Source organism: Nicotiana tabacum, chromosome 18 (assembly GCF_000715075.1).
Source record: "Nicotiana tabacum cultivar K326 chromosome 18, ASM71507v2, whole genome shotgun sequence".
In the NCBI taxonomy this organism is placed as follows: Eukaryota; Viridiplantae; Streptophyta; class Magnoliopsida; order Solanales; family Solanaceae; genus Nicotiana; species Nicotiana tabacum.
The window spans coordinates 158,085,982-158,148,487 of NC_134097.1; the positions used below are offsets into that span (position 1 = coordinate 158,085,982).

At 38.0% G+C, this 62,506-nt stretch overlaps 3 protein-coding genes and 1 long non-coding RNA gene across 7 annotated transcripts; 3 read left to right on the forward strand and 1 right to left on the reverse strand.

Moving 5' to 3' along the window:
• Positions 1-3,495: 3,495 nt before the first annotated feature.
• LOC107771162 (uncharacterized) lies at positions 3,496-7,129 on the forward strand. 4 transcript variants are annotated; one of them, XM_016590487.2, is made up of 3 exons: positions 3,496-3,726; positions 4,660-5,088; positions 5,188-7,129. In XM_016590487.2, exons 2-3 carry the CDS (start codon positions 4,733-4,735, stop codon positions 7,091-7,093), a joined length of 2,262 nt encoding a protein of 753 aa, XP_016445973.1. In that variant the 5' UTR covers positions 3,496-3,726; positions 4,660-4,732; the 3' UTR covers positions 7,094-7,129. The 4 variants fall into 4 exon arrangements, with proteins under 4 accessions (XP_016445973.1, XP_016445975.1, XP_016445974.1 ...); XM_016590489.2 differs by having other exon boundaries at positions 3,531-3,717; XM_016590488.2 differs by having other exon boundaries at positions 3,535-3,726; positions 4,645-5,088.
• A 37,352-nt stretch (positions 7,130-44,481) lies between these two features.
• Positions 44,482-51,671, reverse strand: LOC107807478 (cytokinin riboside 5'-monophosphate phosphoribohydrolase LOG8-like). Its single transcript, XM_016631887.2, has 7 exons — positions 51,483-51,671; positions 51,248-51,345; positions 50,578-50,608; positions 50,318-50,417; positions 50,140-50,210; positions 48,179-48,322; positions 44,482-47,472 (listed from the first exon to the last, which is right to left on the reverse strand). The coding sequence occupies exons 1-7, from the start codon at positions 51,576-51,578 to the stop codon at positions 47,392-47,394; spliced, it is 621 nt and encodes a 206-aa protein (XP_016487373.1). The 5' UTR covers positions 51,579-51,671; the 3' UTR covers positions 44,482-47,391.
• On the forward strand, positions 45,022-46,900 carry LOC107807476 (uncharacterized). Its single transcript, XM_016631886.2, has one exon. It carries the CDS (start codon positions 45,022-45,024, stop codon positions 46,687-46,689), a length of 1,668 nt encoding a protein of 555 aa, XP_016487372.1. The 3' UTR covers positions 46,690-46,900.
• A 5,742-nt stretch (positions 51,672-57,413) lies between the features above and the next one.
• On the forward strand, positions 57,414-60,079 carry LOC107807479 (uncharacterized). Its single transcript, XR_001652906.2, has 2 exons — positions 57,414-57,551; positions 59,810-60,079. It is a non-coding gene; the product is annotated as an uncharacterized LOC107807479 (long non-coding RNA).
• The last annotated feature ends 2,427 nt before the right edge of the window (positions 60,080-62,506 follow it).

A 62,506-nucleotide genomic window follows, 5' to 3' on the forward strand; every position in this document is an offset into this window, starting at 1 on the left:
GCACTCCTGCAACATGTGAAATTCACAATTTGAGTCAATTTAACATCATTTAACTATATTCTAGCATTGAAACATAATCGAGCTGGGGCATAAACAATCACCAAATTACATAAATCTAGCCCATTATCACGTTCACATGCCCTGGAGTCACCTTCCTGTTATCCTAGCTTTTCTGTTTTCTTTTAATTCAAGAACTATTGTATTTTCTTTCAGTCGATATTTGTAGTAACTCTTAGAAGTTCGTGAATTGTGACACCAGATTTTGGGTAGTCGTGTATTAGTACTTGGATTATTATGAATTTCCGCACTTCTTTACTCTGTTTTGGTTTAATTATTGTTATTTATTGATTTAGATAGTGGTTAGCCTATTAATCCTTTATCTGTTGGCTTGCCTAGTATTCTAAAAAGTTAGGTGCCATCACAATTCTCACGGTGAGAAATCCGGATCGTGACATTAAGAAAATGCCTTCTAGCGACTAGAGCATCACTATTATTGGTAGTATAACGAGTGTTGATCAACTGAAAAATGCTACGTATAATAGCTAAGTCGAACCAAAAGTAACTGCATAGAGACCAAGATGGATATTTGGAGGTTAAATACTAATTTCTTTTCTTGTGCCTTTGCTCTCTCATAATAATTCTTTGTTCCAATTCTTCAACCATTCTAGAAAACCATTGGAGACATACAACACCTCTTTTCGTGGCAATTGTGGAAGTCGTCACGGAAGGTAGCCAATGGAAATTAGGTCGTTACTTCAATTGGATACATACAACACCTCTTCTAGTCGACTATATAAGTCGCCACAAAATATTGTCAGTGAAATGAAGGGCGCTAAAGTTGCTACGGAAGGTCGTCATTGAAATTGGCGACTATCGCGCCTTTAGTGGTGACTTTAAAAAGTGGCCACAGAAGGTCGTGACTGAACTAACTATTGGCGACATATAGCAGAACATTTGGCAGCCGCTCTTGATGTCGCCACAAAAGGTTGTCAGTGCAATGTAGGGCGTTCTTACAATTGGCGACAGAACCTCATTTAGTGGCAACCTTGGTAGTCGCACAACATTTGTGGCGATTACACCAAAAACATTATTTCATCTTGTGCTCGTAGAAAATTACTCTTTAAAGTATTACTTTTCTCATAAGAAAATATTTGGCGATCCAAACTATTTTATTTTATTTTTTTTGCATATAATCTTTGTGAAAGTTTTCCGACAAGGCTTGGACCAGGTGAATGTGCGTCCGCTCATGTTGCATTATTATTAATGTTTTATTATTAGCTTTTCTGGCCATCATGATCATCACAAATATTAAATAAATGTGCCACAAAATGAATTTTGGTATATTAGCACTATTTTTGGTGACGACGCTGCCACAGATGAGATTGAGATAAACCAATGGCCAGAATATGTAGGTATTAACTTTTCTTTTTCTTCTCTATTCTCTTTGTAATCCTTCTTTCCTTTAATAACAATCACTTTTGTTGGATGATACATTCTCATACTCGTACTATAGCATAACATTCCATGCTATTACGATGGAAATTGAAGGCAATTCCAAGTCTCACCTAGTCATATTAGTCATTGATATGCTTAAGAAGATCTTTTGAGCCAAAAATTAGTACTAGTAGTTTTACATATCTTTAGCAGAAGTTGTTGAAATGTCAATCGACTTGTTAATTCAATGAAGACGCCACAACACAAAAAAGAAAATTGAAAAGGACACATAAAGTACATTATTCCACATATCAAAATGCCATGTTCTCTACATTAGTTTATGTATCTTGCATCAAATGTAATGAATTGGTAGTTGAGTAATTCAAAAAATAAAAGAGAAAGGAAAAGGTCAAACCACTCTATGGCACACTCTTAAACTCAATAAATTAGATATATATAAAGCAATGAGAATGAGATTGTTCTCATGCTTGTTTTTGTAGATCACGCTCTAAAAAAATATCGTGTAATTTTCGTGGTCTGATAAGAATTAAGGAAACAAGTAATTGAGTATCTAATAACTGCTACAACACCTGTTAGAAATGCTAAGACTTTCTTAGGTACTCCAGCAATGAAGTAGTTGCCACTTTTAGTGAGCTCTGAAAGAGGTATAATTTCGTCAAACCTACAATTGCACAAGGAGAGTAAGATGGAAGTCGCGAGACCTGTCTTTATTAGGAGATCTATCAATATCGATATTGTGCTAGCTCTTGTTGTAGCTGCCTTAGCTTCTAGTTGGTGGTTGGCTAGGACTGAAAGAATGGTCGAAGCTTCATGAAACATCAGCATTTTTAGCAGTGCTGGTATAATCCTTGCCCGAACAGCCCGACTCCTTGTTTCCTTGATATATGCACGAGTTAAACAATATTGATGCAGAATCTTTCTTCCCTCTGGTATTTCCTGTCATAAGCAAATCTTAAAAGAGGGTTATTGTTATGATATATGTCAAACATTTGTTGAGGGGCGATTAAAGCTAGGAATGAAATGCAAAAGATCCAAGTGAATGCAACTGACCTATTGTGAACACATCTACGGCTCCTACATACCCAAAAACTAATTTTGATGCAAGGTTCTTACAATTAAACTCATTATAGATTCTGATTTGTTGAAATTTTAGTGTATTCTCACAATTATATATCTTATTTTGAAAATTCGGAAAGTTATAAAGATGATAAGGTTTAATTACTTTAATGAGACATAAAGTAGTTTTGTGACTTTATCATAAAAAAGGATAAAACTCAATGACATTTTTGAAATTGAACCTATTCCTTTTAATGTATTGGTCATCCATATTAAAAGAATAAAACAAAAATAACATAATTTTAGGACTTGACCATCAAAAAAGAAATTTTCTATTTTTTAATTATACTTCCGGGATCACACAAGCCTGTTACACAAAATGCATCAAACTAAAGCAAGCCAACCGTGGGAGAAATAATTGAATTTCAAAGATCTTTGACAAATTCAAATAGGATTTTTGTCAAGAATATCACTTGCCCTCTATCGAGTAACACTCTTCAACATAATCTTAGGCCTTGTCCGTCCATTCTGTTAGTTTCAAGGAAAATAAATAGTTCGAAGTAAGAATATTATTTTAAAAAAATTGAAGTAAATTAAGAATGTTATTTTAAAAAACTTGAAGTAAATTCAGATATCAACTTCTTTTGCTCTTCTTGAAATAAAACTTACAAATCTAAAAGCTACACAAAAATGCAATAAATCACAATTTATTATTTAAAATATTTGAAAAAACGATTTTAAATTTTAACAAAAATTGCTTCTAGATATGAAGGGACGGAAAATTTTATTTTGTGTCTCATACAACTGACATTAGTTGTATGAGACATTTTTTTTGTCTCACAGTTTTGTGGATCCGAATTTTTGTGGACCCAGAAGTATAAGATTGGAGTCCACAAATTTGTGAGACAAAAAGGAGCCTAACACAACTAATGTCAGTTGTGTGAGGCACACAATAAAACTACTCTGAAGTCAGAGACAAACTTCACATAAAGAAAAGGTTGAGGGCCAATTCAACATTTAAATTACATCATAATCAGATTACCGGCATCGCCAGGGAGATTTCCCAATTCCCATAACCCGATTGAATAGTGAAGCCCTAATTCATCACTGAAACCAGTGGACCAAATGAGATTTTTTTTTTTAGTTTCAAAAGCATATTAGAGAAACCCCATATGGTTAAAGTTCATTGATTTGCAGCTTATAAAGGTGAAAAGGGTAAATCTTTGTACTCAAAACTAGCTCTTTATTTTTTTTCTCTTGCAAATTTATTTAGATTCTGATCATTGCTTCAAGTTCGAAACTTTTTGCTTTGCTGAGGTTTTTGTTTTGGCCCTTCTTGCATTTGATGAAATTCTATCGCTTAATATGCTTGTCTTCTTTGCTAATTTCCTGTTTCACAGCAAAACTAGCTAATATTATCATGAAAATGCTGTAAAAAGTTTTTTTTTTTTAACCCCATTTTTTAATTTTGTGATTCTTGATGGAAGTTGGAATCTTTATTCATTTGTTCGGGGCTCTGCTATAACACCTTATTGTGAAAATTTGATGAAATCCTATGTCTTACGCAGTTGTTATATGTTTTAATTTTATGTTTCATAATGATATGACGGGGATTGGAGACTATTCTGCTTGAAATTACCAGCATAGCTGGTCTTCTCTTATTTTTGCCGACTCACATTTAGAAATGCATTTTTTCCTATGAACGAATATTTTGTCGTTTGCCTGGTTTCTTGGTACTGGTTGCAGCGGCAGAGCCACATAGCTCCAAGTCGTCGGAAAAATACATTGTTTTGATAGGTAAAAGATATTTTTATGTATATATACTATGTATTTAATCCCCTTGATTTCTTTATGCATTTACTTCTTTAGATTTTGACTCCCCTTAGTTAAAATCCTAGCTCCGATACCGACTGTTTGTTGATTCCTATCCTGTATTTGGAATTTGGTTTTGTTCCAAGATCATGATAGCTTGAGATGTATTTACTAATAGGGAAAAAATGCCTTTAATCTTGTATTTGAAGATGCTTGGTTAATCCTCATGCTTTTGTGTCCTTTCTTATGGATTATGATTTTATGTAGTACATTTGGCCTTACTAAGTAACTCCTATTAGATTGATTTTATTTCCTGATCAGGTTTTTGGTTTTCAGTTTGTTACCCTTCTAAAAAGAAGTTTTTGAAGATCGTTGCCTTTTGTGGCTCTGTGGTTGTGTACACTACTTCATGATGGGAACTGAAGATAAAACGCTGTTTTGTTTCTGTCATTGGGGTGGAAAAAATAAGGTGCTTCCAGATGGATCCACTTCGTATGTGGGAGGTATTACTGATCAGATTATTGTGAAGACAGGCATAAAGTACAATGATTTTGTGAATGCAGTTTTTGACCGATTAGGCATTGATCCTTCTGATAAGGTCTTGCAGTTTACAGTGAAGTTTGATAGGGCCCAATTGATACGGCTGAGAGACCAAGAAGGTGTTGATACTCTGTTAGAATTTAATGATGGTTTTGCCCATGTTTATGCATCAAGTTCAGAGAAGGAGTCTAATTCTGCAGTTGCTCCTAACATGGATACCACTAGGTAATGGCCGTCTTATACCGGTCCACATGATCTTTATTATGGTAAACTTTTTGACTACCTAGAGTTTGATTGTAAATAATGTTGTATAATTTGCCACAGGGTTTCGACCACTGAGGTTGAAGCAGTCTCTCTCGGAAGTGCCGAAGAAGAACAAGTTAGTGCTGATACTCCTACTCCAACTCCTGCACCTTCCCACCAATGGATCACCGATGGAACTCCAGATGCTGCTGCCAACTGGAGTGAAATACTTGTTGGGGAAGGGCAAGCTTTTGAGAATGCGGATGCTTTTAGGCTTGCAGTTTTCAAGTATTCGATTGCGAATAAATTTCACTACAGAATTTTGCACAATAAACCCAGATACATTAGCATCCATTGTGCTGCTGATGGGTGCCCATGGAAAGTGAGTGCTGGCATCGAAAAGAAATCTCAAAATGTTTCCATTAGGAAATTTGTTGACTCTCACTCACATCCTCCTCTAGATTCATCACAGTTGAAGCCTCGGATCAGGATGAAGTGGTTGGGCGGTATCATGCAAGAAGAAATATTGGGTAGTCCTGATTGTTTGCCTCGAAAAGTGTGTGAGGATGCTGAGAAGAATTTGGCAATCAAATTGACCTACCGTCAGGCTTGGAGTGTGAAGCAGAGGATAAGGGAGGCAATTGATGAGAAGTCAGGTGAATCTTATAAATTGATTCCCTGGCTATGCAATCGCTTAATTGAGGCAATGCCCGGAACCATTGCTACATGGTCGTGCACCGAGGAGAACAGATTCAAGCGGCTGTTCGTGTCATATGACTGCTCAATACGTGGCTTCCATGTTGGATGTAGACCTTTGATCTTTATTGACGTTTACAACTTGAATGGGCTACCCAACAGCTCCTTTATAGTTGCTTCTGCTTTGGATGCAGATAATGAGATGTATCCTCTATCTTATGGCATTCTCCTGTCCATGAATGAGGATGATCTTCTATGGTTTCTAGAAAAGCTAAAGCTTGTTGTGCAAAATCGCGAGGTCGTCATAGTTTCTGGCGCAAGTCTCCCTTTTCTCTCCAGCTTGGACAAAATGTTTGGTGATGAAAACCACAGCTTTTGTTTTCATTGTGTAAAAGAGAATTTCACTAAATTCGTTGATGGTAATACTGCCTTTAAAGTGCAAGGGAAAGGTAAGGAGATTGCACTGAAGTACTTGACTGACATTGCCTATGCACGAACACTAGATATTTATAATGAAACTCTAGGCAAGATCTGTTCTTTCCGCAGGGAGTTGTATGATTGGGTAATAGCTAGCCAGCCAGAGCGTTGGTCTAATGCCTTGTTCAGGAAACCTCGGTGGGATCAGCTGAATTGTAATTCTATGGATGCTCTAAACTCTTTTATAGAGGAGGAGAAGTTTGTACATGTCCTAGAGTTGATGGAGGCTTATCATGAGAAGCTTTATATGTTATTACAGAAAAACAAGCTCAAAATCGAACAATGGAACCTTCCGATTGGTCCTCGGGTCGCTGAAAAGATTTTTGAAAATCAAAAGGTCGGGGATAACCTAGCGGTGACGGTTTTATCTGATATCGAGTTCAAACTACGAGAGCTACAGGGCAGAGAAGAAGTTGTAAATCTCAAACTCTGGACATGTACATGTTTAGAGTGGCAAATGACAGGCATACCATGCAGCCATGCATGTAGTGCAATTACATTGGCGGAGATGAACATTTTCCAGTATGTAGCTGATTGGTACAAGAGGGAGACACAGGAACATATATATGCTGAAGTTATGGATGAACTAGCAAAATTTGATATACCACATCCAGATGATATCGTTTCTTCGGCTTCTTCAGGTAATGATGTAGTGTTGTGTCCACTTTCACCACATATTAAAAGACCTCCTGGTCGTCCCCGGAAAGAACCCAAAGGACCCCAAGTTGAAACTGTAAAAAGACCCATACGCTGTTCTAAGTGTGGTGGTGTTGGACATAATAAACGTACTAAATGCAGTTCTGTAGCACAGTAAATTATTGTTCAAGGTATGAACAATTTTATCAGTGAACCCTTTCTCCAGTTTATGCTTTCAGTGCACAGGGTTTATAACTGAACTATATGCCCTTCAATGGGGTCGTACAGATTAAGTTACGATGACTCTGGATTCTCGTGAGACATACTAATGAGCGTAGCAGTACCTCGCAATAACTGCTGTAAAATTTTGAGTCCACGTGTGTGAGCACGCTCGCACAGCTGGTCTCAAGTTCGGGTAACGGAAAGTCATGCTGGACTGAAGGCAGCCTAAAACCAGACAATTTATGATAAATCCTCGCAATACATCGTACATAGATGGGATGTGCTAACCTAGGCACATTTTTGTGCCAGTAGAAGATATTGAGACCTTTTAGTTCTTTTTATTTTTATTTTGTATAATATTGGCCTAAGGTGAGTTTCAATGGAGTGGCATGAGAAGTGAGAATTCATAAAGTTGACCCTTTAACCTCTTCGCAATTGAAGTATTTGTGGTATTTGAGGTAGGGTTCTCTATAATGCAGTTTGCTCATATATCATTTTCAGTGACAGACCCAGAATTTTATGCAAGCTGGTTCAATCTTAGAAGTACATAACTTTAGTCTTAAAATAGTAGTTGTCAAGTGGGTTCAAATAAAATATTTATACAAAATTTACGCAGCTTTAATCGTAATTTATACATATACACAATATTATTTTTTCATGAAGCGGGTTCAGTTGAACCCGCTTGCCACTACGCGCGTCCGCCACTATCAGCTACATGTATTCTTTCTAAGCACGTATATCTTGGTTAGAAGGAAGTTATCAAGATTTGCTAACCAGTTATTTGATATGAAACAAGGCTTGGTAAATTCTGGATAATTGCCACCAGAATCAAGAGACTGCAGATACTGTTATTTGGTGAATTTAATAGATTAAGTTCTAAATTTTGACAAAATATAATAGGTCAGGTTGAACTTACCAAATTTCTTAGTTATTTTAGTATATGTTGAGCGTGAAATGGGGATTTATATTCAGATCCAATATGTACCAAATAGCTGGTAAAAAAGACCATTAGGATGTATTTGCAGGAAGAAAAGTGAGAATGACATTTTCTTACCCTCTCAACCAAAGTAGTTGTAGTCTCTTCCATACACAATTTCCTATTAGTAACAACATCAACAACAGAATAATAACGATAACAACAATAATAATAACAACAGAAGTTAACCAAGGCACCGTCACCTATAGGCAAAAACATTGGGATTTTGGGGCTAGTAGGAGTTATCCTCAATAAAAATATGAGGAGATATTTGACTAATTTGCAATTTAGATATAACAAGAAAGGAATTAAAGATAAATGTGTACAAATTATTTGTTGAGTCCTATCATTTTCTCAACTTTCGACATGTTCAAGTCATGAATCGGGTAGTATTGGTGTTACTGGAGACTCTTTCTCTCTAAGTGCTCTCAGCTCACGTTAGTTAACATGCGCTGAATCTGGTCATCCATGGTGAGAGGGAGGGGAAGAGGACGAGGAAGGCCCAAAAAAATCGTAATTACTAGCACAGAAAGATCTACTAGCTCACACAGTAAAACAACAGAAAGGGAGAATGATCTGCAAACACCAGATCTGGAACTAAACTCGGACACTAGATCTCAATGGAAGAACACTGGGGGATGCATCTAGCTCAGGAATTTCGAAGAAGCTAGATCTCACAACACCTCCAGCAACTGCATCAAAAGTGCAATTGGAGGAAAAAAAAAAGGACCGTGGTCTGCATGCTACAGTAGCTAATGCAACAGTAACAATTGAGGAGGAAGAACAAGGAGTGATGAATCCTGCCTTGGCGGCAAAAGCTGTAGACCCTAAACCGTGGTCTAACCTATTTCAGAAGAACAGATCTACAGCAAATGGTATGTCTCTATCATATATTCCCCCGGAAATTGTCAATGGCCAAGTAGTTGTTCAGTTGGACAAGGAAGAGGTTGAATCTAAGACTGAGAAGTGGAAATGTGCTTTAATTGCTTACATCTTAGGGGATACCCCAGGATATAATACTATGAAGAGATATATAAATGTCAATTGGGCAAGTGTGAGGGAACCAAATGTATTTCTCCATGAGGAAGGTTACTACATCATCAGATTCCATTCGGAGTCTGATATGAAAGAGATTTACTATTCTGGACCTTATACAATCAATAATAGGCCTATAATTGTGAAGCCTTGGACCTCAGACTTTGATTTTAAAGAGGAATTTCCCACTGAAATTCCCCGGTGGGTTAATTTTCCAAAATTACCTTTGAACTATTGGGGAGTTAATTCATTGAGTAGAATAGCAAGTGCAATTGGAACTCCTATTTTTGTTGATGAATGCACAACTAAAAAACCAGAATCTCATATGCCAGAATGTTGATAGAGGTTAATGTGACTAGACCTTTGTGTGATGAAGTCTGGGTTAGACATCCAAAGGGTAAACAATTCGTGCAAGATGTCTACTATGAGTGGAAGCCCAAATTCTGTGAGCATTGTCAAAAGGTTGGCCATTCATGTGCTCCTCATGGTACTGGTAATAAACAGGAGGTTAAGCAACAGATTAATCAAAAAGGGAAAGCAAGGGAAACTAAGAAAGTGACTATGGAATGGAGAACAAAAGGCAAGGTACAACAAAGTGATGCTCTACCTGCACATCCTATACCAGCTAACCAACAGAGACAGCAACAGACAACAGAGGTTCAACAAATGTCAAACATTTCAACAAGCTCCAGGCCTGAAAGTAGTCAAGGACAACATGAGTCTGTACCCCCAAGTAGTCCAAATAAGATTATGTTGAGTAATAACAATTGAGGGAAGCAAATGGAGAGCAGCCCTGAGTTTAATTTGACAAATTTTCCTTTGTTGTCTGCTGTAAAACTGAGAAATCCTTTTGGGGTACTACCATGTGGGACTGGGGATGTGCAACAACTACCCCTTGACAGGGGAGGAGGACACTTAACATGCTAATTCATTGGCTATTCTGGAATGTGCGGGGAGTCAATTAGAGGTATAAACAGAAGGAATTGGCTAACTACATCAAAAACAAAAATGTCAAGATAGCTGGCCTAATGGAAACCAGAGTGAAAGAGCACAATTTCAAGAGAATTACCAAAGCTATTACTCCAGATTGGGAAGGGATAAACAACTACCAATATGCTCAGAATGGTAGGGTATGGGTATTAGGGGATCCCAGATGGTATAGTGTGAAGTTAATCAAAGTCGGGGCTCAATATGTTCATTGTCAACTTACAGACAATTTAGGGAAGATAGACTGCTTAATAATAGTAGTCTATGGACACAATACAATTGAGCAAAGGAAAGCATTATGGGCAGATATACATAACTTGGCTGCAAACATAACCACTCTTTGGCTAATTGGAGGAGATTTCAATACAGTTCTATATTCTCAAGATAGACTAATGGGCAATCCTATAACATATTCTGAAACTCAAGACTTTGCCAGCTGCATTCAAACTCTGCAGTTGAATGAATTGCTATGGAAGGGTGATTACTACACTTGGTCGAACAAGCAAGATGAAACTGATAGAATCAGAAGCAGAATAGATAGGATGTTTGGAAATTTTGAATGGATGATACAATGGGGACAGGTACAAAATGAATATGATTTGCCTCAAATATCTGATCATTCACCTATGCTTCTTTCAATTTCCATGAATTCAAGGCCTGGCAAAATCCCATTCAGATTTCTAAATGTTTGGGCAGACCATGGCAGTTTTGTACAAATAGTGCAGGAAGTATGGGAGCAGAATGTGACAAATTGGAGAATGAAGAATATAAGGTTGAAGTTGAAAGCCTTGAAACCTAGACTTAAGACTTTAAATAATGAGGTGTTTAGATCTATTACTGACAAGATTGACAAGGCTCGTGGAGAACTTCAAGATATACAAGAGAAGATTACCACAAACTATACTGATGGCCTACTGGAGCAAGAGAAAACTGTCCTTCACCAGCTGGAAAAATGGTCACTTATAAAGGAAAGTGTCCTAAAACAAAAATCAAGAGCAAGGTGGATTAAGCTTGGGGATTCCAATTCCAAGTACTTTTCTGCTATGCTAAAGAAGAGGAATCAAAGGAAGCAGATTAAGGAACTCACATCCCTTGATGGGAAGAAGCTCAATGATGCTGATAAGATCAAGCATGAAATTATAGAGTTCTACAAATCACTGATGGGGACTGCAGCACCAAATCTACCTGCAATAAATAGAAAGATCATGAAGCAAGGACTTATGTTATCCCAACAGTAAAGAAGGCAGCTAGTTGCAGAAATCTCTGATCAAGAGATCTTTGAAGGACTGTAGAATATTAGGGATGACAAATCACTAGGAGTATATGGTTTCAATGCATGCTTTTTCAAGAAAATATGGCCTATTATGAAAGAGGAGATCTGTGCAGCTGTTAAAGAATTCTTCACTACTGGTAAATTGTATAAGGCTCTTAATTGCACTACCCTTACACTAATACCAAAAGTGGACAAACCAGTCACAGTGAAAGACTTTAGACCCATTGCTTGTTGTACTCTGCTTTATAAGATGATCTCTAAGGTATTAGCAGCAAGACTACAGAAGGTTATTGCTAGCATCATTAGTGAGAATCAAGCAGGATTTATACATCGGAGGAGAATTGCAGACAATATCATATTGGCATATGAATTGGTTAAAGCTTACACAAGGAAGCACATCTCAGATAGATGTATGATTAAGATAGATTTACAGAAAGCTTATGATTCAGTGGAGTGGATCTACTTGGAGCAGGTAATGGAGAATTTGGATTTTCCTACTCAATTCACTAGCTGGATTATGGAGTGTGTCAAAACAGTCAATTATACCATCTTGATAAATGGAGAGACTACTACCCCTTTTGATGCAAAAAAGGGCTTAGGCAAGGGGATCTTATGCCACCCTTCCTATTTGCTATTGCAATGGAATATCTAAGTAGGAGTCTACATGGCCTAAAAGAGGACAAAGATTTCAGATACCATCCAAAATGTGCTAAACTTGGTATTACACACTTAAGTTTTGCTGATGACTTATTGTTATTTGTAAGAGGAGACTTATCATCAGTGAAGTCCATGCACAGATGCTTCAAACAGTTTACTCAAGCTTCAGGGTTACAAGCAAATATGGGGAAGAGTTCAGTGTATTTTGGAGGGGTACCAAGAGATGAACGAGATAAAATCCTGCAGCTTCTGGGATATGGACAAGGGGATATGCCTTTCAAATATTTAGGTATTCCCCTATCAACAAAAAAGATATCAATGATCCAATGGCAGCCACTCATTCAGAAAATAGTAGCAAGGATATCTTCATGGACAGCTAAGAAACTATCTTATGCAGGAAGAGTACAACTAGTACAAAGTGTAATTTTTGGAGTACAAGCATACTGGGCTCAGCTCCTACCTCTACCTGTTAAGGTGCTTAAAACCATTGATGCATATTGTCGAAGCTATATCTGATCTGCAACCAATACCATAACTAAGAAGGCATTGATATCCTGGGAAAACGTGTGCTCTCCTAAATCTTGTGGAGGCCTAAACTTGGTGAACATCCATCTATGGAATAGGGCTGCTATTTCAAAAATATGTTGGGATGTGGAAGCAAAGCAAGATAGATTGTGGATTAAATGGATTCACTCTTATTATATCAAAGGGCAGCAATTCATGCAAATGCCAGCTCCCAAGCAAGCCTGTTGGATGATCAGACAAATCTTCAATGCTAGAACTGATTGTAGTCTGGTACATAGGAACAAACAGGATACTAGTGTAACTAGACACATATACCTTCAGCTACTGGGACAACAAACTTGAGTGTCGTGGAAGTGTCTAATGTTTCAGAATTGCGCGAGGCCAAAAGCACAATATACTATGTGGATGCTATTACATGGAAGACTCCCAACCACAGATAGACTGGCAAAATGGGGCTTGGCAGTAGATACACAATGCACTCTATGTCACAACCATGAGGAAAATAAAGACCATCTGTTTGTCACGTGTGAATATACTAGGAACCTATGGATAAAGCTTATGCAATGGATGCAGCATGATTATACAAGACGCAGAACTGGGAGCAGCATATGGGCAGGAGCTTGCATCATGCTAAAGGCAAGACCACAAGAGCAAGAATATTCAGACTGGTATATGCAGAAATAGTACACGCTATTTGGATTGAGAGAAATTTGAGAATTTTTTAGAAAAGGACACGTGTTTGGAATAGTATTGCCTATGAGATAGCATACACATGTAATGTTAGAGCTACTGCTAGTATTCAAAGTATAGTTCATAGTTATATTTTCCTTTGAATGTATAGAAGAGTGTAGGACATAGCAGATGGAGTTTTGTAATGAGATAGCTAGCTGTGTAAGCGATGCTATGGTTTTGTACAGTTTTACGGGTGATTAATATAAAAGTGATTAATTACCAAAAAAAAGTCATGAATCACAATACAATGATGGGAATAAGGCTGTATTGTGGTTCGGTCCCGAGCCTAAATGGGCTAAACGGGCCAGGCAAAACGGTCCCGGGATCAAGCGATCCCGGGACAAACGGTCCCGGGCTTAACGGTCCTGGAGGGTGGAACCGGCACATTGTGGACCTAAGCCCACATGGTCCCGGGCTAAATGGGACGGGTGTTGATACCCAATTTTTTCCTACATATTTTTATGCACAAAATGCTTTCAAAATAACATGTATATGCATATATAAGCATGCCCAAGCGTTTTGGTATTTTTTTCCTAATTTTTTTTAAAGATTTTAAAATCGATTTATTGTCCATTTTTTGCAGTACAAAACCCAATAATTATTCCCAAAATTATCATTTTGGTGAATAATTTATTTCTATTCTAATATTTACACCAAAATATAATTAAGGTGATTTTTGTATATTTTTACAAATTTATTTGGTATTTTTAAAGCTAAATTGCATATAATTGCAATTATAGCCTATTTTTACGGTTAACAGCATTTTACAGTATAAAATTGTTTCCAGTATTTTTAGATTAATATTTATGCATTGTTAGTTGGGTCAGTACTTTTAATTTGTTTTTAACATCTTTTTTACTATTTTATAAAATAAAAAGGGATAAAATTGGCTATTTAACACATAGCCCATTTCTATTTCAATTATAGCCTTATTTCTTTTCAATTTTAACCTCAATTTGACCCAATTCCGCCCAAATTAAAACCAATCCAATTTTAACCCAACCCACGACCCGACTTTAAATAAACCAACTCGTTCCCCACCTACCACTTAAATCTGGACCGTTGATCACTCAAGATCAACGGCCAAAACTAGCCCTTTCCTTTTTAACTCCTAAACGACTACCCTAATCTCCCTCATTCTCACCTGACCTACTGCCTTGAAACCCATCGTCTCTCAAAATACTCTCAAGCTCTCCGAAGCCCTAATCATCTCCCACCTGTTTCTACCATGTTTCCACTGGAATCCATGGCATTCCAGGCCATGGATGACCTTATGCTTACCCTATCTTACCATTAAACCTAAGATACTCGAGGTTCTGAAGTGCGACTCTGATGGCTCTCTTCAGACCCTCTCAAGATCTGTAGAGCTATGGCGGCTCCGGCCATTTTCCGGCATTTTTCAAGCAATATGAGTCTTTTCGACTCAGGATCCGACTTTCCTCGAGACCTTTCTCATTCTAGGGTTTTCTCTACAACTCTAAGTCGTCTGAGGTTCTGTACTTGCTTATTTCTTTTAGATCTGTGACATGCCTGAGCGTTATTTGACGTTTCAAACGTTTTCCCCAAATTTCCTCTTTAAAATCGTTAAATCTCAATTTTAGGGTTTCGGAAAAGGTTTCTTCAAATATTCTTGATTCTTCTCTCTTCATGTGTGTTTATCTATGCCTTCTTTTCTACTATGCTTGAGTTTGCTCTCTTGTTTCTTTTCTGTTATGCAAGACTTTTCTGTTCTTTGCTATTACTCCCATGCTCGCATAGTTAATTTGTGATGTTTTCTTTACTCTTTGCTATATGTGTTTATGGTTGAGTTCTTTGATTTTGCTCACTTTACTAAGTTCTGTTCGTGTTCCTACTACATATTTTTTTCCTCTACTGTTGTTTAAAAACTCGTATCATCTCATGGTCTCATGACCTTGAATCAGTGTTCTTTTATTATGTATGCTTGTCTCTCATAGGTCTTTAAAAAAAGACTTCTGAGCCTCTTTCAATGACCTCGTTTTCTCACCTCTATGTCTGACTCTATTCGAGGCCCTAGGTCTTGGGGTTTTCTTTGACAAGTGGTGTCACGCCTCCTTTTTCACCCTACACCCCTGTGAAGGGATGTAAAGGGAGTTTTCCCAATTAAAGGACAATCGAAACGGGATTTATTATTTGATTCAGAGTCGCCACTTGGGAGATTTATGGTGTCCCAAGTCACCGGTTGAATCCTGAATCGAGGAAAAGATTAACTCTGTTTAACAGTCTGCGCACCAGAAATCCGGATAAGGAATTCTGTTAACCCGGGAGAAGGTGTTAGGCATTCCCGAGTTTCGTGGTTCTAGCACGGTCGCTCAACTGTCATATTCGGCTTGATTATCTGATTTTATACAATTATGAACCTATGTGCAAATTTTAACTTTTAACCGCTTTTATTATTATCATTATTATTTTAATGAGAATTGCAACGTCGTGAAAACGTATCTCGAACCACGTCACATCAATGTACCCGTGGTTATCGACACATTTCAACTCTGTTGAGATTTGGATTTGGGTCACATAAATGTGCACCCGGGTTTAAGAAGGTAATTTTATTTAAAGTACGCGCCTAAAGAGACTAACGCATTGTTATTTTGGGAAATGGCCGTGAAACTCGCTAAACGGCCTCTCCCGAAATCTAAGTATTTTAATATGTACAATTATCGAGGGCCCCGCAATCTAGGTGCTTTATTTGGCGGGGCTCATATCATTTTTATTTTAAAAGGGCAAACCTAAAGCAATCTATAATTTTCTACTTTATTTGTCTCTAAAAAAAAGAAGAGGAAAAGTCCTAATTAATTAACGTTACAAAATCGGGCCTCATAGTTCAAGTCCGGATCCAAATGAAAGGACGAACCTTTTAATTTGAATCCACTACCTAACTTAAAAGCCCAGTCCATCCTTAAATGCTAACATGCCATATCAGTCTTGGGCCCAAAGAGCCAAAGCCATAAAATTCGTGCAGGCCAACTGTGAATTTTCAGTGGGCCTAGGACTAGCCTAGTTCAAATGAACAGGATCAGGCCGAGAAGATCGCGGGATAAGCATTTGCACACCACAATTATTCCAACTCTCCAGACTGTGTTTACCAAATAGTAATAAAATACTACGACGTACGCTCGTTCAAATTGACTACTTATTCATATCCAATTATCATGACCAATTTGTTTAGTTAGTGCTAACGGTGCCCGCTTATTTTACACAAGTTACTGGTGATGCCTACTGATATTACTAGCCTAAACTGTTGATGCCTACTGATATTAGGTTTAACTCGAAATCAAACTTGATGACCCATCATACATTTTCAATCCCAATTATGTTTCTGAATTTGATTTTTTAACAGAATAGTGCTATACTAAAGTGAGCACTATCTATACTAAAGCGGTTCCTAGATAACCATGAATTCAAGTAGTCCCAAAACAAACCACGCACATTCGAACATTCTGATGCTTCTGTTTCTAATTAAATTATTGTCCCTCACTAATTGCCCATTTTGACATGAATCCCTTATAGCAGAACGAATCAAGAGTTCAAATAACTTCATCTAGTACTAATTGTTATGGTAAAGCAACTGACAACCTAGCAGCTCAAATTTGTAAACTAACAGCATGTCAACAGGAGCATAGCAGTTCAGTAGCTCTTAATTACAATCCGTGTGAATCCACTATTCACATAATACTAAACACATAATCAATATCGACTAGATATACTTAACTAACAATTCATCCAATTGTAAACAACAGACAGCCTATAAATGAACACAAATCTGTGAACATTTCCATTTTTCAACTTCAAGGAGCTACATCAAGGCGATTCGAAAAGTGTACCTGGATTGGAAAACAGGACACGAAGAAGGAGAAGTCAGCAGCAGGTAAGCAGCAGACAATACAGCAGCAATGGGATTTAGAACAGCTCCAAAAAACAAGTTTTAAGACCAGGATAACACTCAACCACAACCCGGAATGAGTTTGTCAACCAATAGCAATACAGACACCCAAAAGCAAAACAAACTGAGCTTCGGATAAATTCAGAAATAGAATCAATAGACTGCCAAATAGATTCAACAATCAAAAGGGCAAGAACCAGTGCTTGGAAACTAAATTCTGCCTAGAACTCAATGGAACAATACCCTTTCTTTACACTCTCTCTCAGAACTGATTCAAAACTCAAAAATATTCCTCTCAGATTCACTTTTTCCTCTCTCCAGGTCTCTCCCCAGATTTTCAGAAATTAAAATTCCCCCTTAAATCTGTCTTAAGTGACTCTATTTATAACCAACTGACCATGCCCCTCAACTTTTAAAAGTACTTTGGGCAGAATTTTCCCACTAATTCTGCCCATCATCTCCTTTTAATTCCACTAGTATATGTTTTGTTCCCCACTACACTTGTCTTTTCTTTATTTAAATTCAAATAGGTATGGGCATCTATTTCTTAATCCATTTTCTTTAAACCTTTCCCCCATCATTATGACTTGTTCCCCATTAGCACTAAACAATTGTATTAGTTTAATGGTATTTTAGTACCCTACTGTCAGCCCACTTAAACTAGCCAATTTCAGAACTTTTCAATCCCCAAAATACCCCCTTAACCCCTGTGTATTACTGCCATGCCCTAAACTTCAATCGATCTGTTTTCTAAGTTACAAACCTAACAACTGATTTTTAACTGATCACTAAAGTACTACAACTATAACCAATTCACAATCAAATTCAAACAATGATTCAATCTGAATTGAAGCAATACGAATCACATTGTTATCAGGTTATTTAATCAGAATTGAAGCATGTAAAACTAATCGACGACACTTATTCAATCGACTACACGAATTACAACATATGCAATCAATAGCAAATAAGAAACGAACAGGCACACAGGTGATTCGAATTGTATTGATAGAAAACAGGGATTTATAACAAAACTTAACTAATCGACGACACTCATTCAAATCGATTATATAGTTTTATCACATTCATTAACCATGACTAGAAAAAGTTCGACCAAATAAAGGGTCATTGAAGACGGGCAGAATCAATCGACAAAAGAAATGAAAAGTCAATAGAACTAAACAAAACAAATAAATAGATATAAACACATACAAAAAATGGAACCAACAGGACAGGAAAAATACCTCAAATATTCGGACCCTAGACGATCCTGACTTGGACTCTAACTCGAACTGTTTGAGGTCGAACGGACCTTAATCAAGTGTTCTCAACTGAAAACACTTCGCTAAGGTCAGTTAAACACCCAAATTCCCTTAAACTTCGGACAGAAACCAGTTTTGGTTTTCTAGGGTTTTTACATTTCGATTTGGGGTTCGAGTGTTTCTAGCCAGATTCGATTCAAACCAAAGGTGGTTTGGGCACTAGGGAGGTCATGGGGTGCCCGGGTGTGAATTTGGGCTTGGTTGGGGTAGGTTCGAGTTCTGCTCGAATCTTCGATTGAAGATTCGAGAAGCTGGAGGTTGATTTGAGGCAAACGGTTAACAGATCCATAACGAGGGTGGTCAGGGGGTGCCTTGGTGTGAGTTTGGGACTGGTTGGGGTGGGTTTCAAGTTTGCTCGAATCTTCGATTGAAGATTCGAGAAGCTACAGCCTGATTCGAGCAAAACGGTTAAGGGATTCGTGTAGAGGGTGGTTAGGTGCTCTAGGTGTGTTAGTTTCATAGTCATCGATGCCGTTGCCATCGGCTTTCAGGTGAAGGGGTTTCAGGGCGGCTAGGGTTTGGAGGGTTGTTTGGTTTGTCTCTAAAGGAGATGATGAACAGGGGTGTGGCTTAGGGGGTGTGTGAGGTGAGAGGTTGGGTTTATATACGGAGGGGGTGGTCTAATCCTGGCCGTTGGATCAGACACGATCAATGGCCTGGAACAGTTTATTTAAAGGAGACGGTGTCGTTTTGGGGTAGTACTGGGGCGGGGTCGATCCGGGGGCAAGTGGGTCGGGTTGTGGGGATTGTTCTGAAGCGTTGGATCAAATGAAATGGGTGGCATGCATCTATCGGCTATATACGACGTCGTTTGGATATATCTGGGGATTGACTGGACCGTTCGATCGAGTGAGATCAACGACCCAGATTTTTCATGCCCAAACGGCGTCGTTCCATCCGCCCTCAAGGCTGGCTGGGTTGGACCGGGCAAGAGGGTATTTGGACTGGGCCTGAACTCTCTTTTAAAATTGGCCCAGTCCGATTTTTCTCTTGGAATCTTCTTTTTCTTCTATTTTCTTTTTAATTCCCAAAACCTAAATTCTAAAATAAATTGTAAAGTCAAAATTAACCTACAAAATACTAATCAACCCTTAATAATAATTATCACACACAATTGAATATCAATTAAAAATAAAATCACACAATTTGACATTAAATGCTAAAATGCAAAGTAAATTATTTTTTTGTGATTTTCCATTTTGTAAAACAAACTTGTTAGTTTAATTAATTCCTAAATTGTAAAATTAAATCCTAAATGCACACGCAACACTAATTTTTTTGTATTTTCTTAATTAAAGTAGAAATAAACATGCACAGACAAAAATACAAATAAATCACAAACAACACCAAACCATTTTATTTTGAATTTTTGGAAGTAGTTCTCATAGGGCAAAAATCACGTGCTCACAGCTGCCCCTCTTTGTCCGAAAACACAAAGGGTTTTCGTGCAAAGATAAAGTGAGCGGATACGAGCGATTTTTGCCTGTTGGAATACTCCGTGTGAAGCATTTTTGAAAAGATTTAACCGAACCTTTGCTTCAAAGGTTTCCTACATATCCCTGGCTAGAAGGGAATCAGATTAATGTAGTTCGGGAAGTTTTGGTAGTTGGGACTACCATGGGACTGCATTTTTGTTGTTACTGCTATTGCATGTTGTTGCTACTGCTTTTTGATCTCCTTATTACACCATGCTAAAAGAAAACAAGAAGCTAGACTAAACTATAGTATATGAATTACAAAATCTTATCTAGATCTTCAGCCGTGCTCTTGTGTCTCTTATTGCTTTGACGTCTTGGTGACTGGTGTTTCCTCTGATGCTTTTTTCTTTCTGTCTTGACTCGTAGTCTTCTCTTGATTGCCGAATTTGAACTGCTTATTTCCTTCTTGTGAGCCTCGAATTATTTTTCCTTCGAAGCTTGTACCCCCTTCTTCTGACTAGTGTTGTCTCCCTTCCAACTTCTGAACTTTAATTTATGTTGGGGATCTTTGTTGTAACCCTTCGCTCTCCGGGCGGGCTCCTGACTTCTACTACGACTCCATTCTCCAGGCGGGCTCCTGACTTCGACTACAACTTGAAAATATAACAACCTCCATTCTCCAGGCGGGCTCCTGACTTCAACAAACTCCTTAAAATGTAACACCTTCATTCTCCAGACGGGCTCCTGACTTCAACAACTTCTTAAAAATATAACACCTCCATTCGCCAGGCGGGCTACTGACTTCAACTATTTCTTAAAACATAACACCTACATTCTCCAGGCGGGCTCCTGATTCAACTACTTCTTAAAAATATAACACCTTCATTCTCCAGGCGGGCTCCTGACTTCAACTACTTCTTAAAAATACAACACCTCCATTCTCCAGGCGAGCTCCTGACTTCAACTACTTCTTAAAAAATATAACACCTGCATTCTCCAGGCGGGCTCCTGACTTCAACAACTTCTTAAAAATATAACACCTCCATTCTCCAGGCGGGCTCTTGACTTCAACTACTTCTTAAAAATACAACACCTCCATTCTCCAGGCGGGCTCCTGACTTCAACTACTTCTTAAAAATACAACACCTCCATTCTCCAGGCGGGCTCCTGACTTCAATAACTTCTTAAAATAATTCAGCCTCCATTCTCCAGGCGGGCTCCTGACTTCAACTACTTCTTAAAAATATAACACCTCCATTCTCCAGGCGGGCTCCTGACTTCAACTACTTCTTAAAAATATAACACCTCCATTCTCCAGGCGGGCTCCTGACTTCAACTACTTCTATAAAATATAACACCTCCATTCTCCAGGCGGTCTCCTGACTTCAACAACTTCTTAAAAATATAACACCTCCATTCTCTAGGCGGGCTCCTGACTTCGACTATTTCTTAAAAATGTGTTTTATTGATGTTGCTCCTTCCTGCCTCCCGAACCATTTTCCTTCTAACTTGAATCATATTCTTTCAACTTCTTCCTTCAAAACTAGTGTCTTATTCCTCCAAAAACTGCTGGGGATAACACCAGTGTTTTATTCAAAAATATGTCATTTTCCTACTTCAAAGACTACTTCCTTTAAAGCTGGCGCTTTCCTTCCACTGGAATTACTTCCCTTCGACTGGTGTTTTCACTTCTCTGAAACCTGCCCGGAATAACACTGCTGGGGAATTATCTTCCCTCTTTAAGACTAGTTACTTTCCTCCCTTTAACAATGGTGGGGATGACACTGATTCACGGACCACTACCCTTATAACTCGGGTTATCTTGCTTCTTCCAAGATTGCTTTCTTTAAAACTTGTATCGCCTTCTCTCGTATACTGCTGAGGATTTCACTTCCTCCAAAACTTGTGTTATCTTCCCTCTTCCCCAAGTGGCTATCTGATTTTCGAGAAACTTTTCGCAATAAGAGAAAATTTTTTGCCCCAGTTTGATAATCTTCTTTGTGGCCATGTCTTCCTGCTGTCAATAATATTTCCTTTCCCTGCTTCAAATCAAAGAAAAATTTGTTAGTTTAAAACGTGGTGAGTGGTCGTGCCACTTCTGCTGGGGATGGTTTTTCCCTTTTTCCTTTCCCTGCTTCGCATTTTATTAAAAACTTGCTGGGGATGATATTCCTGCTGGGGATGGTTTTTCTTTTCTCTTCCTTCCCCGCTCTATATTGTCCGACCATCGCGGAACTTGGTTGATAATCTGTCGGAGTTGTTCCTGCATCTCGCAAACCTGCTGGGGATCCTCTTGGAATTTGATCCCTAACTTCTCAAATGTTGTTTTTTTTCTGTTTTTCTCCAACATCCCCTGGAAATTTGGTCCTCTTGGAATCTAGACCCATTCATCATTTGGTCTTGTGACAAACCTCTTTTCGTTTTGTCGCCTTATTCTTGGCCTGTCCTATTCGCATTTTGCTTTGCACCGTTTTGGTAACTGGTAGTAAGCTCTGAAAATCCTTTTTCAAAAACAAATTGCTAGGGGGTAAAGTCTTTAAACCAAGAAATGAAAAAGTAATGATTTCAAAAGATAAAAAAGAAGAAATTTTTCTGAACAAATGCTGGGGAAAAGGAAAGAAAAGAACTTATCTGAATGATATAACCAATCCCAACGATCATGTCGTGCATTCCGGATTAACTAACCCAGTCTATTTGTATCAATCAATCTTTCGGACGGCCTCATCTTGCTGGGGATAAACAAGCACTCAACTCTTTGCCAAATGCAGATCCTTTCCGCCAATCTTGTCTTGTCGCCTCATAGTGCCCTTCGAGGGGTTTTCACTAATAAGACTCTCTCGTTTCTCTCAACTCCCGTCGTCTTATGGTGCCTGTGAAGGTTTTCACCGATAAGACTCTCTCGTTTTATTTCTCTCATCTTCCGTCACCTTATGGTGCCTGTGAAGGTTTTCACCGATAAGACTCTCTCATTTTATTTTATTTTTCAGCTGGGGATTGGAGTGCTGCCGATATGACTCTCTCTGCTGGGGATTCTTTTCGGCCATCAATTCATTTCCAGTTCATGATCCTCTTCTCTGCTGGGGATCGGGGTGTTATCCCCGACTTTCGTTTGCATGACTTGGCACTTCTCGAATACTGATCGGGAGGTCTTTTTGAACATCAATATGGGTTTTCGTGTATGGCTAAAGAAAAGGGGTATCAAGAGTTCAAAATAATTTTGATGGGTAAAACAGTACAACTCTTGGAATCAAACTTTCTTTCTAAAATTACAAACACAAACTTCTGCCCCAGTTTTTCTTGCTTGGGGAAACGTAGTTCCCAATTCTTTATTTTTTTCTTGTGACTTTCTTTTTGTCTTTATTATCATTATTTTTCTCTTCTCTTTTTCTTTCATTTTCATTACTGATTCCAAAAGAGGGGTATGAAAGAATAAATAAGGCTCAAAAGGGGAAGAAAAGGTTAAAGTGTTTGGATAGAAGAAAGAATTGCCTCCGTCATTTCATTCTTCGATAAATGCCAAGTACAAACAAACAACAATTACAATTAAAAGAAATCATACATAATATCTCTTAACTGCGTCAGAATTAATAGCCATGTCGACGCATTTCCCTTCGATATCTGTTAAACATAAAGCGCCATTGGACAACACTCTGGTTACAATGAATGGCCTTTGCCAATTCGGGGCGAACTTGCCCTTTGCCTCAGCCTGAAGTGGGAGGATGCGTTTCAGCACTTGCTGGCCCACTTCAAACTTCCGGGGACACACTCTTTTGTTGTATGCTCTTGCCATTCTCTTTTGATATAATTGGCCATGACACACAGCTGCCAATCTCTTTTCATCAATCAAGTTCAACTGCTCCAAACGGGTTTTGACCCACTCGTCATCATCAACCTCGGCTTCAGCGACAATCCGAAGGGATGGAATTTCTACTTCTGCCGGTATCACTGCTTCAGTTCCGTATACCAACAAATAAGGAGTTGCACCTACTGAAGAGCAGACAATAGTGTGATATCCCAACAATGCAAATGGCAACTTTTCGTGTCATGGCCTGGACCCTTCTACCATCTTCCTCAATATCTTCTTTATGTTCTTGTTGGCTGCCTCAACGGCTCCATTCTCCTTGGGACGATATGGGGTGGAATTGCGGTGTGTAATCTTAAACTGCTGACATACTTCTTTCATCAAACCACTGTTAAGATTAGCACCATTGTCCGTGATGATCACGTTTGGGATCCCAAATCTACAGATGATATGGGAATGAACAAAATCTACCACTGCCTTCTTGGTTACCGACTTAAAAGTTTTAGCTTCAACCCACTTAGTGAAATAATCGATGGTCACCAAAATGAACCTATGATCGTTGGTAGCTGCCGGTTCAATAGGTTCAATGACATCCATGCCCCAGGCAACAAATGGCCATGATGCTGACATTGTATGCAATTCTGTCGGCGGAGAATGAATCAAATCTCCGTGTATCTAACACTGATGGCATTTCCGCACAAAACTGATACAATCACGCTCCATAGTGAGCCAATAGTACCCCGCTCGAAGAATCTTCTTCGCCAACACATATCCGCCCATATGTGGCCCACAAATTCCAACATGTACCTCTGTCATAACTGTCGTGGCTTGACTAGCATCTATACATCTCAGTAATCCCAAATTTGGGGTTCTTTTGTACAACACTCCTCCACTGAGGAAGAATCCATTTGCCAATCGCCGAATGGCTCTCTTTTGATCTCCGGTGGCCTGCTCCGGGTATATCCCCATCCTGAGGTATTCCTTGACATCATAAAACCATGGTTCGCCATCCATTTCTTCCTCTATCATATTGCAATAAGCATGTTGATCACGAACCTGAATATGCAATGGGTCAACATGAATTTTGTCTGGGTGATGCAACATCGATGCTAAAGTGGCCAAAGCATCGGAGACCTCATTATGAACTCTTGGGATGTGTCTGAACTCCAATGATCGAAATTGTTTACTCAGATCAAGCAAGCATTGTCGATATGGTATGAGCTTCAAATCCCTGGTTTCTCATTTACCCTGAATCTGATGCATCAGGAGGTACGAGTCTCCCAAGACCAAGATGTCCTGGACATCCATGTCTGCAGCTAACCGTAGGCCCAGAATGCATGCCTCATACCCAGCCATGTTGTTGGTATAATAGAAACGTAGCTGAGCCGTAACAGGATAATGATGTCCTGTTTCAAAAATAAGTACCGCTCCTATTCCAACTCCCTTCGCATTTGCGGATCCATCAAAGAAGAGCTTCTAACCTGGTTCCTTGGTCATTTCCAACTCATCTATATACATCACTTCTTCATCAGGAAAATACGTCCTCAATGGCTCGTATTCTTCATCAATAGGATTCTCAGCCAAGTGATCGGCCAATGTTTGGGCCTTCATGGTCTTCCTCGTCACATAGACGATGTCGAATTCTGTGAGTAGTATCTACCATTTCGCCAATCTCCCTGTGGGCATAGGCTTCTGGAAAATATACTTCAGTGGATCCAAGCGCGAAATGAAATAAGTAGTATATGATGACAGATAATGCTTCAATTTCTGGGCCACCCAAGTTAGGGCGCAACATGTCTTCTCAAGTTGAGTGTACTTAACCTCATAGCCTGTAAACTTCTTGCTGAGATAATGGATGGCTTGCTCCTTCCTTCCTGTAATGTCGTGTTGCCCCAGTACACAGCCAAATGAATTCTTCAGGACCGTTAGATAAAGAATTAACGGTCTCCCCGGCTCAGGTGGAACCAACACAGTTGGACTTGATAAATATCCTTTGATTTGGTCAAATGCCTCCTGACATTCTGCCGTCCATTCTACCGCAACATCTTTCTTCAGTAGCCGAAAAATGGGTTCACAAGTTGCTGTGAGTTGAGCAATAAACCTGCTGATATAATTCAACCTTATTAACAGACTCATTACTTATGTCTTGTTCTTCGGCGGTGGCAAATCTTGGATGGATTTTAATCTTTGACGGGTCCAACTCAATACCTCGCCGACTGACGATGAATCCCAACAGCTTTCCAGATGGAACACCAAATGCACATTTGGCCAGGTTGAGCTTAATGTCGTACCTTCGAAGTCTTTGGAAAAACTTCCTTAGGTCTGCCACATGGTTTTCCTGACGCTTAGATTTTATGATCACGTCATCTACGTACACCTCAATCTCTTTGTGTATCATGTCATGAAACACCGTAGTCATTGCTCTCATGTACATTGCCCCAGCGTTCTTCAAGCCAAAAGGCATTACTCGGTAGCAATAAGTTCCCCACGACATAATAAATGCCGTCTTTTCTGCATTTTCTTCATCCATCAGAATCTGATGATACCCAGCATAGCAATCTACCAAAGACCCGATCTCACGTCCGGCACAATTATCGATCAAGATATGGATGTTGGGTAATGGAAAGTTGTCCTTGGGGCTTACCCTGTTCAAATTGCGGTAATTAACACTCACTCTGATCTTCCCATCTTTCTTCGGCACTGTCACCACATTAGCCAACCAATCAGGATATCGAGTGACCCGAATAACCTTTTCTTGCAGCTGCTTGGTTACTTCTTCTTTAATCTTCACACTCATATCTGTCTTGAACTTCCTTAATTTCTGCTTGACGGGAGGGCATGCCGGGTCAGTGGGCAATTTGTGAACCACTAAATCCATGCTTAACCCCGGCATGTCATCATACGACCATGCAAAAACATCTTTGAACTCAATAAGTGCTTTGATTAGTTCTTCCCTGATATTCGGTGCAATGTGGATGCTTATTTTAGTTTCCCGGATATCATCTGCATCCCCTAAATTGATGGCTTCTGTGTCATTTATGTTGGGCTTGGATTTCTCTTCAAACTGGCTTAACTCTCTGTTTATCTCTTCGAAAGCTTCATCCTCGTCGTATTCTGATTCATCATCATAATCGACCTCTTATACAATTAGTTCGGAATCAGACTAATTTTTTAGACTGGGTTGAAGATCCGTTGTGCATGTCATGTCATTAGGACCAATATAAAGAGAACTGTTCAGAAAGAGAAAAAGAAGAAAACGAAATTAGAACAAAATAAGAAAAGAAAAGCTTTCACTTCATTAAAATACAGGATAACAGAGTTTCACACTTTGCCGAATACAAAACAAAACTGGATTACAACCCTGGAATAATCCAAAATGAAAAAAGAAAAATCAGAGCCCACTACCACGACTCCCTCCGGGTAGGAAGAGGAGTAACTGCCCAATTGTTGATATTGGCCCTAGGTCCCACAAACTGTATATCTGCCCTACTGGACCCTTCTCCAGCTTCTATTATGTTGATATTGGCGAACAGCCTTTCAAAACCCTCATTCAAATCTCCATCTGGCCCAATCAGTGGTCCGAGAACTTTTGGGACCGACAACTTTCTGATACCTGCTCTGACAAAGGATCTGGAAGGACGTGGAACTGGCTTGGGATGAACCCAAACTTTCTTTTTCAACTTTCGGGCCTGCCTTACATCTGCTGTCGTAGGCTTGAATCTAAGCCCGAAAGTGTCCTGGTTCTTGGGCAAAGAAACTGGCTGGACCATACCTTGCAGATCAATCCCCAAACCTTTTCCTGGTACAAACCTATTGTTCAGCATTTCTAAGGCTACCATGAAGGTCGCAGCTGCGATCCTGGGAAGTGGAAGGTCCTCGCCTTCAGAAATTTTATCCACTGAAACTGCGTCGAAAACCTGGTACACCCATTGACCTTTGTCGTCATCAGTTTCTATGAATGGCACAACGACATCACTCATAATGCATGTACCGTCATCCCCGTGCACCACTATCTCATGCCTGTCCCACTCAAATTTCACCATCTGGTGCAAAGAAGGCACTGCTTTGGCAGCATGGATCCAGGGTCGCACCAATAGAAGGTTGTATGATACTGTCACGTCTACCACTTGGAACTCCATGGTGAATTCGACTGGACCAATAGTTAATTCCAGTATGATATCACCCACCGTGTCAGTACCGCCCCCATCAAAACCTCGGATGTAGACGTTATTCTTGTGAATTCGGTCATGATCAACCTTCAGCTTGTTCAGAGTAAGCAAAGTACAATGTTGGCGCTTGACCCATTATCAATCAATACTCGGGTGACCACCGAGTCTTCGCATTTCACGGTCAAGTAGAGGGCTTTGTTGTGTTCTGTACCTTCTGTCGGCAGTTCATCATCAGAAAACGTCACTCGGTTTACCTCGAAGATTTTGTGCACTATCCTCTCCAAGTGGTTTACGGAGATTTTATCCGGAACATGGCCTCGTTTAGGATTTTCATCAGTGCCTAGCAATGATTGATGGAATGGATTAACAAGGATAGCAACGAAATCTGTGCCGAGGTCTTTCTTAACTGCTCCACAATGGAGTAGTCTTGTGCCTTCATTTTCTTCAAAAACTCCTCAACCTCTTCCTCCATTACTAGCTTCTTTACCACCGCTGGGTTGGACCTTCCTAACTCTACGGGAGCAAAACACCTTCCCGAACGAGTTAAGACCTGGGCCTCACATACTTCTTTCACAACCTCCTTCCCTTTGTACATTACCATCGCTTTGTTGTAGCTCCATGGTACGGATTTCTCGCTGGTTATCGGCATCTGTATTATTGGCTTAATGACAATTGGCCCTATGCATGTTGGCTTGCTTGGTACCCCTCGCACCGTTACTTTGACCGGCTTTGGATTCTTTGCCACAACAGGCGAACTCTTCCCCATCACCACTACTGGCTTGACGTCTACCTTTTCCAACTGTATCACCTCTTCTCCACCTGTCGACTTTTCTTTTGGACTGTCACGGATCATCATCACTGTCTGTGAGGGTTTCTTTAGCTCCCCTCCTTCGTGCACGAGTTCGATCATATGGGTTTCATGGTGTGTTGGCAAAGGGTTCTGATTGATGTTGGGTGCCTCTGTCTCCTGGACCTCGATCCTATTTGTGTCAGTAAGATCTTGTATGGCAGTCTTCAACTTCCAACATTTCTCAGTATCGTGCCCGGGAGCCCCCGAACAATATTCATAGCTTACCGAGTGGTCCAGATTTTTGGGAAGGGGATTTGGCAACTTGGGCTCCACAGGACTCAATAGGCCTAACTGCCTTAATTTGTGGAACAGAGTAGAATAGGTTTCTCCCAGCGGAGTGAATGTTCTCGCCCTCTACACCCTTTCATTCCTGAAAGTCTGATTCCCACGGAAACCTGGTCCCGAAGGATTCCTGTAGGCCCTTGGTGGTGGATATGTGTTTTGTGGAGGTGGATATGTGTTTTGTGGAGGTGGGTATGTATTCTGGGGAGCCGGCGCACGCCATTACGGGCGAGTCGGAGGCTGGGTGTAAGTTTAGGCGTGATGGACAGAGAAATGTGGCTCTTGTGGTGGGTAGTATGGCTGTGGAGGGCCGTATGGAATGTGCGGGTAATTTGAGTGATAGGGTCTAGGTTGTTAGTGAGGGGGGACCTCTGGATCTGGACCAAGTACCTGCCTCGACTGTTGCGATATCTTCCCTTTTCTTCTTTCCGAGCGCACCTCCCGTGCCACTCTGGATGGCCTGAGTGGTTGCTTTAATCACCGAATAGCTCAGGATTTTGTTGGAATTAAGTCCCTCTTCAATCATACCGCCCATTTTCACCACCTCGTTGAAAGATTTTCCAACTGACATCACCAAGTGACTAAAGTAAGTTGGCTCTAAAGTCTGCAGAAAGTAGTCCACCATCTCTCTCTCTCTCATCGGAGGATCAACTCTTGTTGCCTGCTCTCTCCAGTGGAACCCAAATTCTCGGAAGCTTTCCCCGGTCTTCTTCTCAAGTTTCAGCAATGTGAGACGGTCAGGGACGATCTCAAGGTTATACTGGAAGTGACCTGCAAATATTTGTGCTAGATCATCCCAAGTATACCACCTGCTAGGATCATGTCTTATGTACCATTCCAGTGCAGACCCGCTTAAACTTTGACCAAAATAAGCTATCAGCAGCTCATCCTTTCCACCTGCCCCTCTCATCTTACTACAGAAACCTCGTAGATGTGCCATGGGATCACCATGTCCCTCATATAGATCGAACTTTGGCATCTTAAAAATCTACCGACAATTGAACATCGGGGAATGGGCACAGATCTTTGTAGGCCACACTGATTACCCATGGATATTCCTGAAGGACTGCTCCAGGCTTCTAAACTTTCGAAGCACTTCGTCTTGCTCTGGGCTCTTAGCCGGCTTTTCAGTCTCTACCGAGAGCTCGAAGTGAGTATTATAAGTATGAGGCTCGGGTGCTTTGAAGGTTGGTTCAGGGGGTAATACTGGTTATCGTGAGCCTGAAACAACGGCTCGCTGGATGATCTTTGCAGTATGGCTGGTGGAGGTGCAACAAAAATAGGGACATTTGGTGGGAGAGGGTTCTGATTAGGTTGTGAAGCTTGGGGATCATAGGCATTTCTTCCCTGATAGTATTGGTGACTGAGGAAGCTTGTCGAAGGGCCAGGGGGAAGGTATTCCGGCGTGTGTCCTGGTGGGAGAGTGGGAATAACGGGAGGGTTAGGCACCTTTTATACCCTAGCTAAGGCCAGCTGCATTTCTTTCATCTCATGTCTCATCTTATCCATTTCCTCCTTCAGCATTTGATTCTTCGTCCTTTCATCCTCGACACTTTGGTCTGAACTAGTCATGCTTTTTAGTACGGGCCCTTTGGATCTTGTTTGGTAATGGTAATCTGCCAGAACGTTATAACAAACTAATTGGTTCGAAATCTCTCTCTGGATAAACAACAAACTTGTTAATGTTAGAGTTTAACACATATTGCAATTTCACGTTGGGGGATGCAATGTTCCTAGGCAGTTTAACCATTTATAACATGTCTTTGCTTCGACTACATGGGTCATTCCGGCTTACTTTGTTTGTGCCTCGTTTAAGTGCTTCTGAAACTTTCTTTACCTCTCTTTTTACTTCTTTCTTTTCCTTTCTTTTATTCACTTTGCCTTTTCTTTTTAGCGGTGGTCGAATCTTATGTGGATTGCCTACGTATCATGTCCTTGCATGAATCAGACCGGGCGTAGTTCTGCTAATAAGTGCGAAAAAAAAAGATAATTTTTTTGAAATTTTCAATTTTTCATTAATAAACACTCTATTATAAACCAGACGCTTTTTGGAAAGGAAAATAACAGACTCGAAACCAAACCAAGTACGAACTCAATTACTACTAACATACTCTGATGCAAAATAAAGACAGAATCTAACAGACAACAGACTCTAAGAAAAAGAAAATGCAGATTCAAACTACGAACACATTAAAGTTTTAAATTTGGGTGCCCGCGGGGCGTCATTCGGCCTCGCCGCGGGTTTAGGTGTAAGGTTCCTTTCCAGCTGTTCCAATTCGTACATAATTTGCTTTACAAATATCATCACTGCCGAGAATAAAGTAGTACGGGTCATGTTTTCGCACTCCCAAATATCATAATTTGTTGTTTGTCAGCATCTCTCCTCATTTGTCGGATTTGGGCTTTTAGTGCCTCGTTTTCTTGGGCCAATTTGCTCTTTTCTCCCCGATCGGCATCAACTTGCAGACTATTTTCAAATTCCAGGTCTCTAATCTGTTGCCTCAGCTTGCCTACTTCTGCCCTGTAACTCTCTTCTTTAGCCAACCAATCCCACTGTTCTTGTGACGCCTGGACGAACTCCTGGAGATGGGGCCTTTTGGCCGGTCTCCCAAACTCGATTTCTTTCCTAAACCAAGCAAGGTATCCCGGCGAAACTTCACCCTTGGACCGATCACGTACACATGTATTGGCTGTTAAGTATTGACACTCGCTCTAAATTTGTCGGACCGCTGCTTCAGGAAACTGTCCGTTGGGCCAGATCTCGACTACTTGGCCACTAAGATCTTCATCTTTCGGAACTATTTGGAATCTCCCCAACTGTATCAAGACTCGATACGGGGCATAGGGCTGAATACTCCGGAGTCCCATCAAAAGGAAATGGGGTCCAGTGGCTGGAATATGTATGATTTCATCCGTAGGCAACCATCCAAATGTCCATTCTATTTGGCCCGCAGTGACAGAACGGAGGCGTTCTATCCATTTTGTGACCCCTTCTGGTAAGCTGATTCCGTCAATCCTTGTGGAAAATTCCTCTATGCATGTTTTCTCTGTCGACCCATAACTCATAAATTGAGGACAACGACATAGGTGTTCAATCATCCACATCTGCAGCAACACATTGCATCCCTCAAAAAAGTTTTTCCCGGCTTTGCAGGCTATGAGAGCACAGAAGATTTCAGCTACTATCATGGTTGTGAGGGTGTTGTTGGCCTGAGTGAGTAAAGTGCTGACAATCCCGGATACTCGTATGTCAATGTTCCCGTCTTTTCTAGGAAACACCAGGAGTCCCAGAAAGGCTACCATGAATGCAAAACACCTATGTTCTTCCCACTTAAGGCGGTTTCCTTTGCTACAGATTTTGTTTTCCGTCTTGTTGAACCCCCTATGTGGCTATACCTATTGTATATAAACCGCATAGTACAAAAACCAGATGCCAAGTTTGGATTGTGGACCCCCTGCTTATTTTCAAAGAGTCTAGGAACCTGTTTATGGCTACGGCCCTTGGAGCAATCTGGTACTGGTGTCTCAAAGGAATTTTGGGACCCCCGATGTATCCGGCTATTTCTTCCAATGTTGGGGTAAGTTCAAAATCCGAGAAGTGAAATACGTTGCGAGTCGGGTCCCAGAATGCGACCAAGGCCTTTATGATATCCCCTCTAATATTAATCTTCAGCAACCCAGTGAGGCCTCCCAGGTATAGATTGACTGTGTCGCGCCTTGATTCGCCCAAGTCATCCCACCACATGTGCAACTCCAAAGGGATCTTGTTCACAATTGTTACGTGCAAATTCTGACTTTGCTCATTCTACACATTTATTAGGGTGGTTAAGCAAAATTGACTCAAAGATAACATGGACACTGTTCTCTCTCTTTTTTTCATTTAAACTAAGATCCGGTCTTGCCAATACGGCCTTTCAGCACCTCGGGGTCGAAGATTTTAAGGCTGTGTCGGCTAACCGGTAAAAGCCTAAAACATGACCACAGGCGGCTGTTCTTGCAAAAATAGCCTTCCAGCGCCCTTTTAGGGACATTCGGCTATTCCTAACAAGAATGGAACCATCCTAATTATTTTTTTAAAACTTTGTTCTTTTGGCTATTTTCGCAAAAAGTGGAGTTGAACCCGATGGGGGTTGCCTACGTATCTCACACCCTGTGAGAATCAAACTAGCGTAGTTCGGGCCGATAAAACAAACTTCTTTTGAAAATGAAACTCCTTTTTATTGGCAAATAAAACTATTTTTCTCCTTTTGTCTTTTCTTTTCATTTTCTCAAAAATTCGACAGAGTTTCGACACTATTTGGACATTGGTTTTTTTTTCAAAACAGGCGATTAACTCTCTTTAACACTCGTACCTCTATCTATCTTTCCTCAAAATATTCAAAATCCGGTCAGCATGCAAGTCTGAAGCAAACAAATGCACAAGTAGCAAATAAGATGCATCGGGATGGTCTTTTGTCATTTTTGGTACACCTGTCCTAAATAGACCCAACCCCTGTGTTGAGCCTCCAAAGTCAAATGCACCCGATGCAAACAAATGTTCCTACTAGGGATCCGGCATGAAGCTGAGTTATTCTAGGTTTATAACCTGGGTATTTGTTCTAGACTGTGTACCCGAGCGGACAACTCGAGTCGAGAAGGGTGCTACGTACCGGGAACCAAAAGGTCATCCGGCTTAGTAACTTGTCCGGCCTCTTTCTTATTTCAGTGTATGACACTAATAGAATAGGGAGTCTCAACCAGTAAGCACATCCCCGGAGGCAAGAAGAGAAGGGTTCGGCACAGTTTATACACAGTTCGGATAATATCAAAGCGGTAAAAGTATCATTTAGCACATTAGGCCCAAACATGTAACAAAATCAGATAAAGCTAAATATAACAATTTATCTAAGCTCGAATTTTGAACCCTGAACCAGAGATTCTGGGTTAGTTCCCCAGCAGAGTCGCCAGAGCTGTCACACCTCCTTTTTCACCTACACCCCTGTGAAGGGACGTAAAGGGAGTTTTCCCAATTAAAGGACAATCGAAACGGGATTTATTATTTGATTCAGAGTCACCACTTGGGAGATTTATGGTGTCCCAAGTCACCGGTTGAATCCCGAATCGAGGAAAAGATTAACTCTATTTAACAGTCTACACACCAGAAATCCGGATAAGGAACTCTGTTAACCCGGGAGAAGGTGTTAGGCATTCCCGAGTTCCGTGGTTCTAGCACGGTCGCTCAACTATCATATTCGGCTTAATTATCTGATTTTTATACAATTATGAACCTATGTGCAAATTTTAACTTTTAAACGCTTTTATTATTATCATTATTATTTTAATGAGAATTGCAACGTCGTGAAAACGTATCTCGAACCACGTCACATCAATGTACCCGTGGTTATCGACACATTTCAACTCCGGTGAGATTTGAATTTGGGTCACATAAATGTGCACCCGAGTTTAAGAAGGTAATTTTATTTAAAGTACGTGCCTAAAGAGACTAACGTGTTTTTATTTTGGGAAATGGCCATGAAACTCGCTAAACGGCCTCTCCCGAAATCTAAGTAATTTAATATGTACAATTATCGAGGGCCCCGCAATCTAGGTGCTTTATTTGGCGGGGCTCATCTCATTTTTATTTTAAAAAGGCAAACCTAAAGCAATCTATAATTTTCTACTTTATTTGTCTCTAAAAAAAAAGAGGAAAAGTCTTAATTAATTAACGTTACAAAACCGGGCCTCATAATTCAAGTCCGGATCCAAACGAAAGGATGAACCTTTTAATTTGAATCCACTACCTAACTTAAAAGCCTAGTCCATCCTTAAATGCTAACATGCCATATCAGTCTTGGGCCCAAAGAGCCCAAGCCATAAAATTCGTGCAGGCCAACCGTGAATTTTCCGTGGGCCTAGGACTAGCCTAGTTCAAATGAACAGGATCAGGCCGAGAAGATCGCGGGATAAGCATTTGCACACCACAATTATTCCAACTCTCCAGACTGTGTTTACCAAATAGTAATAAAATACTACGACGTACGCTCGTTCAAATTGACTACTTATTCATATCCAATTATCATGACCAATTTGTTTAGTTAGTGCTAACGGTGCCCGCTTATTTTAAACAAGTTACTGATGATGCCTACTGATATTACTAGCCTATACTGTTGATGCCTACTGATATTAGGTTTAACTCGAAATCAAACTTGATGACCCATCATACATTTTCAACCCCAATTATGTTTCTGAATTTGATTTTTTAACAGAATAGTGCTATACTAAAGTGAGCACTATCTATATTAAAGTGGTTGCTAGATAACCATGAATTCAAGTAGTCCCAAAACAAACCAGCACACATTCGAACATTCTGATGCTTCTGTTTCTAATTAAATTATTGTCCCTAACTAATTGCCTATTTTGACATGAATCCCTTATAGCATAACGAATCAAGAGTTCAAATAACTTCATCTAGTACTAATTGTTATGGTAAAGCAACTGACAACCTAGCAGCTCAAATTTGTAAACTAACAGCATGTCAACAGGAGCATAGCAGTTCATTAGCTCTTAATTACAATCAGTGTGTATCCACTATTCACATAATACTAAACACATAATCAATATCGACTAGATATAATTAACTAACAATTCATCCAATTGTAAACAACAGGCAACCTATAAATGAACACAAATCTGTGAACATTTCCATTTTTCAACTTCAAGGAGCTACATCAAGGCGATTCGAAAAGTGTACCTGGATTGAAAAATAGGACACGAAGAAGGAGAAGTCAGCAGAAGGTAAGCATCAGACAATACAGCAGCAATGGGATTTAGAATAGCTCCAAAAAAACTAGTTTTAAGACCAGGATAACACTCAACCACAACCCGGAATGAGTTTGTCAACCAACAACAATACAGACACCCAAAAGCAGAACAAACTGAGCTTCGGATAAATTCAGAAATAGAATCAATAGACTGCCAAATAGATTCAACAATCAAAAGGGCAAGAACCAGTGCTTGGAATCTAAATTCTGCCTAGAACTCAATGGAACAATATCCTTTCTTTATACTCTCTCTCGGAACTGATTCAAGACTCAAAAATATTCCTCTCAGATTCACTTTTTCCTCTCTCCAGGTCTCTCCTCAGATTTTCAGAAATTAAAATTCCCCCTTAAATCTGTCTTAAGTGACTCTATTTATAACCAACTGACCCTGCCCCTCAACTTTTAAAAGCACTTTGGGCAGAATTTTCCCACTACTTCTGCCCATCATCTCCTTTTAATTCCACTAGTATATGTTTTGTTACCCACTACACTTGTCTTTTCTTTATTTAAATTCAAATAGGTATGGGCACCTATTTCTTAATCCATTTTCTTTAAACCTTTCCCCCATCATTATGTCTTGTTCCCCATTAGCACTAAACAATTGTATTAGTTTAATGATATTTTAGTACCCTACTGTCAGCCCACTTAAACTAGCCAATTTCTGAACTTTTCAATCCCCAAAATACCCCCTTAATCCTTGTGTATTACTGCCATGCCCTAAACTTCAATCGATCTGTTTTCTAAGTTACAAACCTAACAACTGATTTTTAACTGATCACTAAAGTACTACAGCTATAACCAATTCACAATCAAATTCAAACAATGATTCAATCAGAATTGAAGCAGTACGAATCATATTGTTATCAAGTTATTTAATCAGAATTGAAGCATGTAAAACTAATCGACGACACTTATTCAATCGACTACACGAATTACAACATATACAATCAATAGCAAATAAGAATCGAACAGGCACACAGGTTATTCGAATCGTATTGATAGAAAACAGGGATTCATAACAAAACTTAACTAATCGACGACACTCATTCAAATCGATTATATAGTTTTATCACATTCATTAACCATGACCAGAAAAAGTTCGACCAAATAAAGGGTCAATGAAGACGGGCAGAATCAATCAACAAAAGAAATGAAAAGTCAATAGAACTAAACTAAACAAATAAACAGATATAAACACATACAAAAAATGGAACCAACAGGACCGGAAAAATACCTCAAATATTCGGACCCTAGACGACCCTGACTTGGACTCTAACTCGAACTATTTGAGGTCGAACGGACCTTAATCGAGTGTTCTCAACTGAGAACACTTCGATTAAGGTCAGTTAAACACCCAAATTCCCTTAAACTTCAGACAGAAACCAGTTTTGGTTTTCTAGGGTTCTTACATTTCGATTTGGGGTTCGAGTGTTTCTAGCCAGATTCGATTCAAACCAAAGGTGGTTTGGGCACGAGGGAAGTCATCGGGTGCCAGGGTGTGAATTTGGGCTTGGTTGGGGTAGGTTCCAGGTTTTGCTCGAATCTTCGATTGAAGATTCGAGAAGCTGGAGGTTGATTCGAGGCAAACGGTTAACAGATCCATAACGAGGGTGGTCAGGGGGTGCCTTGGTGTGAGTTTGGGATTAGTTGGGGGGGGTTTCAAATTTGCTCGAATCTTCGATTGAAGATTCGAGAAGCTACAGTCTGATTCGAGCAAAACAGTTAAGGGATTCGTGGAGATGGTGGTTAGATGCTCTAGGGGAGTTAGTTTCATGGTCATCGGCGTCATTGCCGTCGGCTTTCAAGCGAAGGGGTTTCAGGGCGGCTAGGGTTTGGAGGGTTGTTTGGTTTGTCTCTGAAGGAGACGATGAACAGGGGTGTGGCTTAGGGGGGTGTGAGGTGAGAGGTTGGGTTTATATACGGAGGGGGTGGTCTAATCCTGGCCGTTAGATCAGGTACGATCAATGGCCTGGATCAGTTCATTTAAAGGAGACGGTGTCGTTTTGGGGTAGTACTGGGGTGGGGTCGATCCGGGGGCAAGTGGGTTGAGTTGTGGGGATTGTTCTGAGGCGTTGGATCAAATGAAATGGGTGGCCTGGATCTATCGGCTATATACGATGTCGTTTGGATATATATGGGGATTGACTGGACCGTTCGATCGAGTGAGATCAACGACCCAAATTTTTCATGCCCAAACGGCGTCGTTCCATTAAGGTTGGCTGGGTTGGACCGGGCAAGAGGGTATTTGGACTGGTCCTGAACTCTCTTTTAAAATTGGCCCAGTCCGATTTTTCTCTTGTTTTCTTCTTTTTCTTCTATTTTCTTTTTAATTCCCAAAACCAAAATTCTAAAATAAATTTTAAAGCCAAAATTATCCTACAAAATACTAATCAACCCTTAATAATAATTATCACACACAATTGAATATCAATTAAAAATAAAATCACACAATTTGACATTAAATGCTAAAATGCAAAGTAAATTATTTTTTTGTGATTTTCCATTTTGTAAAAGAAACTTGTTTGTTTAATTAATTCTTAAATTGTAAAATTAAATCCTAATGCACATGTAACACATATTTTTTTGTATTTTTCTTAATTAAAGTAGAAATAAACATGCACAGACAAAAATACAAATAAATCACAAACAACACCAAACCATTTTATTTTGAATTTTGGGAGTAGTTCTCATAGGGCAAAAATCACGTGCTCACAATGCCTATAGGTTCTGCATTTCTGAATTCATGTCTATAAATTCTGCATCTTAGAACTCATGCCTATAATTTCTGCACTTCTGCATCTTAGAAATTATGCCTATAAGTTCTGCATATAGAAAACATGATCTTAAGTTTTCTGCACTTCTGCATCTTAGAAATTATGCCTATAAGTTCTGCATATAGAAAACATGATCTTAAGTTTTCTGCACTTCTACACTTCTGCATCTTAGAAATCATGCCTATAAGTTCTGCATATAGAAATTATGCCTATAGGTTATTTACTTCTGCACTCTCATCTTGGAAATCATGTCCTTAAGTTCTTGTAATTCTGTATTTGCTGCATATAGAAATTATGATCTTAGGATTTTTTCTATACTTCTGCACATATATTAGGAAAACAATTATAGGTCTAATAATCAACTTCATTCTAGATATCATGCCTATAGGTCTCACTTAGGCAAACTATTAGGTAATCAATTGCGTCAATTTTGATAAACCACATCCAGACAAGGCTAATTCGGACTCCTCATCTGAGAAATATGTGATGTATCAGTCTATCATACGCCTTATTCATTAAAGACCTAACCAGTACTTGTAAGTCATGCTAAATAACTTGCTGCTTTGAATGAGGAGGCCTACTTGAGCTTTAATTGCAATTTGTTCACCCTTTAATTGCTATTTGTTTTGCTTGTCACCTAGATTTTTATCCTTTTGAAACTCTGAAAAGGCCCCAACTCCCTCCCATCTAGGACTAGTAGTCTCAAATACCTCTAGGACTGATAGGATCGGGACGGGTAATAGCATGCAATAAGTAACGACACCATTCTGCTTTTTAATACCTTAACGGGGTGGGAAGGGTAGCTATGGATATGATGACCGGTGCGCTAATACCACGTGCAACCCCTCTTCTGAGGAGCGATTGCCGGGTATTGCATTGATGTGATCCATATTAATCATAAACCTAAGACCCCCTTCCCCTTTACTTGCTTTTATCCATTTCTGTTTAGAATTATTTAAATCTTTTGCCCTTCTTATCCTTTCCCAAGTTTTGACTTACTTGCAATGTTATATGTGGACCCCTTCTTACTTGAGCCCTTAAGGGCTTATTTGATTATGTGAAGTCACAATTGTAACATGGCCGGGAACCACACTAGTGGATCTTGAGGGGTGCCTAACACCTTCTCCTCGAGATAATTTCTAGCCCTTACCCAAACTCTGGTTCTTCAAACTCAAACCCTTCTCAGTGTCCTAATGCACTTAATCATTAGGTGGCGACTCTTCAAATTCCAAAACCCAATTCCCAAAAGGGACGAGTTGTCCTCCCAAATGTCACAAGCCCGATTTCGCGAGAAAAAGGTGGCGCGACAACGAGCCTAAGTGTTCTGGGCTTTTTTTTTGATTTTTTTTTATCTAAGGCAATTTCTTGTGAATTATATTTTATAATTGTGACTTAAATCTTCTAATTCAAATTTAAACACAAAAAAATTGCAAATAAATATTCAAGGGAATGCCTTATAATTTTTATTATTACGAGATTAATAAAAAGGCAATATCTTTCTTAGTTTTTCCCAATAGAATAAGCACAACAAGGTGCTAATACCACCATTAAAAGGAAAAAAAACTAATGAAGATGTGCCAGAACACAAGTTACATATTAGTCTATGTATTATCTCTAACAAATTTCATAAATCCTTCAAGGTTCGGAGGAATTTCAGTTGGTGGTGGCGGAAAAGAAGCTTGTTCATCACCGCTTCCGGGCGAAGTAGCATCCTCCGCAAGTTCTACTAACATTTTTTCATAAGCTTCGTCTATCTCCGGTTGCGATTCAGCAAGTCCAAAATTTCTTCTTTCCTAATGGATCCAATCTCTAAAGAGTACTGATTTTTCCAAGCTCTCCCTCATAGACGCTCTATGATCACCGATTTGAAGTCTCGTTTGACTGAAAGCGCTCTCCGATGCCATTGTTGAAGCTTGAATACTTAAAATATCTCGATCCATCCTTGAAAGAACCGTATAGTGTTTTTCTTTGTCCTTCCACCATTCCAAAACATCAAAGGAGATGTCGGGATTTTTTGATTCAGGTCCCTGCGACAAATAAACTTGAAGCTCATTTAGTTGTAAACTATTTCCAATATTATCACCTTAAGAACCCCTGAACTCCGTCCAAGAACTAAGTGCTTTTAGGTCTGCAGTTCTTTTAGATGATTGCGAACTAGATGAAGTAGGAGTAGGAACATTTGGTCTAACATGATCTAAGGCAAGTTGATAAGCATTATAAATTGTTTGAGCATTTATTTTAATTGAGGATTTTGCATCTACAAGTGTAGCAAATCCCTCATCTGAAAGTGATAAAGCCTTATAAATATTTGTATACAAAAAGTGAGGACCTCCTAATTTCATAGTAGGATTTAATATGGCAGCAACACCAAAAATAGGGGATAGGGAAAACATATTTTTTAAACTTATCTTTCATAGAATTAATAGCAAGTTGATAAATTACCCCACTATCTGAAAATTGAGTAAACAAATCTGCAAGTGCTGCAATATAAACTAAATAGTTAGTATTTCCCAGATAATTCATTTGTAGCAACATGAAATTGTTCTAAAAAGTCTACAAGCATTTTAACATTAGTCCAATCTTGATTTGTAAGGTGTTCATCATCATCATCACCACCACCAACATGGGCATTAAACGTTGCGTTTATTGGGTTTCTATATTCATATGCAACAACTAAACTTTCATACATGTAATTCCATCTAGTCGAACAAGGTTTAGGAACCCTTCTTTTTCTAAGGCCAAATTCATCACATTTTTAAAATATTCTCTAAGTCTACTTCTACGATTTGAATAAAAAAGCCAATTAAGAGCCATTTTAACCTTTTCAATTTCAACATTTAATATTTTCATACCATCACCGACAATTAAATGGTAAATATGACAAATACATCTAACATGAAAAATATTACTAAATGCAGGATTTAGTGTAGTTGTAAGTAAGCCTATAACATTAGTGTTACTAGAAGCATTATCCATTGAAACTAATATTATTTTATCTTTAATGTAAAAATATCTACAAATATCTGCAACTGTGTTAGTAATAAACTTACCTGTGTGACGTGAATTAATTATTCTATAAGCAATAGTGTGCTTTTGCATTTTCCATTCCTCATCAATCCAATGAATGGTAACAGTAAGATAATCATAGTCATTACCACTTCTATCAATATCAGTAGTAATAGCAACGCGATAATTTATATAAGTTAATAAATAACACAAATATTGTTCATATTCATGTTTATATTTATAAATATCGCTCTTTACGGTTGCGCGATGCCATCCTTTATAAGTAGGATTAAAAACTCTTCTAATATAATGCACAAAGTGAGGGTTAGAAGGAAAACTATAGGGTAAGCACATAACAATAACCATTTTTGTCAATTCTTCACGATCTTTATTTGGATCGTAATATAAAATGTCACCGGTAATAGTGTTAATTCCCGGTTGAACTAGATTTGACCCGGTACTAGGGTTAACTTTAGTACCTACACGTGTCCCCTCTTGCGCAGCTTTCATTTGAATAAATCTAGCTTTATCTCTAGGGTGTGTCTTTATGTGTCTAGCCAAAGTACTCGTACCGCTACGGTCTCCAGTATATTTATGAGCCATCAAAGTCCCATAAGTTTTACACTTAGCCTTATTTTGATCTCTTAGTTGAGTAAAAAGGTGCCAAACAAGAGATGTTTTGCACCGTCTAGAAGGTTGTCTATTAAAAGTAGGGGTTACTACAAGAGGGTCAGGCGGGGCATCATTTGGATTATTATCAGTTGGGTTAACAATAGGACTAGTAGGTGTATCATCTAAATCCGGTTGCGTTTCATCTAAATCTTCATTTTCCTCATCATTTTCATCGATAGTTTGATTACCATAAAGAGCATTCATGTATTTATCATTTAATTGTTGACCTGGTGCAATATCATGGCAAAATTGACTATCGGTAAATTGAAAACAAGGGTTATCACTATCAAGAATAATAGGTGGAGGAGGACGGGTAACAGGTCTGCGTCGGGAAGCCCGGGGAGGAGTAGTAGCTTGGCCACTAGATTCACCAATTTTAGATTTTCCCTTACCACCAAACATTTTTTTTCAAAGAAAAGGCCATATTAATTATAATTATACAAACAAAACAAACAAAACTATAATATTAAAACTTAAGAGTTGGAACGAGTTTACCGAATTGACGAACAACTTCTTGAAAATTGTATATCGTTGAAGACTTGGATACTTTAATTCACCACCTTCACAATTTTTCACAAATTGCAATAATAAAGTAAGGAATTATAGAAAAAAATTAGAGAGAGATTGATGATTTTGTGAGTAAAAATAAAAAAATAAGAGGATATTTATAGTTGAGAATAAGAAAAAAGTGTAATTATAAAAAGTTTGGGGTTAAAACAAAGTTTGGTGGCCAAATAGCTATTTTTTAAAAAGCCAAACGACTAAATTGGCAGTCCAACGGCTAGTTTTTAAACTTCCAACCGTTGGCCAATTTAATTTTTTTTTTTTTGAAAAATAGTCATTGGGCCCGGTTGAACCGACCAGGCCCGCCAGCCGGTCCCGGGATCACGGTCTCAATATGGAGGACCAGTCCACAGTGGGCTCCTAGGACCGCTTAGGACCGGCCTGTTTTCTCAGTCCCGGACCACAATACAGTCTTAGCTGGGAAACTTACAGAAATGTTCCAAATAAGTTTCAACTTACCAATCTCTAGCTATTAGTCATAGACTTATCAAAACTAGTCAAGCATATATAAAAATTGAAAAACCAAATAAATAAGATTTTTTCTCTCCAAGAATCACATGCAAAGATCTCCTTCCATATTTTTAAGCGTGATCAACAACATTAGATGCAAGACGGAAAGGAAATTTCATGGATGAGATAGAAAATAAGATGATGAAATACAAAAATATATATATACAACATTCCAAAAACCTAAGCAAAAAAGAATATTTTTCAATGTGAATCATTGAAATTCATTGAAAACATGTAGACGGGTCAATATACAAAATTTGAGGAAGATTGGAGGTGATTTGGACTGCTTTGGTACCAAAATTCATAATTAAAATCGAGTTCAAAAAATTCTTCTGCGACATATGTATCAAACATCTATCTGACACACCGGTGCATGGATATACATGTGATACACATTTGATATAAATATGACACATATGTGATACACAGTGTGATATACATCATTTTTTATGTTCATCTTCTACTTCAAATTTTTAATTCAAACCACCTCAAACCTCCACCAAATCATCCCAAAACTGAGATTCAAGCTCTTTAAGATGTACCCAATGTATTCTAATAATACCAACTCAAAAGAAAATAAAAATTTGACATATTTTTTTTGCTACAAATAGCTAATTGACTAATATTAGCTAATAACAATAAAAGAAGATAAAAAAATTGATGGAAATTGAATTCCAATATTCTTTTTTTCTTTTTCTTTTTCTTTTTTCTCTTTTGTTTGTGCTAAAAATAACTTTCAGACAGTTCTCCTACGTGGGTCCCATTTCTTGCTGACATAGCACTCAAACAACCAGAGTCCAAAGTGACAGCTCACTTAACTGTTGTTCATACAGCAATACGACAAACTAGCAGTAGTAATTAATCTAACTTAAAAAAGAAAAAGAAAAAAGCTACTCCCTCCTTCTCTCATGTAAAATGAAATGATTTCTTTTTTAATTTGTTTCAAAATAAATGACATATTTTAAAATTTAAAAATAATTTAATTTTAAATTTTTTTATTTTATTCATTTATCTTTAATAAAAAAATTTTATAGCGTCATGATCTTGTAAACTTTTTATATTTAAAATTTTAAGACCACAAGTATGAACGGAGGGAGTAATTAAAAAGGGAAAGAAGAAGAAAATCTCAATTTTCTATAGCTAAAGTCCTAAAGCCTTCAGAGTAAAGACACAGGATTTATCATATCAAATCCTTCTCAGATCTGTTTCAAATTTTCTGCTTGTTTAATCCCCATTATTAAGCTCAGATCAATTAAAATCCTTTTCCAATTTCTCAAAAACCTCTCTTTCTATACAAACCCAATTCAAGATCCAATTTTTCACTCAAACCCCAGTTGTAAAAACTAAGATTTTAACCCTCTCGTACCCAATTTATCGTCAAAAAAGATTAAATTTTTTCCAAGATCCAATCTTTTCTGCATCTGAAATTTGAGGTTTTCAGTGCTTATCAACCCCAAGATTCAATTTTTATTGTTGATTTTGTAATTTTGCATAAAGGGTCAGTTTTTCAGATTAGAGGTGAGTAAGCCATTATCTTGATTTTGTCCTAAAAATCTCTTTTTTAGCTTACTCTTGATACTTTGTTTAGATGATTTGCATTTGATTTGGAGACTTAAGAGTTTTGTAGAAATGAAGGAATTGAATTCAACATCTGACCCAATTGGGCAAAACTTGATAAAAGTTATAAGCAATGTGTGTTTCTCAGTTTTTGTATTCTCTGTGCTTATATTTACTGTAGTTGCTATTACATACCAACCACCTGATCCATGGGAATCTTCTAGAGCTTTAACTAGAGTTTTCACCCAAGTCGAAAATGCGACATTCAAAATTGATAATTCTGTCCTAAAAACTGGTGAAGATGTTGCCACTACTCCCATGTCAGCTCCTGCTGGAGCTTTTCCTTTAGTGCCGATTACCGAAGCTACTATTGAGAAATCTGAAGAGAAACTGCCCAATGTGACTTTGAAATCAGGATGTGAGGATGTGACTGTAGTGAATTGTTCCGATCCTCGGATCTTGATCACGATTCAGAGGTTTAACTTAAAGACCTTTAAGTCCATTGCGTTTTTGGACTATCGAGCTCCTGTTAATGGATCGAAGCCGACTGAGTGTGATGTGGCGTGGAGGTTCAGAAACAAGAAAGAGAGATCTTGGAGAAAGTACAGGGATTTCCGGAGGTTTAGGATTGGGTTTACTGATGATTGTAGTTACAAAGTGGTTCACGCAGGTCGCTGGCATTCAGGAGTAAATGCCCGTCGCCCAAGACTCCGTGTTAATTCCACTAGAACTAGCCCGAAGGCTAAAATTGCTCCACCTGTTCTGGATGAGGAGATCAATGATACAATTCCGATCTTGGGACCAGATTCAGCTTTCAAGAACGGGAGATACTTGTACTATTCACGGGGTGGTGATTACTGTAAAGGAATGAACCAGTACTTATGGAGTTTTCTATGTGCTTTGGGCGAGGCTCAGTACTTGAATCGTACGTTCGTTATGGATTTGAGTATCTGCTTGGCAGCTTCTCATACTCGTAGTCATAAAGATGAGGAGGGAAAAGACTTTAGGTTCTATTTTGATTTTGAACATTTGAAAGAGACTGCATCCATCGTCGAGGAAGGAGACTTCCTTAAAGATTGGAAGAAATGGGATAAGACGCATAAGAAGAAAATCTCCGTACGAAAGGTTAAGGACTACAAAGTGTCCCCCTTGGAACTAACGAAGGATATGAGCACAATTATATGGAGGCAATTTGACGCCCCTGAACCAGAGAATTATTGGTATCGGGTCTGTGAAGGGCCGTCTGCAAAATACATCCAGAGACCGTGGCAGGCGTTGTGGAAATCAAAGAGATTGATGAATATAGTAACTGAGATTAGTGGAAGCATGGACTGGGATTTTGATGCTGTTCATGTTATTCGTGGGGAGAAAGCACAGAATAAGAAGTTATGGCCCCACCTGGATGCTGATACATCCCCCGATGCCCTTGTGGCAAAGCTTCAAGGTATTATTACACCTTGGAGGAATCTGTATGTTGCCACAAACGAGCCTTTCTATAATTATTTTGATAAGCTTAGATCTCACTACAAGGTGCACTTGCTTGATGATTATAACTACTTGTGGAGTAATACAAGTGAGTGGTATAATGAAACAACGCAACTAAACAATGGTCGCCCAGTTGAATTTGACGGGTATATGAGAGTTGAAGTTGACACAGAGGTCCTTGTTCGAGCAAAATCACGGGTTGAGACATTTTACAACTTGACAAAAGATTGCAAGGATGGAATTAATACGTGTTAGACAGGTAGGAGATATCTTGTAGTGCTACGTAAACATCATTACACTTTTTCCCCTGTTTCAAAATTTGCTTAGTTCTGTATTGGAGGTTTTGAGTTCTTTCAAGATGTGATAATAGTTGTTCGTTAATGTATTGGTTAAACGCTTGTCTCGTCACATATTTGTACAATATTCAGCACTATAATCTTCACTAGATTGAGAGTTGTTGCCTCTATATTGTCTCCAGAAACTTATCATTCATCTTTACTTAGTTTTATTCTCTCCTTTTCCCAAGGACGGATATTGAAGCTCGACTTCTTTAGCATAATGTTCAAGAACTGAAATACTGAAAATTAGCTGAAGTACCAGTTTAAACTTCAAGTTATTTCTTGTATATTCATGTGCATGTATTGGTTTATAGGAAAAGTAATTCATTTGCCTATTTGAATGAGGGTGTTGACTCTTGTTAAATGAGATCTAGATCATAGGTTTGTTTCAAAATGCAATCCAGTTCCAGCTTTGTTGAATCTCATCCCATACAAAACAAATCAATGTTCTTTTACCAAATTTACAACATTTTTTGCTATTCAAAACCAAAGTATTCTTTCTTTTGTGTGTTCCTTTTCACTTGGAATTTTCATGTGAGTGGTAAATTACAAAGTGTCTGTCAAACAATGGAAAATACAATCTTCACACTTGGGTAATATGACAAACTCCAGCCAGAAATTATGAACTTCTTGTCACTGATCCACCACTAGTGTTCCAACACCTGCTTGGTGCTACTTGATTGTGTATTGGTGCATAATCCTGCAAAAGGGAACAGCAACATTAATAAACTTTTTACTGAATTAATAACCTTGTTACTTTGTTTTCATCTTATTGTGCCGAGGGTCTATCAGAAACAGCCTTTCTACTCCTCCGGAGTAGGGGTAAGATCTGCGTACACACTACCGTCTCAAACTCCACGTGTGGGATTTCACTGGGCTGTTGCTGTAATAAACTTGTTACTTTGTAGCCAATCTTGCTATTATAGGTCATAACCCTTGTGATAGTTCAACTTTGTTGGTTTTGTTTCTCTTCCTAAAACTTCTCTGGTGTTTCTCAACTGACCAATATCCTTTTTCTGTTCTCTTTTTCTTTGTGAGACCTCTATCTAAGTACTGACTATGTATTTTATTTATAAGGCTGGTGTTGGGACCAGCTTGCACACACCTCAGCTGTTCCACTCCCATCAATATAAGTATCACGTAATTATGTTGCTCGGGCTCTCCAAAAATGCAGCCATACTTATGTCAGATCCTCCAAAATGGACTTACTTTTGGAGGATCCGACATGCACCCCGCAATAATTTTAAAGAGTTCGAGCAACATAACCAAGTAACTCTGCCCACCAAAACTTAGGCAGATGAAATTTGAGCCCTGGTCTCTCATAGTTTCACCTACTTTATTATTATCTTCTTGTTGAAATATAGTTATATGATATAAGATTTTGGGAGCATTGTTAAAGAAAGTACCTCCATCTTTTCTAAAAGCTCTTTGGCTGTTGAAGCTGAAATGACAATATTTCTGGCTGAAGGTTTAATAAATCCTTCTTCTACACCTTTGTCAAATAATCCAAGCAAGCAATCATAATATCCATCTATGTTCAATAATCCAACCTGTTTCAATATATTGCAATCTTTTACTAGGATTATGTCTATTGTTGGAAACAGTATATATGCTCAAAATGCAATGCTGAAAAGGAAGTACTCCCTCCGGTCCACAATAAGTGATTATTTGACTGTTTTCATACAGATAAAGAAATTTACTTTTTAACATTAATTAGTAATGAAGTTGGCCATATTAACCTTTACTATCTCTTTACATAAATACTCCTAACACATACTCCAACACTATTTACTCCATGGGCAATGTAAGAAAAACATAATTAATTCATTCTTGAAATCTGGAAAAATCAGATTTTTTGGACCACAAAAAAAGGCCAAAAAATCACTTATTGTAGGTCGGAGGGAGTATTAATCAATCAACTATGTCTCAATTTCAAACGGAATAAAACTATATGACATATAAATCTCTAATCATATATATTAAAATGACTCTTGATAATCACCAAAACATTGCATAAAATAATTCTGTCCCAGTTTTGGTCGATAGAGTTACACATGACCTGTGCTAGTGGGCGGGGGGGGGGGGGGGGGGGGGGAGTAGGCACATTGTAAAATTAGTCGAGATACGCAGAAATTGATTCAGACATCGTGATAATAAAAAAATTTAATAAAGCAAAAATGTAGAGGCTTGTGATATTCTAGAAATGTCTATCTATCCTTTTCAAGGTAGGAAGGGTGTCGAGTTGAATGTCGATACAATTATCATTGCTACCTAACTATATTGATTTGATTGAAGTATCTAACTTGTGGTTTCATGCATGAATGTTTAATTAACAAATATAAATTAAATGCCTCTTATTACTAAAGATTTTATGGTGACTAGCTAGCTTATTTGTTCATCTTTTTTGTCCTTTTTTGTTTATTAATTTAAAGAGCATTTATTTATAGCCATATAAAATAAAATAATAGAAAAGAGTCCTCAAAATCTTGGATTCACATTTGGTTAGGATTAATTATTATTGTATCGGTTGAGTTTATTTTTGTGAAACATGATACAATAAGACAGACTTGGTATGTCTACATCCCATCATGAAATTATTAAAATAAAAATAATCCAGAAGGAGATCTCAAATCTTCATTTCACATATGATTTGGATTAACTAATTTTCTTTTGGTTGAGTTTATTATGTGAAGTATGACACATGCATTGATTGAGATTCTCTTCTTATAAAAAAGAAGAAGAGAATATTCAAAAGAAAGGTATATTCTTAAATAGTAAGCGTAGTTGATGCTTACTTTCTCGCCAAAAATAAAGATATTAATTGGAAATCAAATATCAAACAGTTAAATATCAATCAGCAATCCCATTGGTCTGTAATAAATTAAAGTATCAGAAGTTGACTATTTATATAACCCTATCGGGGTTGAGGGCAAGCTCAATTTGGTTGGATGTGAATGGTTCGGTTCGGTCGATTCTTTTATAAAATTTACACTATACTAATTTTTTAATTATTCTATTATGTATAGTCAAAACTAGACTTTTCGAACCCGTATCAAACTAAAACAAGAGTATCTTATACTTTTTAAATAGGGTAACCTGCTATTTTCTTCACCTATAAAGTTTACTAATTAATTAGTAAAAAACAAATCCAAGCATTCAATTTCAGAAAATTTTCACCGTATTCCCTAGAATATTACGCCAACAAAAAGATAGCTAACAATCGAAGATAGCTATATTATCAGTAATCAATTTTTTATTCAATAAGATTATCTCAAAAAAATTTATTTGAACACACACATATGATAGTATGATTAAAATGTAGAACATTAATCTAAAGTAAGAGAAGAAAAGTAATTAATATTCTTACTGGTTTTTCATGAATTCCAAGCTGTGACCATGTTATCACCTCAAGTAATTCTTCCATTGTTCCATACCCTCCTTCAGTATCAAAGTCAAATAATAATATATATTATGAATTCAAATTTCAAATATATATGAATCAAAGTATATTAAAAACTATAGTATATAATTAGGGTTTTAATTACCAGGAAGTGCAACAAAAGCATCTGCTCTACGAGCCATCTCAGCTTTCCTTTCATGCATATCAGATACTACTAATACTTCTCCCACTGCATGGCCCGATATCTGTTTATGTTTAATTAAAGATTGAATTCATCGAGTTAAAATCCTGAATCCGTTTTTCTATATACATACATATCTTTTACTGTATTTAAAGCGGAAGTGAAATGAAAAGAATTAAAAGGGAAAAGAATGGAAAGAGGGTGTTTGAGATTTTATTTCGTACCTCTACTGGAACAAGAGCTCTTGGAATAATTCTATTCAATTGAAAAGAAGAAACAAAAAAAAAAGTTAATATTTTTAGAAAATCAACATATTATACAAAACAAAACCCCTACCCATTCAAAATTTACTATGTTTCACTTGTTGAACCACAATAAAATCCCTTCTTAGAAAAAAAATTACTTATACCTCGGGTTTACACTAACTCAATAAATACATAACATGTGTCCTTCAGGTACGGTTACTACTTAATTGTGAAAAATTAACACACATTCTCATCTTAATTAGTTTTATGACTTAAACACAAAAGTTACCGTATTTTGGTATAAACAATATGTTTCAATAAATTTTTCCTCTTCTTTTCTCCCTTCCATCCTTCCAAAATTTAATCATACAAGAAAAAACAGAAAAAAAATTAATGGGGTTGGACGGTAAAACTTAATTGACTGGATGTTTACACCAAATCATATTAACTTGCTTTGATAACATGAATTAACATAAAGTGAAAATATACAATAAGTAATCATAATTTAGTGAAAGAAGTATGCGCAAATACTTATGCATCAATTGGTCTGGCGTAAACACTTAATTATGCAGACAAATTTTTACCGAGGTTTTGATTGTGGACGAGGGTGGGGTGTGTGGGGGGGGGGGGTTGAAGGATTCTCACTTACCCAAGAACATTGCATCCACCATCATAAACAGCTTGAGAAACCAACCCCATAAGTCCAATACTTCCTCCTCCATAAACTAGATCCATCTTCCTCTCCACCTAAAACTTCTCTTTATTAATAATAACAACCTCTAAAATCCAATAATATTTTTTATCAAAACAAATAAAGAAGAGATTTTTTAAACAATTATAAATACACATATAAAGAGAAAGAGAGAAGAAAAAAAGAAAAAGACCAGTTCTCTTCCAAGATCAAGAGCAGCATCACTGAAAATTTTCCTATTGCCTGAATTACTTCCACAAAAGACACAAATTTTCTTGAATTTGTCCATATGAATTTGATGTTTAATTTTCCTTCAACTTCAAAACAAATAGCTAGAGATTTATTTGTGTACTTTGAAAGAGTTTCACTTTAAGTAGTCAGCCAAATGATTTGATATATATAAATAAGCAATATTAAATTGAATAAATGTTAAAAGTTAGTACCATTATGATAGGCTTGCATGACATGTAGGTAAGGCAAAGTTCATGGCCCGTTGTAATAGGAATACTAATTATTCAACTTTTTTTATTATATTGTAATAAAAATTCTTTTTAAGTTTTTTTTTCTAAAGTCAAAGAAAATTATCACATTTTCTTTCTTTTATTGCGGTGGGTGCACCAAAAATAGCCCTTTTCACCTTATAGGATCAAATTAATTTCCTCGATATTTTCAAAAAAATTAACGTAAAAACAATCATACGTGTAATTTATGTATGATATGAGTATAATATATGTATAATTATCTATAATTAATGTATAATATATACATAACCGGCAAAGAAAAGTAAACAGCAAAACCGGACGACTACGTACATAAAGATCCCTATTTTAAAATATCTTTTGAAATTAGTCTTATTGTCCTTTAGAACTCTACTAAGGTGGATATACTGATACCATTTTGCTTTCTAGTTTTTTTCGTCCCATTTTAATAAATCCAAGTTGGAATTTCGTTTGTCATTAACTTCTAAGAAAGTCAATCTACTTTATTTAAAGGCAATTTTGTAAAATTTTATTCAAACATATTAAATCCTGAGTATGTCCCTTGATGAATTAAAAACTTCATAATTATAGTTATTTAATTTACTTCCACAAGTAGCACAGACAACATTGTTTTCAGACATTATTAATTATTTTGTAGAATTGCTACTATATAATTTTTATCAGTTTAAGAATACTTACTATACTTACTTTTTTCTGAAAATATAAACTAATAGAGGACTACTGAATATTCATTGAGATATAAGTCTTCAACGATATCACCAGCAGAATCGTAGAGGATTGAGAATATCCAAATGATACCAAGTGCTAACAAGTAACAACTATTGAATTTATTAGTAAAAGTCATTAAAAAGGAATTACATCATCAATGACAAATAATGCAATTTCTTTGTTCTTTTGCGTAGAATTATTAGAGGTACAACAAATCATGTTTTTTGGGGGTTTACGACTTGGACCTTTTGTAAGCACGAAATTTTTGACCTGCGCAACTCACTATTAGAAATTCAGAAAAAAGCGACCAAAATTTGGCGACCAAAATTGGTCTGTCAAGAAAAGCGACCAACATTGGTCGCTAAATTGGAGAAAATAATTAAATCATTATTCTAAATACATTAGCGACCAAGGTTGGTCGCTTTTTGGTCGATAATTTGGTCAAAATGTTGACCGGAGTGGTCAGACTTGCTTGGTCAAAGAAATACTGAAATTGGCGACCAACTTGGTCGCTAAAGTGGGACCCACTTATAAAATTTTAATAATTATATTATTATTTAAAAAATTATAAAATATAAATAAATATAATTTAAAATTAGCGACCAAAGTTGATCGCTCACGAAAGGGGAAGCAGATAGAGACCAACTTTGGTCGCTAATCTGGGACCCAGTTATAAAATTTTAATAATTATATTATTATTTTAAAAAAATTATAAAATATAAATAAATATAATTCAAAATTAGCGACCAAAGTTGGTCGCTTACGAAAGGGGAAGCAGATAGAGACCAACTTTGGTCGCTAATCTGGGACCGAGTTCTAACGTTTAACAATTATATTATTATTTTAAATATTATATAAAATATAAATAAATTTGATTTAAATTTAGCGACCAACTTTGGTCGCTAATTTTAATTTTCTAGATATTTAGCGACCAACTTTGGTCGCTAATTTGAATTTCTGGATAATTAGCGACCAAAGTTGGTCTCTTTTCAGGTCAACATTGGTCAAAATTAAAAATCACTTTTGTATTTACTATCTAAATAATATAAATGTAATCCGTTAACACTTTTGTAATACAAGGGATGAATACACTAAGATATACTCTAACATGCTATATATGTAGTTAAAGTAGTACAACGAAGCGTGTTATATATATATATATATATATATATATATATATACACTTGTAAATTGATTCACCAACTTATAACCTACTCAGATGCATGTATATATATTAAAAACAAAACGTCTCGACTTATATCAATTAATATGTTATAATTGATTCATCGACTTATAACCCAGTGATGAATGAATGTAATTCATTAACTCTGTTACAATACAAATAATGAATACAATATCATGTACTATAACATGTTATATATGTAGTTAAAGCAACACGAAGTGTGTGTGTTATATATATACACACACTAACATATACTATAACAAGTTATATAAACGTTATAGTATTACAGTGAAGTGTCTGTGTGTGTGTGTATGTGTATGTGTGTGTGTGTATATATATATACACACACACACAAACAAACATATACTATAACAAGTGTTAGTATATATATATATATAACTTGTTATAATATATGTTAGTGTGTGTATATATATAACACACACACTTCGTGCTACTTTAACTACATATATAGCATGTTATAGTACATGATACTGTATTCATTATTTGTATTGTAACAGAGTTAATGAATTACATTCATTCATCACTAGGTTATAAGTCGATGAATCAATTATAACATATTAATTGATATAAGTCGAGACGTTTTGTTTTTAATCAATAATCTCTCACTCTATATATATATATATACTATGCACTTAGTATATATATATATATATATATATATATATACACATACATACACACACACATATATATATATATATGTACCGACAGATTTTTTTTGTCACTTATAGTAATTAGTAAGTGTATTAGTTGTAATTAACTTATAGATTGACATTACACTAAGTATTAGTGCATTAGCTAATATTATATCGAATATAGCTTATATATATATATATATATATATATATATATATATATATATATATTTTAAAAACTAAATAGAAAAAAAAAAGTTATTTAATTTTTTTTTAGAAATAGCGACCAACTTTGGTCGCTATTTTGGTCAAACGGTCAAAAAATAGCGACCAACTTTGGTCGCTATTTTGGTTAAACAGTCAAAACTTAATTAGCTACCAAAATAGCGACTAATGTTGGTCGCTTTTTGTAAATCCAGAGTCAAAAACGGGTTTCCCCCCTCCCATTCTCTTATTTTCTTCCCCAAATTTCCCCAAACTCTCTCTCAACACATTCCCCTCCCCTTCTCTATTTATTTCACACAAATCAATCCCCCCATCCCGCACCGCCCTGTGACTGCGCGCCACCACCGCCAGAGCCGCTATCACTGTCCGCCGGAGCCGCTGTAGCACCACCATTGCTTTTCAATCCTCCTTTTAATCTACAAAGGTTAGTAATCTACCTTATTAGCTTTTTAATTTTTAATTTTTGCTATATAATTTTATATGGACGGAGGCTGCAGGCGGTCCAAAATGGGGGAAGGTATACGGGTTTCCTACTAAGAAATTCTATCGCTATAAGTGTGGAATGCAAGGAATAGGGACTTCCTCGCAAGTCGAGCAACTTGATGGGGAGAGCCTCTTCGCTATGCGGGAGACTGACAAAGCTCACATCCGAGCTAAAAACGGCCAAGGAAAGAGAAAAGCTTAGAGATGCTCAGTACATTGGCATGCAAGCTCAGTGCCAGGGCATGCAAGAGCAGCTCAAATCTCTCATAGATTCTGGAGGTTTTCCGATTCCCCGGTCTCATGAGTCATCACCAGAGGCTCGCCTTCCCCGTGCTCGTTCCTCCCATCCTCCAAGTGTTCATCCCTCCCGTCCTCCCCGTGATCATTCTTCTCATCCTCGACAAGTAGACCCTTCTGGATACCGTCTTGGTGATGAAAGTTCATCAGACGGTGATGATAATGATGTACAAAACACTCATTGAGTTTTATACACTTTGAATTAGACAAATAGAATCGATTTTCGAATGGACTTGTAATAAGAGTTAACTTAATTTGGTTAGCTTAATGTGTTAGTTCTATTGAACTTTATACTTGTTGGTTTTAATGTTGTTAATGTTGTTGTTGTGTTGTTGTTGTTGTTGTTGTGTTGTTGTTGGTGTTGTTGTTGTTGTTGTTGTTGTTGTTGTTGCTGCTGCTGCTTGTAATAGGGATTTGGTATGCTGACAGGTGGTGTAGCTGCCAAAACAGGCAGTTTCTACCAAAATTGTACCCAGAAAAGCGACCAACTTTGGTCGCTTGTTGGTCACTTTTCTAATTAAAAAATTTATTTCTGGGAAATAGCGACCAAGGTTGGTCGTTAATTAACCCAGATTTCTTAAAAAGTGACCAACTTTGGTCGCCATTATATTAAAAAAATAATTTCTGGAAAATAGCGACCAATTTTGGTCGTTTATGTTTAAAAAATAATTAAATTCTTGAAATTAGTGACCAATTTTGGTCGCTTATGTTTAAAATAAATAAATAAATAAATAAAAAAGCGACCAACTTTGGTCGCTATTTTTCAGATTTTAAAATATAATATTTGGTTTACAAACCAAAGTTGGTCGCTATATTTTGATTAATAATAAATAAATATAAACCTATTTTAAATATAGAGACCAACATTGGTCGCTAAATTTATATTATTAAAATATTAAAACGACCAAAGTTGGTCGGTATATTGTTTACCCGGAATATTTGGTCCTTTTACCTTAGAGACCAAAGTTAGCGACCAACTTTGGTCCCTAAGGTAAAGGGACCAGCAAAATAGCAATCAGGCCTGTTTGGACGCTTTTTGGTCGCTTTTGACCTGTAAGCGACCAACTTTGGTCGTTCTTTTCCAGATTTCTAGTAGTGACTTTTAAAAGTAGTATTTTTAAAAATATTTACTTATTTTTATTTTAATAGGATTTAGCCTATTTTTCACTTTTAGTCTAATAGTAGAACATAAAATTCGAAAATACAAAAATATTTTCAATTTTATCTTTTATCTTTCTATTTAAGTTGAGGCCATTAGTCTTTTGTGGTAATATTAATCTAAGTTTGCTATCATTCTAATTAACTCTCTACTTTCACTTTAATATATAATCTTTGAAAAATGATGGTTTCATATCAATATAAATTTTATGTTAGTTAAAGTCAATTACTAGTATTTTAGTAGTATTTTGCTATTTAATTTTAGTCTTTGAGCTCAATTTGGAAGCCCAACAAGACCTAACCCATTACCCCTTCTTCTTTAACCCTTACACCCTAACCTTTTCTTCCTAACCCTACACACTACTAAAACCCTAGAGAAGACTCCTGAACACTCCAACCACCGAACCCTCTGTTGCCCATAACCAAACCAACAACCCTTCTTCTCCAACACACAAAGAAGCAGCCCTAACGCCCTAAAAATGCGCCGGAAAAATGTCCAACCGCCGCCCGCCGCCCAAATAACCTAACACACAACAACCAACTACCTGCCACCCCCATCCTTTCTCCATCTCCAGTATCAAATAGACCCCAGCAGCGGAACCCAGTAGCCGCCGTCGTTCCTAAAACCAGCGCCGCCGCCCTTCACCCTCACTGCACAAAGCCGCCGACCACCAACTCCACCAGCCCTTAAGCGGCAAACATCCACCAAACGAGCAGCCGATGTTGCTTCCTAACTCACTCCAAACGACCTGCAACCGTCTCACCTCCCAATCCCAAACACACACACACATGGATAGAGGTGAGGAAGATATAAATTTTGAAGAGGTTTTTGGACGTAAATCGGAGAAGTAGATCGAGAGTTTGGAGAATTTGAGGGGTTCATCATTTACTGCGTTCGACGTCAACTTCCAAAAAAAAAATAAGAGAATTAACAAAATATTTCAAATCTCTTTTACTTTATTTCTGATTTCAATGGGAATTTATGAAGTTTGGCTACAGTGGAGTAAAGTTGAGGTCGTCGCCGTCCGCCAAAATCCCGGTTCAAGTTCGAGGTTGTCTCTTGCTCTGTTTTCTCTAAAAAAAAAAATTGGCTTGCTATCTGATCTTATAACTTGACATTGAATGTGTTATTTGTTGTTGATTGTTTAAAGTACTTTGGTGCCATGAATCTGAAATTTAGTAGTTTGGATTAATTCTCTCGGTTATCTATTATTGTTGATAAAATCTATTAAAAAATAGAGAGGGTGCAAAACAAGATGAATGTGTCGTGGGATTTGGGGCAAACAAAATTAAAAGTGTTCTGGCCTTAAAATAGTTTTTGTTTTAACTTTATTTATTTTAAAGTCACTAGGAGCATGCTTAGGCCGGTAACACTCGGGTAGGCAAGCCTTAGGATTTTGTTATTTTCGAGGCGAGAGTTCGTTCCCTTAGTTAAATTTATCTGGGGAATGCCCCGAGGGATTTGTATATATTTTATTTCAAGGGTATGCCCCGAAGTGAATGTAATTGGAGGCCGTGGCGAGCATCATAGAAGAAGTAGCGTAGGATAATTTAGAACTTTAATTTTTTCTTTTAATTTTCTTTCATTTAGCTGGGGACGACCTCGAGCCTCTTTTGATTATTTTTTTTCTTTTTGTGTGTTATTACCTCAATTCGAATATTATAAAAGCCGACTAGATCAAGTACGCAACCGTACTAATTACGGAACTTGGGGAGTGCCTAACACCTTCTCCCCGAGTCAAATGAACCCCCTTACCTGAATCTCTGGTGCAGACTTAGTTTTGAAGTCCATGTGTTTTGAAAGGAGAAATTGCTTTTGAACGGTGACCTGGCACACCAAAACCAATGTCAGGTGGCGAATCTGAGTTATTTCCTTTTGAACACAATTTTTGTCACGTTCTAATTAGAAAACCCTTTTCAAGCTTTACAAATTCTTTTATTAATTTTAAGAGGGTTAAGTGAGGTTGGTTAAAAAAAGGGTGTGACAGCTCTGGCGACTCTGCTAGGGAGTTGCAGGTTCGAGCTAGTACTTGATCTTGTTGGCTTTTTAGGATATTCGGTTGAGGTTTTTATGTGTTTTGTTTGCTTTATTTGATTTTTATTTTGTTTATGTCGTTTTATTATTTGCTAGTTGCTTATTTGTTTACAATTTTTTCTTTAGGTGTTACTGCTTTATAACTTGTCATCATTTGCATAACCATGAGTCTTCTTTCTGCAACAAGTCTTGCGGAGTATGTTTGAGCATACACGGTCTTTTTGTGAGTCACCCGTGTCTTTAGGGGTGGCGTGGGAGCGTGGAGTGGGCGGACAGCTATAGCAGCTGCCATCGACCACGTGCCGCCCCGAATTGTCTTGTCTAGTGAACCCCAAACTTAGGTCATCCTTTAGGTCATTTTTATTTGCATCATGTCATTTACACCTAGTAGGGCTCGGTCCCAGGCACCGTGTCCCTTTATAGGAGGCCTATCCCAATTATGTCAAAACGGGCCCATGACCCAACAAGGACATTCAATCATCCCTATTTGAGGGTAAAAAGGTCATTTGACGGACCGATGTTTAGGAAAGAAGGGTGAAAAATGAAGCAAGTAGGGCCCAATTATATTTTTCTTTCATAACTTTTGCAAGAAAAAGAATGAAAATGAAAATCCAAAAAGATTTTACATTTTTCATCATTTTTTTCAAAAAGACAAAAAAATATGTAGTTTTTTTTTTCAAATTAGATGCATTTTTTAAAATTCTATCCTATATCTAATCTTCCTGAACTACGCGGACCTTATTCTCGTCTTTCGGGGCGGGATACCTAGGCAACCCACATAGGGTCCAGTCTTCCTAGTAAGTCTTAGGTTCTTGGATTTACGGGGTCTTAGCCAAATCTTGCATGTTTAGCCACTTTTGGCCACATCGGCCATTCTTGCAAATGAGGTCATTTTCGCAAAAGTTGCCCAATTACCCATGTCTTAGAATCCTGAGTCCACAACTAGGTGTCATATTACTTTAAGGTCCATCCTTTTTGAGTTTGCATCTTTAGCCACTTCTGGCCTTATCGGTCGTTTTTGCGAAATGGGTCAAATCTGTAAATTAATTTTTGGGCCATGATTATAGGGAGTTGAATCTATATAAGCATTATTAAGGTATTTTCATATCTGAGTAGTCACCCTTGTTGATTTTGCACTTATAGCCACTCTTGACCATGTAGGTTAATTTTCAAAAAATAGCCCAATCATGTCTTGCATGTGTCCAATAGGAGGTGTTGTTGTCTCACTTAGTGTCTCGAGTCACTAATCTATTTGGTATTATTTTTATCATTCAGGTATGGATTCATTTACTACAGCTCGAGCATGAGAGATACCCTAGGATCACTGCATTCAGGAGCTTCTTGATGAGCCTTTTTTATGTTTTTGAGTCTATTGTTCATGTTTTATTTCCTAGTCATGTACAGTAGTATTAAGTCATTTAGTTGGTGCCAGAGTTGTCGTAGTATAATTTAGTTTGTCGAGTCTCTAATTATCGTACTTCCTGTTTTGTATTTGAAAACCGAAAAAAAAATTAAATGAAAAATCCAAAAAGATTTTATTTTTTAGTTTATTTTATCCATTATCTTTTCCAGAACTACGCTTGATCTTATTCATGAGGGACATGATATGTAGGTAACCTACATAAGGTTCGATCGAATCATCATTTAAAAAAACAAAAAAAATAAAAAAGGAAGAAGAAAACAAAAAGAAGAGAAAGAGAAAAAGAGAATAAAGTTGTGGGACGTGAGAAATGAGAGGAAAGAAAAGAGGGGGAAAGAAATGAAAAACCAAGTGGTGTTATAAAGGAAAATGAAGAAGGAAATGGGGCAAGAAGAGTGAAATTAGGATGATGTCATATGACCTTCGTACCCTCGAAGCCATTCTAGAACCATTAATTGTTACTAGGGGCATTGCACGCAATGTGATATTTATATTTGATAAATGTCCTAATGCTAACATGTTGGCTTTGTTTTGCTCCCTTTGTTACTTTCATTATTATCATAACAGAGAGTGGTTAGTTTGTGGCACTTTGGCGAGTCATCTGTACAACACAAAGTCAAAAGAGCAAGGTAGACATGGCTGGTAAAGACTTGGACACTGGAGTTGTAGACCCACCAAGGGAGATTGTAGAATCGGAACTGAAAGAGGAGGTCAGAAGGTTGAAGCATCAGATGGCTGAAATGTATCAGGCCTGGATTAGGGGACACCCTCCACCCTCATTCCCTACTAACTATACAGAAAACCCTGATTCCATTCCACCACTCTCCCTATCCCAGATGCCCAATACCGTTGATCTTTCCCCACAACACGCACCAGGCTTCACCCCTTACCACTCCTACCCCGGCACTTCGGCCCAAATTATTCATGCTCCACCAGCCAAAACAACCTCATACCCTGCTCCGACATCTGCTCCTATTTTTGTACCCCCTCTACAAGCTACCCTCCATCGATCCTCCAGTGAACCGACATTCCAAGATCCAGATACCCAATACTATGCCCCGGAACCCACTTTCAAAGTCCCAGATCCTTACTCCTACACTCCTCACTTTGAGCCTCATGTTGAAATTGAGAAACCACCCAAGAACGCGGAGCAAGAGGAGATGTTTAGGAAAGTAAAGAGTCTGGAGCAATCATTGAGAAATATGTAAGGGTTAGGAAGCCAAGTAAGTGTGGCTTATAAGGATTTGTGTTTGTTCCCTGATGTTCAACTACCTGTCGGGTTCAAGATGCCCAAGTTTGACTTGTATGACGGACATAGGGATCCTGTAGCTCATCTGAGAGGTTATTGCAGTAAAATGAGAGGCGCATGGGGAAAAGACGAATTACTGATGGCGTACTTCAGCCAGAGTCTGAGTGGGACAGCTTTAGAATGGTACACCCACTAGGATGCCAGTAGGTGGTACACATGGGACGATTTGGCTCAGTCTTTTGCTCAGCATTTTCAGTACAACATAGACATTGTCCTGGATCGCCTATCCTTGACAAAGATAGAGAAGAAACATAGTGAAAATTTCAGGGAATATGGTTTCAGATAGAGAGAGCAAGTCGCGCAAGTCAATCCTCTGATGGGAGAAGATGAAATAGTCGAGTACTTTCTTCAAGCTCAAGAGCCTACTTACTTTGGGCATTTGATATCGGTTGTGGGTAAGCCTTTTATTGATGTGGTAAAAATGGGGGAAATGGTAGAAGATGGGTTGAAGTCAAGCAAGATCATGAGCTATTCCGCCTTAAAAGCCACGACACAAGCAATTCAGAATGACATAGGAAACTTGTCGGGTCAGAAGAAAAAGGATGATGTTGCCATGGTTGTCTCAGGATCACGAGATGGCCCAACGGATCTGCCTCACCAATATACTCGGCTTCAACCCCGACCCCAAACCTATCCCCGAGTTCCACATAATCCACCTCAATACTATCATCCTAACAGCGTCCGGTCCTCTGTCCAACAACTGGGTCACTCCTTATAGCGAGCACCAGCACTGCATAATACTCTTTCGCCTTCACAAAATTTTTGAGCACCCAACAACCCTAAAAAATAGGGGCACAGAGGGGAACAAAGGCAAAGAAATAGTTTCACGCCAATCGAAGAATCCTACACTAGCTTGTTTGAAAAGTTAAAACAACCTGGCTTGATTGAGCCGCTCCTCGGCTATACTCTGTACCCATATGCAAAAGGTTTTGATCCTACTGTACGGTGCATGTACCACTCTAATGTCCAAGGGCATAGCATTGAAGATTGTCGTGCTTTGAAAAGGGACATAGAAAGAATGATTCAAGAAGGGATAATTGTGGTCCAAGACAGTGACACCCGAAACATTGCACAAAATTCTTTACTTGCACATGATGATACACACTTTGTGGGGAAGATGCGTGGTGATAGAGAGTATGAGAATCCTCTTAGGAACTTGCGCTGAAGTTAATGATATTGAAATTGGTGAAGGCCCCAGTAATTTTGATGTGCAACCTAGTGGCTAAGATGTCGAGCTTGGTAA

What these genes read in the sequence shown, in the direction of transcription:
- LOC107771162 (XM_016590487.2), top strand. Translation starts at nt 4,733, where the DNA reads ATGATGGGAACTGAAGATAAAACGCTGTTTTGTTTCTGTCATTGGGGT. An exon ending in CCTAACATGGATACCACTAG is followed by an intron (nt 5,089 to 5,187) that starts GTAATGGCCGTC and finishes AATTTGCCACAG; the next exon opens with GGTTTCGACCACTGAGGTTG.
- LOC107807476 (XM_016631886.2), top strand. Translation starts at nt 45,022, where the DNA reads ATGAAGGAATTGAATTCAACATCTGACCCAATTGGGCAAAACTTGATA.
- LOC107807478 (XM_016631887.2), bottom strand. Translation starts at nt 51,578, where the DNA reads ATGGACAAATTCAAGAAAATTTGTGTCTTTTGTGGAAGTAATTCAGGC. An exon ending in GGTGGATGCAATGTTCTTGG is followed by an intron (nt 50,609 to 51,247) that starts GTAAGTGAGAAT and finishes TCAATTGAATAG; the next exon opens with AATTATTCCAAGAGCTCTTG. An exon ending in GAGCTCTTGTTCCAGTAGAG is followed by an intron (nt 50,418 to 50,577) that starts GTACGAAATAAA and finishes AAACATAAACAG; the next exon opens with ATATCGGGCCATGCAGTGGG.